Source organism: Agelaius phoeniceus, chromosome 8 (genome assembly GCF_051311805.1).
Source record: "Agelaius phoeniceus isolate bAgePho1 chromosome 8, bAgePho1.hap1, whole genome shotgun sequence".
Taxonomy (NCBI): domain Eukaryota; kingdom Metazoa; phylum Chordata; class Aves; order Passeriformes; family Icteridae; genus Agelaius; species Agelaius phoeniceus.
Genome location: NC_135272.1, coordinates 6,313,080 through 6,383,596, shown reverse-complemented (window position 1 = coordinate 6,383,596; position 70,517 = coordinate 6,313,080). Strand labels below are relative to the sequence as shown.

Sequence of the window (70,517 nt, the reverse complement as noted above, 5' to 3'; positions counted from 1 at the left end):
TTACACCAGAGACCTGGGGAACCAATCCCAATAATTGGGAAAATGCGAAGTCGTCCATCCACCCATAGATGAGGTCTCCAAATTTGCCCCAAAAGTGGCTCCAGCTTTTATAGGCCAAAAAGAGCAAGTCCAGGTGACTTGATGATAGTTTTAGCCCAGAAAGCCCTGCTGCTGATGGCACACGTCACAATCAGCAGGGGACACAGCTAGGCCAAAGCCCAGACCTCTGCTGGGAGCCTTTCTCCTCAAACACCCTTCAAACAAGCCTCCATGCAAGTCAGTTGGGAAAGTTTCTTCAAAGGAGACATTGCTGGCACATAACTACACAGGGTTATGGGAAAGATTCTAAAGCAGCCGCTCTGGAGTCAAAGAGCCAGCACTAAGAGTCCCTCTCATCTATTTGTAGCTAAATCACACTTTGGGCGACTTGGAGGAGTTTGGAAGGAGCTAGAGAACGGACCTCTGAATTTTTTAGATGATGCCATTGCTTTTTCTTCTCTTCTACAGAGACAGGAAGGGTGAGTTTGGCTCCCATCTCCAGCGCACGGCTCACAGGGCTGCAAGACTTGTAGTTGCAAGAGCTTTGAAGGATTTCTTGGCCAAGAAGACACGGCCAACAAGGATATTTATGTTTTGGTCCCAATCCTTCAAGATTTCCTCTTAGGGACTCATGCTCTCGGGGTCTCTAGCTGCTCAGAGTGACCCTGAGATAAGTTAGAAAGTCTCTTTTCCCAGCCCGGTGGTCGAAGAAGGAGTCAGAGCTCTTCATTTCTCGGTCTCAAGGTTGTTCATTGTATCTTATCTATAAAATTCTTTCTCCTTTTCTGCCAAGGTCTGCTCAGCAAGACAGTCTAAGGCACTCTGCCTCCGCCAGGGCGGTGTTATCTTTTTCTACTAAAAACAACTCCCTGTACAATATTTACAATGACTTTCCAATGCCTATCATCTACGTTAGACAATGAGCTTCTACTCTAAACCAATTGAAAAGTGCCAACATCACAGCAGAAGACGGAGGCCAAGAAGAAGAAGAAGGAGAAAGGCTGGACATGCCCAGATTCCTCCATCTTGCCCCCTGAAGCCCCATTCTAAAAACCCCCCAAATCTAGTTTTCCTCTGTTCTAGATATCCTCTGTGCTAAATTCACTATCATTTTGTGGCTTGCCATTCTTCATACAAGGTTGGGAATTGTTTTTTCCAAGGGCTAAATCAAAGTCACAGGGGTCTTGGGCTCTGTGCCAAGGTCTCTGAGCCCTCTGACAGGGTCTCGAGTCCTGCAGGGCAGCCCAAGGAATTTCCTGGGTTCCCACATCATGCTACAGTGGAAGCTTCCTTAGCCAATCATGCCATGACACAACAAACCTACAGCACTGCATCCTAAACTTCTTGTTTACCATTGGAACCACTTTGATTTTTCCTAGATCTTGAACTCTAAAACTCGAAACTTTCCTCCACTTCAACTTTCCTCCCCGTGTCTCTGCTATAAACTAGAAATCTGCATTCTCGCTTCTAGCACCTGAGTTTGGAAGCCCTTTCCAAGGTCTCAGCTCAAATGCTGTGTTTAATTCTAAGCTTTGCCGACAAGACCAAAGGTCTGAGATTTCTCTGCATTTGGGTTTCCAACAACACCGATGCTGCTAGTTGCAGAGTGCCCGGGATCCGTCTTGCAAGTCAACTCTGGCAGGAAGTATGGCCTGTGTGCAATTCTGACAGAGAATGGAGATTGACTGTGGACTATCGTGCCTTGAATGAAGCGACTCCACCGCTGAGCGCGGCTGGGCCGGACATGCTGGAACTCCAGTACGAGCTGGAGTCCAAGGCAGCAAAGTGGTACGCCACTGTTGGCATTGCTAACGCGTTTCTCTCCATTCCTCTGGCAGCAGAATGCAGGCCTCAGTTTGCTTTCACCTGGAGGGGTGTAGAGAGCTTTTTGGATAATTGGTTAGCTGAGAAAGGACATTTCGATGTGATACCGATGGATAAGGATAGGGGAAACAAGCTGGGAACTGAGCAACCAGTGTCCAATCACTGACAAAGGTCACAGTGACCTTCTCTGAAACGGGAAGATGGGGGAGAAAATCGCTTGCCAGAAAATGTAGATATCCTAGGTGGAGAAGCTAGAAGAATGCAAACATAGAAGCAAAACAATTGTTAGAAGATAGAAGTAGGTGTGGTTGATCTAAGTGTGCTTTAATCAATAACGAGCTCAGCTTTTGCAATATGTATAAGCTTCATTAACACCAATATAAATATGTGTGGGTTTTCAATAAACTTCGGGATTTGCTATTCACGCATATGGTGTGTCGCATTTCTCCCGCCGTTCACGACAGAGGGGCGTGCAGTACACCTGGAACTGACTGCCCCTGGGGTGGAAGCACAGCCCCACCATGTGCCATGGACTGATCCAGGCTGCACTGGAAAAGGGTGAGGCTCCAGAATACCTGCAGGACATGGATGACATCATTGTGTGGAAGAACACAGCAATGGAAGTATTTGAGAAAGGAGAGAGGATCATCTAGATTCCCCTGGAAGCTGACTTCGCCATCAAGAAGAACAAAGTCAAGGGACCTGCCCGAGAGATCCAGTGCCTGGAAGTAAAGGGGCAAGATGGACAGTGTCAGATTCCCACTGAAGTCATCAACAAGAACACTGTGATGTCTCCACCAATCAGCAGGAAGGAAACACAAGGTTTCCTAGGCACCACAGGATTTTGGAGAATCCACATTCCCAAGTACAGCCAGATTGTGAGCCCTTTCTACCTGGTCATCTGCAAAAAGACGATTTCCACTGGGGCCCTGAGCAGCAACAAGCCTTTGCCCAGATCAAGCAGGAGATCGCTCATGCAGTGGCCCTTGGCCCAGTCAGGACAGGAGCAGAGATGAAGAACGTGCTCTACTCTGCAGCTTGATACAATGGCTTGTCCTGGAGCCTTTGGCAGAAGGTGTCTGGGGAGACTTGGGGCCAACCACTCAGATTCTGGAGCTGAAGTTACAGTGGGTCCAAAGCCAACTCCACTCCCACAGAGAAGGAAATCTTGGCTGCCTATGAAGGAGTCCAGGCTGCCTCAGAGGTGGTTGGCACTGAAGCACAACTCCTCCTGGCAGCCCGGTGCTGGGGTGGATGTTCAAAGCAAAAGTTCCCTCTACGCACCATGCCACCAGCGCCACATGGAGCAAGTGGATTGCTGTTATCACACAGCGCGCCCGTACCGGAAACCTGAATGGCCCTGGGATTCTGGAAATAATTACAAACTGGCCGGAAGGTGAAAACTGTAGTCTCACTGACAAAGAGGAGCAGGAACAAGCGACAAGGGACTGAAGAAGCTCCACCATAAAACCAATTACCAGCAGAGGAAACATGCTAGGCTCTTTTCACTGATGGCTCCTGTCTCATCGTAGGGATGAACTGGAAGTGGAAAGCAGCCGTATGGAGCCCCACACGACAGGTTGCTCAAGCTACCGAAGGAGAAGGTGGATCAAATCAAATTGCTGAACTCAAAGCTGTACAGCTGGCCCTGGACATTGCTGGGTAAAAATATAATTGAGTCCCTTTGACTTGCTCTTTTTGGCCTATAAAAGCTGGAGCCACTTTCGGGGCAAATTTGGAGACCTCATCTATGGGTGGATGGAGCACCTAGGATTTTCCCAATTGCTGGGAATGGTTCCCCAGGTCCTTGGTGTAAAATGTGGCTCCCCAGCAAGTGCAGATCTGCAAGATGAGAAACAATTTAGGCAATTGGTGATTTCTAAATCGCTCTCCTTTCTCTCTTACAGTACTGATTTAGGTGCACTACCTTGCTTGTTTTTGCTTGTCACTAAAACCAAGCTCACATTCTTAATTGAGTGTATCATCTTACATTGTGGTTCCTTCATATTCCCAGTAAAAGAAGACCATTATTTCCAGTGATGTGTCCTTTAAATCACCTCAGTCAATTGGCAGAACACCAGGAGGCCCCTGAGGAGCCGGGGTGCTGGGAAGCCCTGAGGAATTGGATGTCAGAGGGCACAAGCAGCCCCCAGGCAGCCGCCTTGTCCCTGGCACCCGGCTGCTCTGGTGCTTCCCCAGAGCGTCTCCCAGGCCTGCGGCAGAGCCCTCCAGGCCGGGCCTCAGCAGGAGGGTGGGGACACCCCTGAGGTGCCCAGGCTGGGCTGGCTGGGCACAGGGAGGGCAAAGCTCCCCTGCTAGGGCATGGGATGAGGCAGTGGGAAGCCAGAGAACCTGAGATTTTACCCCCCAAATGTTCTGTCTTTGCCCTAACATTTACCTCAGGTTTTGTCACAAAATGATCTCTATGTGCCCTCTAGAAATTACTCAGACTTTTCCTCAAAAGTTATTTTTTCCTAGAGATCACCTCAAATTTTCCTGCTCAAATATTTACTACATGTACTCGACAGTTCACCTCTGATTTCATTATTCTCACAGTCCAGTGATTACCTCAACTGGAAAGCCCAAATGTTCATTCCGTGCCCTACAGGTGGCACCAGGTAATTCCAGCATTCCTGTGCTATGAAGTTCTCTCCCTGGAAGCTACTGCAGCTTTACCCCTGGCCAAGTGAAACACTCCCTGGTGCTAAGGCAAGCCTGGCCCATGCTCCTCGGTGTGTATGCGCGCAGGGCAGCCCCAGGGCAGCTCCCCCGGGGCTTCTGCAAGGCCGCCCGGCGCCCGGCCCCGCGGGGCGGCCCCAGCGGGTTCGAGTTGCCGCCCGCGGCTGAGGGGAGCGGCGGGGCGGGGCCGCCCGCGCCTGGGCGGGAAACGCTCCCTGCGGCGGGGAGCGGGCGGCGGCGGCGCAGCGGGGACCGGCCCGGCCCTGCCGTGTCCCTCAGGGCGAGCCCACGGCCCCTCAGCGGCCCTGGCGTCCCTTCAGCCAGCGGCATGTGCGCTCAGCCACACGCGGCGTGCCCGTGTCCCCCTCACTTTCCCTCAGTGACACCGCCTCACCCTGGGGGATAAGACAGACACCCGCCTCCCCTCAGGGACTCTCGCTGGCCTCAGTGGCATGCAGGGCATCTGCATCCCATTCCGAGACTGTCATGACACCTCAGCGACCCACGGGGCATCTGCCTTCCCTTCAGTGACAGAAAGGCACCTGCAACCTGCTGGGGAAGCCTCAAGTCTGCTCAGTGACCCCATGTGCCCTCAGCATTGGGACACCCACCTTTCTCTCAGTGACCCTCACGTCCCGTCAGCAAATCAAGAGGCACCAGCCATCCTGTGGGTGACTCAGAGCGAGTGCAGTGGGTCATGGTGGCCAGGGGCCAGCAGCAAGCAGAAAGCCAGGGCTGGGGAAAAGGCTCTGCTCTGCTTACAGCATGGGCTGAGGGCCGGGAGAGCTCCATTTCCCCCTTGAGATGTTGGAGACAGGGCCTTTCACCCTCCTTACAGGGCTGCCCCTCGCTGCAGGCAGCCAAAGGAGCACGACGGCAAAAGGCCAAGGACAGCAAAGCAAAGAGCCAGCCCTGCACACAGGGAGGTGACCCAGTGCAAAGCCAGCGTGGCACCCGAAGGTGCCTGCCACTCTCATGTGTCCCTGCCCTGGGAATGCCAGCAATGCCCTTTGTCCAGAGGGCCTTTCTGTGGCCTATCTGGGCTCAAAGCTGCTGCTCTTCTGGCTCAATGGGGCCTAAAGCCACAGAACTCGGCCTCCGCCACAGCAACAGGAACAAGACTCAGAGAGCAGACAGTGGAGCTCAATGCCTAAGGCTGACGGGCCGGGGGCTCCAGTCCAGAGCACAGGGAGGGCACACGCCCAGCCCCACAACTCCTGGCCTCACAGCCGTGAAAGGCCGGGACCAGGGTTCCACGCCTGATTCCAGAAGGTCCCTCACACTGCCCACTGAGGAAGCGCCAGAGCAGCTGGCTGTCAGGAGCAAGGCGGCTGCCAGGGGGCTGCTTGTGGCCTCTGACAGCCCCATTGCTCAGGCCTTGCCAGCACCCCAGCCCCTCAGGCCCTGCCCCAGCCCGGCCAAGCTGCCCGGCAGCAGCGCCGCAGCCCCACAGCAGCTCCAGAGCAGCCTCAGCCAGAGGCACATGGGAGCCCTCAGCAAGGCAGGCAGCAGCAGACAGGCGGGAGGAGACGGATGGCGCTTCCTGCCTGGCACAGGGCTTGTGGCCATCTCCAGGCACCGCTCTGGCAGGGATCCCCGCAGCGCCGGCCCCTGCCCAGCCGCTCTGTGGGCAGCACAAAGGCTTCAGCAGAACCACCAAAGGCCAAGGGGCTTCTGGCCATTTCCCCTTGCCCACCGCATGCCTGGGCAGCTGGCTGAGCACAAGCACCCTTTTCCCCCTCTTCCCCTCTGCCCTACAGACCCTGGGCAGCAAAAAAAGTCTCCTGAGATTCTTTGTATTATAACACAGTCTATATTTACATAGGGTAAAAAATAGAATGGAAGAACAGAAAAATCTTAAAGAAAACTAAAAATCCCCGCTGGCTCAGGTTGCCCCAGCAAAGAGAGCCTCCCGGATCAGCTCTCCTCAGAGCTCCAGCAGTGCAGCCAGCCGAGCCCTGACAGACGAGGCCGAGTCATCCATGCCCTGCGCAGCTGATCGTGCAGCCTCTGGAAGATGGAATATCGCCCACTGGCTGTTGCTCGGAGGACATGCAGTGTTTGAATTGCCAGCTCTGACGCAGCACTGCTCATGTCCTCCGTCAGGCTTTCAAGGGCTGCAAGAGAGACGAACAGAGCTGTGGTAAATAGGTATGATTTGTGCTGACAAAATTGAAACAGTAATCAATATTGATGCAGTAAATAATATTTGGAAAGAATAATAAAACAGTTAAAAGTTGTAATGCCAAGAAAAAAGGGAGAGAAAGGGTTCCACCCCCCATCCCTGCAGATGTTCAAGGACAGGAGGAAAAAGCAAGAGATAACAGTTACTAAAAATTACAGAAAGAAGGGAAAATCTGGTTGGGTCCCAGGAAAATGCCAGCTGTAAGAGATTTATTGCTTTGATGCTTAAATGTTAGTTTTGGATTACATTGTACTGGCTTGGTGCACATGTGTAACCCAAAGGTGAATTAAAGGACATTCAGGAAGAAGAGAGGCCTTCATCAAAAAATGACCCCCAAAGACTTGTGCGACAACCAAAACGAGTGGTGGAGCATGCGCGGTAAAGGTGGTGATGAGGGTGGAGGTAGAAGTGTGATGAATCGAAAATGGGAGGAGATGACATTGACACATGGCATAAAAGGGGGGAATCTTCACTTGGAAAGCTCGTACATGAGGTGGCAAGGGTCCTGCACTCCATGACATGCAGTTATCCTTTGCTTACGCGCTATTATTGGAACCAAATTATCCCTTATTTTAAATCAAATTATATTGCTAAGATATATTTTCTGAACTATTCAATTAAGATTGCTGCTATCTCAAATATTGTTTGGTTTTTTATGATGGGATAATTGGGCAAACATAACAGAGCCAAGGTCAGATCCCAGATCTGTGGGGAGCCAAGGAGAGCCTGCTGCCAGAGCCTTCCCAGCCGGCTCTTGCCATGGAGCAGGAGCAAGGGGATCAGCCCGGAGCTGCTGGCCAAGAATGGGCCACGAGGCCCTGAAATTTCAGGGTGCTCTGGCCCCGGGAGCAGAGCCCTCCACAGCCAGGGCAGGGCTTGCAGCTGTCCCCGGCAGCCCCCGCTGTCAGCCCGCTGGCCTCACTCACCAGTGCAGATCAGCTGCAGCTCTTGCTGCTGCCCCCTCAGGTGCCGCCCGGCCATCCCTGTGAACACAGAGCCTGTCAGGGCGCCAGCGGCACAGCTCCCTGCCGGCGGCGCTGCCGGCGCTGCGGCCACACGGGCTGCTGGCCCGGCAGGGCTCAGCCCGGGCCCTTGCCGCACGCTGCCGCCCCAGGGCACGGCTGCCAGAGGGCGGCAGCAGCAATGCCCAGGCCGGGCGGGGCTCCACGGCACCGGGCCCGGCTGGTGCTGCCGGGGCAGCAGGCGGGGCTGGGGCCGAGCTGCGGCGGGCCGGGCCGGGGAGGGAGCCCGGGCTCGTGGCTCACCCATGAACCTGATGGCCGCCTCTCGCAGGGGCTCCTGTGGGCTCCGCAGGTAGCGCAGGGCCCGGCGCAGGTGCTCGGCCGCTCTGCTCCTGTCCTCTGCCAGCTGCAAAGATTGGCAGGAGGGAAGGGTTGGCGCGGGCTCAGCCCCTGGGCCGGGCGCTGCCTGCGCCCAGCCCCAGCCTCCCCTGCCTGCACAGGCCTGAGGCGCGGCCAGCAGCCGCTGGCCAAGGGCTCCCGAGGGCAAGGGGCAGCGGGCCGGCTGCTGCCCGGGGAGCCACGGTACCGGCCCGCAGCCCCGCCTGGCCGGGGCTCCATGGGCGCCCGGCTGGGGCCCACGGGAGCCTGGAGAAGAGCCCCCGCGGCCTCTGGCTGCAGCAGCAGGCAGGGAGGGGCACAGCTGCCCGGCTCTGCACACTGAGCGCCGCCCTCAGGGGCCTTCTCCAGACTGAGCCTGGGGGTTCTCGGCTCCTCTTACCAGGCACTCGCCAAACCTCCATGTCTGATCCACCTGGAGCATTTCTTCGAGATTCCTCCTCTTTAGGAATCTGGCCGAAGAATGCAGTACTACACAGGAGGCCTGGAGAGCAGCAGAGAGGCACAGATGGCCCCACAGGCCAGGGCACAGGAGCATCCCAGTGCCACAGCCTGGAGGAGGCTGCAGCCCGCAAGGTGCCAGGGCAGGAGGCAGCCCAGTCCCCTCCCAGGGGGACAGCAGGTGGCCACAGGTCATCACCTTAGCAACAATCTGATTCTCATCATGGCAGTGCAAGTAGAGTGGCACCAGGCTCTGGCGCACGTGGGACTTCAGGGCCTTTCTTCCATCTTCTGTTAATAAGTCCAGCATCTCTTGAAAGACACACATGGAGTTCAGCTGCACCTGGATATCATCCTGTATGAGAGGAAGGGCAAAAGACCTCAGCATCAGCTGCTTCAGGCCCCCCAGGGCACAGGCCTGCATCTGCACAGGGCACCAAGTGTCCGGGCAGCAGCCAGTGGCCGATGCTGTGGGCACAGAGCCTTACGTGGTCAAAGAGTGGCAGGAGCGCCTCAGCCAGCTGCAGGGCAATGGGGGTGGCTATTGGGGCACCATTATCCAGGAGCAAATATCTGAGTAGAAGAATGGTCGTCCTGATCATGTGGCTATCATTTTGCTGCAGGAGCTCCACAAGACTTTCAGTCAGGCTGCCCATTTTTTCAGCCTGTGCGGAACACAAGTTTGTGAAAGGCCAGCCTGCTGCCGCAGGGCCCAGAGGCCAAAGGCCTGTCCCAAAGCACTGGGGCAGCTGAAGCGAGAGGCAGGAGAGCTGGGAGCAGCTGCCCCAGCGCCCCAAGCCCAGGCAAGGCCAAGCGACTGCCTTGCCCAGCCCCATGCTGCCTGCACGGCTTCAGCCACTGCCCCTTTCTCACCATCAAGGGATTCTTGCCTAGCACTACCAGGCCTCTGAGTGCCAAGTAACGCCTGGCCCTGTGCTTGCTCTGCAGGTTCCGTGCCATGATCTCCAGAACACTGTCACTGCATTCCCTCAAGTCCAGGTACTCGAGGACCTGAAAGGCACCAGGCATTGACAGGGACCAAATCAGCAGGAGCCCGGAACCGCACAGGGCTGGGCCCAGGCAGCAGCACAGGGCACAGGCACCGTCCTAGCAGCTGTGCCTACAAGAGGGCAGAGAGCTGGGAGGCAGTGCTGGCCTTGAGGCTCACCTCCACAAGGAATGCCAGGGCAGGGAAATCCCAGGATGGCATCTCTTGGCCGAGCAGGGCGAGCAGGTAGAATGCAATCCCGGAACAGAAGTGTACGGCTGACTGGCAAATTTCTCTAAAGAGAGGAAAAAGGAAACAAGACCCTGAGCCAGTGGGGCAAATCTCTCCCAGGAGTGACTCTCAGGATTCTCATCTTTCCCCACCACCTTTCCAGCAAGGGGACGTGGACCATTTGGGAGTTGGTTGCTCATGGGCACCCTCCTCTGCCAGCCTTTTGCAGTCTGCTTGGCCATCCTTCAGCGACAAGGCCCTCTGGCCCATGATCATGGGCAGTTTGGGGGACACCTGGGCACAGAGCCCAAATGTCAGAGGCAGTGGGGAGAAGGGGCTCTCACCTGGCCAGCAGAGCCACGGCAAAGTGGTGGTGTCAAGAGAGAGCAGCGTGTCCCAGCCACACCTGCGTTCCATTGCCACCACCACATGCTCACAGCGGAGAAGGCAGAGCAGGCACTTCAGGGTGCGCACTGCAAACCTGTGTGCACAGCAAAGGCCAGGTCACGCTGGCAGCACTGGCTCCTTGGCAGGCCACATGGCAGGGACAGGAGGAGTGGGATGGAGCACCTGTTGGGGCTGGTGGCAAGGCCGTGCTCCTGCTGGCATCCCTTCCAGAAGGCATCGACCTCCTCTGGCATCTCTTCTGTGCTGGAGAACACTTGGAAGAGCAGATGCACAAATAGGTGGGGGAAATACACCTTCAATATCCGTGGCAGACAGGGCACCTGCAGGATCTTCCACATCACCACGGTTGCCTGCAAAGGACAAAGCCCCCCGGGACAGCGCTCAGTGCCCAGGCGTCCGTGTGGCAGGGCCCAAGCGTGGCAGGGAGAGGCCCGGAGAGAGGCAGGGGGAGCACGGGGCCTGCTGGGCCTGAAGCTGCCCCTGGGCCAGGTTTCAGGCCTCTGCCTGAGGCAGGCAGATGGAGTGGGGGAGGGAGGATGGAGAGCTCAGGAGAGGTGGCCTTGGGGCCAGCAAAGGCCACTTGCAGAAACTCACAGCCAGGCCAAAGACAGCCGTTTGGTCCCCATCGGAGGTGCACGTGCTGTGCTCTGGCCAGCTCCCCAGCACATCCAGGAGGGTCAGCTGTGCCAGCTCCGCAGTCCTGGCTGAGCCCATGATGGTCTTCCACATGGCCATGGCAGCTCTGCGGGGTCAGAGCTCTGTCTCAGGGGGGTCTCAGCCACAGCACCGGGGGGAGCTGAGCTGGCTGCCAGTTCTGCCTCTGCCCACTGGCCCTGGCCAGCAGCAGCCAGGCAGCCCAGGCCTGTGGGGACAGAGCCGTGAGGGGCAGGGAGGGAGCATGGCAGCAGGCTCAGGGGCCGATGTGCCAGGGCTGGGAAAGGCAGTAGCCAGAGGGCCCTGGAAGTCTCTGTTGCTCAGACACCTGCGTCAGGCTGTACAGGGTGATGGGCTGGGGAGGCCTGAGCTCTCTGGGCAGGTGGGCCCCATACCTGTCACAGGACGGGGCCACACGCAGGAGCGTTACGACTGTGTCATCTGGCTGTGCTTCTGTCAGATCCAGCAGGGCCTCGTCCAGCCTGGGCTCAGCACAATCATTGGCCACGAGCCACTGGTGGATGAACCTCACCATGGCGGGCACCTGGAGAAGGCACAGGGAGACTTGGGAAGCTGCGAGAGGGAGCAATGTTCCCAGCTTGCCCAGAGACATGATTCCCTTTTCCGCGCACTGCCATGTGGCCTCAAAGGCTCACAGCAACCAGCATGCGTGGCTTGGGAGGTCAAGCAATTCCTGGGAGGATCAAACCCTGCCCACAGGCTGCTTACTTGGTCGGGATAGTAGAAATCTTCCTGTACAAGCATAGACAGGAGGGCAGCGCTGGTCTTGCTTTGGAACATGGGCGAGTATGCTTGGAGCCCAGTGCCCATGGCGATGGTCTCTTCCTCCTGCATTCTCCTCATGAATTTGCAGATGAACTGTAGGAGAAGGGCAGGAAGCCGGGGATGTTGCATGGAGTGCTGCACACACGGTGCTGGGCTGAGCAGGGACAGCAGGCCCAGCCCAGCTGGGGGTGGCTGCAGGTACCTGTGCTGTGCTGCGGAAGAGGCCACGGCTGGATTCCTGCTCTTGTGTGCGCTCCAGGGCTGCATCTGGCAAAGAGCAGCCAGAGCTGAGGGGCTGCGGGAGAGGCCGGAGAACACAGCCCAGCCCTGCACTGCCCAGGCTGGGAGAGCCCCAGGATGCCCCAGGGGATGGAGCATGGCCACTGCAGGGTGTCTGCCTGGGCCCTCTTCCATCCTGTCCGTGGGCATTTCCCCAGGGGATTGCATGGGATGGGATGGGATGGGATGGGATGCATGGCATGGCATGGCATGGCATGGCATGGCATGGCATGGCATGGCATGGCATGGCATGGGGCCAAGTTGGCTGCAGGCTCCAGCCCTGCAGCCCAACTCTGCCACTCACCCTCCTGGGGTGGATGGAAAGGCACCACCTCCTCAGTCTCCTGTGCTGGGGCAGTTCCAGGGCCTTCTTCCTCCTCCTCCTCCTCCTCCTCCAGCCAGGCCATCTTGGGCACTCTCGGGGGTCTCTGCTCCATGTCTCTGACTGGAGCGACTTTCAGGAGAGGTGCCCTGGGAAATCTCCGGGGCACCAAGTCCCACGCTCTGCCCTTGAGGGCAGCTGCAGAATAGAAGCCTCGCAAGGCCACGGGTCACCGAGTCCTGTGCGCTGGCCTCGAGCTCAGCTGCAGGAACAAGGCTGCGGAAAAGCTCGGGCTCAGATGGGAATGAGCGTGCTGTGTGGGGGCTCCTCACGGCACTGCTCTGTCCCGTTGTGCCCCGTTGCGGGCTCCCAGCTCCCGGGCAAGCTTCTATTTCCCACGTGTCACAAAGGGGCCTTGGACACCGGGTTCCGTTCCATGGCACGGTGACCGTGCTGCAGCGTGCCAGCCAGGGCCCTTGCACACACTGCCGCCTGCCCTGGGGCCGCCCCCAGCCCAGCCAAAGTGGCCCAGGCTGGAAGGAATGCCTGGCCCCAGGTGTCTAAGGCAGCCCCACAGGATCTTTAGGAATGGCTCAGAGCATCAGCAAACGCTGCCCTGCTCTGCGGGCTCAGGGCAGCAGAAGGAGCCCCCAGAGCTGCCGCCGCAGCCGCGCTGGGAAGGGCCCGGGGCCTTCCAGGGAAGCTGGCACGGCCTCCTTGGGACACGTCCTGGCCCGTGGCCATCCCAAACCTGCGGGTGTGACATGCACAAGGAACGTGTGGGCCCGGGCATGAATGCTGCTCTGAGCCCTGGGGCCCGGGCAGCGCTGACAGCAGCAGCTGTGGCAGAGTCCCTGCCCAAACAGAGCTGCCACCCCCGAGCCCTGGCAGCGCTGGTGCCCGTCTCCTGCCCCAGAGACCTGTGCCCCCGGGGGGCTTCTGTGCCACAGGGAGCCACAGCCCACCTGCATTGGGGGCTGTGCTCCTTCCTACAGGGGATGATGGCCAGAGCACCTGGAGCAACTGCTGGCAACACTTGGTCTCTGCCAGATGATGTTGCTCCTTCCTGAAATGTATTTTTTTCATGGAAGGGATTGGCAGTAGCACCACAACACCATCCCTTTCTGAGTTTCCCAGGGCAATTAGATTGCAAAGTAACACTGTGATGTTTCCTTGTGCTTTTCTCACTCTTTTTCCTGCATTCTGGAAAAAATAGAATCTGCCCAATCTCTGATATTCTCGGCTTCAGTTGCTGCCTTCACTGCTGGTTGTGGCAGCTCATGTCCAAACAAAACTGTGTCCCTGCTGAGCACAGCAATGGGTGTCCAGAAATACGGAGGTTCCCCAGTGAACATGAAGGCAGACACGTGGAAGTACAGAGGATAAGGATAACTCTGGGAGGAGAAGCTGTTCAGTGTCTCTGATTATGGTGCCCGCACCCTGAAGCAGCAGCCAGGAGAAGTGCTGTAAGCAGACAGGGGCAGTTTTGGGCACCACAATAGAAGAAGATAGTAAGCTATTATCCAGATGCAAAGGAGGACTGCAAGGATGGAGTGTGGTCTGGAGGGGCAGCCCTAGGTGCAACTGAGGCCACTCTAGTCTGTTCAGCCTGGAGGAGAGTAAAGGGCGTCACTGTGGTCTCCAACATCCTCCTGAGGGGAATCAGAGGGGCTGCTGCAGCTCTCGTCACTGTTGGGAGCAGTGACAGCACTCGAGAAAAGGGCAGGGAGCTGGGACAGGGCAAGTTTCATTTCCATATCAGGAAAAGGTTTTTCACCCAGAGCACGGTCGGGCACTGGCACAGGTTCCCCATTGACGCAGCCCAGCGGAGCCCGGGCCGGCTCTGGGGAAAACTCCGGCGCTGTGCCAGGAGTGGGGAACGGCCAAGGCGTGGGCTCTGCCTGCGGCTGAACCTGATGAGCCACTGCTCAGTGGCTCAGGATCTAATAACTGCGGCACGGAGCAGGCAAAAGAGAAGGAGGAGGCTCCTCCATTGTGAAGGTCCACAGGCAAAGGTTTATCCCAAGGGAAGGATTCAGAAGCAAAGAGCCACCAGCACTTCTGTGCACGGCATTTTATAGGGGTACAACTCAGGGGATGGATACAAACCATTGAGCAAGAAGGAATCTGCAGGGCAGGAGCGAGGGGATTACATCAGTTGCTTGGGACTAATTAGGACAGATGGGAGGAGAGGGTAGGTGCCATGCATGAGTGGGGTTTCCTGCAATAGGGGAATTCCAAAGGGGTGGTGCAGTCAGGGATTAGTCCAAGACAAAACCAACAGGGAAGGTTCAGGAATAAAGAGCTGGGTTACCTTGACAGGCAGGGAAGAGCTGGAACAAAGAGTGGGGAATGGCATGAGGGAGAGCTTTGAGGGAGGGCAAAACCTAGGGGTAAACCAACTTGGGAAAAACAGGGGGTACATTAAAACAAACTATTATAAGATAACTGATAAATAAACACAAACTGCAACACCCCAGGGAAATGGGCACAACACCAAGCCCATCTGAGGTTGAGAAATCTTTGAACAACATCGAGCAGTCACTCAAGCTTTTAGACACTACATCAAAAGTCAAGGGTTGTGAAGTCTAGGTTTACATGAGTATGTATATACTCCTGAGTTTTACATTAGGCAGTGTTTTAAGAAACTTGTTTTATGTCCGATCATAGCCCAGTTCCTTGTAGATTGTGTAGAATGTGTAATCCTTTTGTTTTCATTGCTTGTTAGGACTATAAAAAAGAATATTGGTGCTGGGTGACTCAGAGACACCCAGTGTGTCTTAAGTGCAGTATACAGGGGATAAAGACAAGGAAAAGAGAAGAAGTAATTACACATACTGATATGTTTGGAAATTAAGATAGCATTAAGAATGAATAACACAAGAAGTAAAAATGTTATTAAAAAGAGTCCACTAGAATGTATTTTAGCACATGAGAAAGATTTGGGAGGAATCCTGGAGGGTAATTTTTCAAAGAAAGGTAATCTGATTAAATACTCTACCCAATGGTAGTAGCCTTGGTATCAGTTAGAAAGTGGTGAAAAGTGACCCCCTAATAGAACTTTAAATTATCATACATTGTGACAGTTGATGTTATTTTTATGAAAAGAAGAAAAATGAGATCATGTGATATATGCAGACATGTTTTTTACCCTGGAGAATAAACCTGAGTGTCAGAAAGAATGTGGCTTTGATTTGGCCCCACAGGGTCCTTTAGTCCTAACTTTGGAAAGAAATAACAGGCACAAAATAAAGAGATGCTGTTCAGCATGTAGCATAGGGCAGAGATATTTGAAATTGGCTAAAAAGCATGAGGAAGATTGTGTTCTAGGTGTCCAAGAGTGACAGCCGAGTTACCCCAGGCCAGCTTGGGTACACTCCCCCTCACCCAAGCACTCCGCACCCTGAATGAAACCCAAATGGCAGTGAGGATGAGATGAATAATCCTGGGGAGGGGACAATTTCAGAGACCCCAGTGACAACACATACAAGGAATAAAACCAAGGAAACTCTGCCTTTAGTCACCCCTTAAGGCAAGCATGGGTCCCCAAGGAGAAGCCATGTGGGTGAACTTCTGCTTTTCTACTAGTGACCTGAAGAGTTGGCAGGAAAAAGTTAAAATTTCTAGAGAAAACCCCAGCAAAGTAGAAAACAATTTGAGTTCATAGTCAAGAATCGAGACCCAGACTGAGGTGATACTGATTTCATGCTGACAGAGCTAAGAAAACCAGCAAAAGAGTTGGTGATAAAGGTAGCCAGAGCCCATGTGCAGGGACAAATTGCTAGTGGAGCCTGACAAGGTACAGTGGACCAGCTGTTTCCTATTGTAAACCCTTTGTGGGACCCAGTGATGCAGGCAGCTGTGCAATGGTAGCCAGATACCAGGAACTAGTCAAATTTGAATTCAAAAATGCCATTCCAGAAGCAATAAATTGGTCAGTAATATATAATGTTACACAGGGACAGCACGAGTCACCCACTGACTTTGTGAACAGGCCCTGAGCAGCTGCACGGAAACGCACAGCCCTGGATCCCTGGTCGGATATGGGAAAGCAGCAGTTCCTTTCCCTGCTGTTTGGGCAATCTAGCCCAGATGCCAGGCAGGAACTTGAGAAGCTGAAAGAGCCTGTAAAGAGAGACTTAAAGGCATTAATGAAAAAGCATAGAAGGTGTATGATAATAAAGACAGAGAAAAAGAAAAAGAACTCCCTGCAGCCACAGTGGCAGCTCTGGATCAGCTCCAGGGAGAGGACGTGGGCGGGGATGAAGCAGAGGCAGGGGCCAAAATTCCAGAGGCAGAGGAGGTTCAAAGCAGCCACAGGCCAAGCTGGGGCCAAATCAATGTGCATATTGTAAGAAAGGACACTGGAAATGCCAGTGCCCAGAGTTAGCAGACACAGTACACAAAACTCTTGTAGCCACTCTAGATGATAAGAAATGACCAAGACTGGCAGATCTTACACTAGCAGGCCCACTGGTTAAAATGCAGCTGAAGAATGAGAAAGAATTTTAATTTTTAGTAAATACTGGAGACACATTTTCACTCTTGAATCAAGCATTGTTACCCAAAAGTGAAAACTGTCTTCAAGCAAGAAGAGCCACTGGCCAGCCAGAACAATGCATTCTTCCTGAAACTGCTTAAATGTAAAATTGAGAAGAAAATGGGAATACATCAGTTTCCTGATTCACCAAACTCACCCAAATCTGTCCTAGGCAGGGATTTGCTGGAAAATTTAGAAGCGACAGTTCAGCTTAAAAAAAGAAAAATGAAATTTAAGGTACCTGAAGACAAATTGGTTTTAGCATTAGGGCTGACAATTGACACAAGACCAACAAACAATAATAACTCTTTAGAGCAAGTATTGAATCAGGTGTACCCAAGAGTAGGGGATACCGATAGGCCAGGAAAATCAAAATGAGCAGACCCTGTAAAAATCAAGCTACAGACAAGAGTTAGGCCAGCAGTCAGAAAGCAATAGCCTTAAAGATTAGAAGATAGGAATGGAATAGAGCCAACAATTAATAAATTCCTGACATTAGGATTATTGGAAGAATGGGAGTCCAAATTTAATACTCCTCGATTGGCAATAAAGAAACCTAATGGAACTTAGAAACTAGTGCCAGATTTACAGGCAATTAATGATTTATACCTGACTACCTTACTAGCTAAGCTTTGAGATGATTTAATTTGGTTTCCAGTGATAGATGTGAAAGATGCTTTCTTCTGCCTGCCACTTGCGGAAGAAAGTCAAAATATATTTGCTTTTGAATGGGAGAACCCTAGCACAGGCAGGAAAAACCAACTTAGCTGGGCAGGATTACCTCAAGGGTTCAAAAACATTCCCAGTTTTTGGGAATCAGTTGGCTGAAGAATTAGAGCTATGGCAATCACTGCCTGGGGAAGGAACACTCACTCCTACAGCACGCAGATGGTTTGTTAATTGCTACTGACACTACTAAAGAATGTTTTGAGCGGGCAGTGAAGCTTTTGAATGTTCCTGGACTGAGTGGTTATCGAGTATCTGCCCAGAAAGCCCGGCTGGAGCAGCAGCTGTGGCTGTGCCCCTCCGAGGGGGCGCTCGCAGTCCCCGGCTTGCCCTGGCACAGCGAGCGGCGGGGACACTCTCCCGCTCCTCGGGAGGCCGCGAGAGCGGCTGAGGCTTTCGCCTGCTGCGGACGAGACACCGAAGCCACGCTGGTAGGAGAAGGAGAGGGGACTCCAGCTGGGGGCACAGTCCAGGTTTATTAGAGAGCTCCAAGGAGATCAGCAACCCAGGGCATCCAGAGAACTGGAGACAGAGAACTGGGCTGTGCAAGGTGTTATAAAGGGCAGAGTGAACAGGGGAGGGGATGGCCCATCTGCCAATGGAATTCCAGGAGGGCATGGGGAGCAGGGAAACAGACATGTAGGGGAACCGATGGGGATAAACCGGGGGAGGGGCCCCGGTGCCTGAGCCTATCACTCGACACCCTTGGGAGAAGTTTCTGGAGGGAAGGGATGGGCTGCGGAGTGACAGGCAGGACACAGGGGAGGGGTTGAGGGGATGACAAGGCAGTTTTCAGGGAACCAGGGAAGGAGGCAGTGAGATTGACATTAAAAAGGAGGGAGGAGGCAACGGGGGCAGAACTGTTATAAGTTGCAGTGAGGAACCAACCACCGACAAGTGAGTCCAAATTAAATGTAATTTATTAATTGATAGTGCAAGCGATAATAGGCAAATTACAGCACTGAGTGCAGCCAACAAAAGGCTTGCACCCACCTGGGAGCCCTGGGTGTAGCCGGGGAGTCACTGCTCCTCCTTCGGCCCACACCACTCCGCAGTTCAGTCCTCCTTTTTATCTGTTGTTGTTGGGTGTCCCTCCAGTGTTCTCTGCGTCTGTGCCGATAGTTGCTAGGGGGTCTTATTCTGCCTTCTGGTGGTCGTCTGGATGAAGGCTCCCATCCTCTTCCTCGAGGTCTTACAATAGCTTTGATCATATATAGGCATATAGCTACATATAGTTACACATTTGCTTAGTTAGCCTTTCAACATATTAGCTTCTGACAGTTTGCGGTTTAAGCCTTAGGACATTTTTTTTGCAATATATTAGCCCATTATATTAATCTTGCAACATATTAGCTGGTTACATCTATCCTTGTGGGTTTTTTTTAATTATTGGCTTTTCCCCCCTCCTATAGTCTTTTTAGCAACTTGATGAACAAACTAAGACATTAACTCATTACAATTCCCCCCTTTTTCTTTTACCTATTTTGTTCATCAAATCGTCTTAATGCAAGTTGACTCAAGGTGGCTTCCTCTCCCAATTCTAGATTTTCTACCAGTTCATATTTGGTCTTGATTAAAATGACATGGGCTACCTCTAACCTTCCTTTCACTATCTTAAGTATTGTATTAAATATGCAGGGTCCAAAAGTTAGCCCAAGAATTATCATAATTGCTGGTCCTGCTATTGTAGAGAGTAGGGTGGTTAACCATGGGGATTGGTTGAACCAATACTCGAACCATCCTTGTTGGGCCTCTCTTTCTCTCTTCCTTTGTGCCAGCCTTTCCCTCAATTCAGCCATTGAGTCTCGGACCACTCCGGTATGGTCCGTGTAAAAACAACACTCTTCTCTTAGAGCAGCACATAGCCCTCCTTGCTGCATGAACAAGAGGTCTAACCTTCGTCTGTTCTGCAGGGTGACTTCTGAAAGTGAAGAGAGAGATTTTTTGAGGAAGGAAATTGATTTCTCTATTCTCTGTAGGTCCTCATCAATAGTCATCTGTAGCTGGGAGAGCCCTTGCTGTTGAGTTGCAAGGGCTGAGGTACCTGTGGCTGCACCGGTAGCACCTAAACCGAGGAGCATTGCTATGGTTATTCCCGTTATTACCTCCCTTTTTTGGATTCAGTCTGGTTCTTCTAAGGGGTGATACATCTCCTCTTCCTTGTGGTACAGGACCTTTGGGACGATTAAAACTTGAATACAAAAGTCGTTAGCATTATCGAATCTATGAAGGAGTATACAGGGGCTTACCCCAGATGGCTGGCAAACCCACATTCCTGATGTGGCCGGAATTGCCCATTTATAGTTCTTACTCTTAGGCATGATAAATTTGGTGCAGAAATTGCCCATCCGCCTTGCTGAGGCTGCATTACCGAAACATTTGCCTTGGCCTGTGACCTGACTTAGGGTAGTTCCTCTCCGGGGAGTGTCCCACCTGCACTGGTGTGGATTCTCTGTTGTTGAGTAGTTAAAGGGGTTATTAAGGGTGATACCTTCATAAAAGGGGGGCTTCACATCATAACATAGCCAGCATGATTTCGTAAGGTTTGGGTTAGATTGATTCGGTGATAAAAAGGTAGCATTTAATACACTAAGAAACGGATCGTAAAAAGCTGAAGTCTCTAAGGGATTATTAAAAGTAACGTTGTGACTAGCTGTGGCTCCCTTTTTGGGCCCACCTGCTGTAAGAATTGGATTGGGTCCAATTGGTCAGGGTATCGATGGTAAAAGTCGGACAATTTGTATGTTCACCCAAATATCGCGAAAGGTGCGACCAAATACCGACCATACTCTTCCCGTGGCCCAACTCCTATGGGTTGGTTGCAGAATTGTCACAGTATAACCCGTGCAAGTGTGCTTTCTCCCATCCCGGGGCGTATATATCTGTTTGCTACTATCGAACAGTGGTTCGCAACAGCCACGGGGAGTTTACTTGACTTGCAGGAACTTATCAGGTTGCTGTGGTTGCCATCTATTACTTGTTACAATAGTCTCACAACCCTAATATCCGCATTACCTGTACCCAGGATAATTATAGTAACTTTTGCCTGGGTTAGAAGCAGGACACCAATAGGTTTGGTGCCGTGCTTGTTCTCCAAAACGAGGAAACCCCAGTCATAGGGGAAAAATGTCCTTTAATCTAAATTCAAAAGATGGGTCGGTTGATGTAATAGTTTCTTTGATAACAATTTTGTCTGAAAGGTGGCGTAGAACCCACTTAAATGGCTGGTACGGGTAGTATTCTGTATCAGTCTGCCCTCTGCTGATTAATCTGGAAAATAAGATCACATAGAGGTACCATTGCCACTTGGATCTCATTATTGTAAGATTCCTTGAGAGTTGCTGATCTGATTGATGATTGGCTGCTTTTTCTAAAAAAAACTGGGATATATGGGTTGTGGGAGCGTTCAAGAATCCAGTCCTGCAAACAAAACCCTTAGATTTAAGTGAATCTCGTATCTGCTTGAATTAGATGTTCTCCTCCCCCCTCTATATTTCTAGTTACTTATTCCTATGTTCCCTATCGCAGACATCTTTCATGAAAAATCCTTTCTTAGGATTTTTCTTTGTGAGAAGCTGCAGTTTCATCAACCAAAAGTAAACAGTGGTTTACTGCTGCTGTGGAATGCAACAGGTAGACCTGGGATTGGTCTCCTGTGGATGTTTGGATTTACTGACCACTCATGGCAGAGCTGGCTCTTGCTCTGTCTGAGACACAGATCTTTGTTATTCATTCTTGTCTATTCTTAGCTTAGCTAGCTTCTGAAGAAACCTTTTCCTTTCTATTTCTTTTTAGTACAGTCTTAATGTAACATATATCATAAAATAATAAATCAACCCTTCTGATCATGGAGTCAACATTCTCATCTCTTCTTCATCCTGAAAACCCTTGTGACCGCGGTCACACGGAGTGGCTGTGACTCGGGAGCGCGACCGTCCCGGCGGCCGCAGCGCTGTCAGGCAGCGCCTGCACGCTGGGCGCGCTTTCGGTGGCTCTGGTCTCCCCAGAAGTGGGGAATCAGGCAGACCCTGCCTCAGACCCAGTCAGAAACCCAACCAAGTGAGACCAGAGACAGGGGCCCCTTCCCGTCCCTCTGGGGCACGGCTGCAAAACAGCCGCTGTGTCTTCCTGCGCCTGTGTCTGGGCTGTGCTGAGCCCAGAGCCAGCCAGCTTGTGCTCTGCTGTGCCAAGAGCGTTCTGGGCAGGCAGGCAAAAGTGCTGCGTGCACAGTGGGGAAGGGGCTCACGAGAGCCTCCTGTGGGAACAGGGCTCCGCTCCCTGGCTGGGAACAGCCTGGTTTTGCTGCCGTGAGCGCAGGCAGGAGTTCAGGCACTTGAATGGGCAGCGGACACCTATTGTTTCTAGGGGGCCTGGGGCTGCGCGCCACAAGGGACACGAGGAAACAGACTCGGGAGAAGGAAGGTGAGCTCGATCTGTGCAGTGCCTGTGCTACAAGGTGCAGAAGTAATTTAGCCTTGCCAGGGTTTCCTAAGTGTGTGTTGGTGTTGGCCGGGAAATGCACATATTTGGGGAAATGGAGACATTTGGGGAAATGACTTTGGAAGAGAGGGGCTTGCTTCTCAAGCAAAGTGCTTCCCCAGGAGCCCCCAGTGAGGTAGGTGCAGCTGTCTCCCTTTGGCTCCCTGCCCCCCTTTCGTCCTTGAGGCCCCTTGCACTTGGCAGAGGTACGTGGGAAGGGAGAAGGCTGTGAGGAGCAGCTTTGGCATCTGCCTGGGTCTGCAGAGACCAAGCCAAGCACCAGTGGCGGCAGGGTGTGTCCCGCCCCTTTCAGCACGGGAAAGAGAGGGATGATCTCTGTCCAGCCGAGAGCCCCAAATGCCTCTCAGAGAGCTGTGAATTCAAAGGCCTTTATGCACACATTGATGCCATCTTCCCTATCTGCTGTGTTTGAACTCTTGGCAAGAGGCGTTTGCCTCTTGCTTGCTGGAAGCTGCTCTGCTCCAGGGCCGGCACCGAGCTGGGCTGTGTGGGCACCGTGGAGAGTCCTTCCCCGAGCACTTGGCAGGTCGTGGTGTTTCCAGGGCTGTGTTAGACACTCGGGGCAATGGATTCCTTCCAAGCGGGGGCAGCTAGGGTGGGGAGGGGGTGGCCCTGGGGCACGTGGCAGCATGTCCCTTTGTGACACGGTGCAGCGGGGTGACCGTGGAACCGAAAGGGACAGTGTGTCTGAGCAGCCCTTTGTGACACGCGCTGACATAGGGGCTGGCACGGCGCAGCCACGCCACAGTGCTCGGTGCACGCAACGGGACAGGAGGTGACAGAGCGGTGCTGTGAGGTGTCCCCACACAGCCGGCTCGTTGGTTGCTGACCCGGAGCTCTTCCAAGGCATTCCTCCTGTGGCTGGCCTCACAGCCAGACCTCGGGATTCGGTGACTTGGAGCTCTTCTGAGTCATCTCCCATCCCTGCGGCCGGTGCCCTCGTGGCCAGGCCGTGGGACTTGGTGACCTCCATCGTTCACCAGGTGTCTCCTGTCATTGTGACAGGAGACCTCGAGTGCAGGACTTGCTGTCCTGTAGCCTTCCTGAGGCTCCTCTGTTGCAGGTGCCCGCAAGGCACAACTGCAGCATTCGCTGACTCTGGCCTTGGCCGAGGCATTTGAAAGTGCCCTCGAGGTCAGAGAGCGGGATGGCGGGCAGAGTGCTCAGCCTGTTCAAGGGGCTGCGGGGCAAGAAAAGCAAAGGCCCTGCAGCTGCCCCAGCGCAGCAGCCTGCAGAGCCGGAGCAGTTGCAGCCGCTGCAGGACGGTGAGTGGCAGAGCCGGGCCGCAGGGCCGGTGCCTGCAGCCGGCCTGGCCCCATCCCATCCCATTCCATGCCATGCCATGCCATGCCATGCCATGCCATGCCATCCCATCCCATGCCATGCCATGCCATGCCATCCCATGCCATGCCATGCCATGCCATGCCATGCCATGCCATGCCATGCCATCCCATCCCATCCCATCCCATCCCATCCCATCCCATCCCATCCCATCCCTGTCCTGTCCTATCCATGGATAGGACAGAAGCTGGGCTGGAGCACCTGGCAGCCATGCTCCATCCCCCGGGGCATCCTGAGGCTCTCCCTGCCTGGGCGGTGCAGGGCTGGGCTGTGTTCTCTGGCCTCTCCCGCAGCCCCTCAGCTCTGGCTGCACTTGCTCTTTGCCAGATGCAGCCAAGGACCTGACAGAGGAACAGGAAGCCGGCCGTGGCCGCTTCGGCAGAACGGCGCAGGTACCTGCAGCCATCCCCACCTGGGCTGGGCCTGCTGGCACTGCTCAGCCAAGCAGCAGGCTTGGAGCGCTCCATGGATTCTCCCTCCCTTGCTGCCCTTCTCCTGCGGACCCTCTGTGAATTCATCACGTGCCTTTGGCAGGAAGAGACCGCCGGTGCGGGCACGGGCATCTTGGAGAACCTTCCGTTCCTCGATGCCGAGACCGGTGCTGCCATGCTGGATTTGCTTGTGGAGAAGGGTGTCTCCAATCCAGTGCGAGTAAGCAGCCTGGGGCAAGGGCTCATTGGCCCCAGCAGTGGTGCGGCGCCTCGAGCCGGTTCTGCTGGCCTCCCTCGGCCTTTGAGGCCCGGCCCGATGCGTTTGGAAGGGAAGCACTTCTCAGGGGAAGTTGCTGCTCTGGCACCTCTGCAAGTCTGCCCGTGCCTTCTGCAGGTGCCCGCCATGGTGAGGTCCATCCACCAGTGGCTCACGGCCAATGAGGCTGCTGGGCACAGGCTGGACAAGGCCCTTCTGGAGCTGACCGAGGAATACCCCAGTGACGTGCTGATCACCCTCTTGCGCTGGGCCCCATCGTGTGACAGGTGGGGCAGCCCCACGTGCCTTGAGGGCTTGGGCTTCACCGGCCCGTCACCCTGTAGAGCCTGTCCCTGCTGACTGCCAGACAGGCAGGGAGTTGCAGGATCCTCTGGCTCCTCTGTTTTCCAGTGCTGCCATGGCAGCTCCTGAGCCTGGTGCCATGCTCCCTCCCTGCCCCTCGGGGCCCCTGTACCCACGTGGGCTGGCTGGCCGCTGCCGGCCAGGGGCAGTGGGCAGAGGCAGGGCTCAGGGCCAGCGCGGGCCCCTGCAGCTGCCCAGGCCACGGCGCTGTGGCCGAGACAGCCCTGACACAGAGCTCTGACCCCACAGAGCTGCCGCCACCATGTGGGCAACCATCATGTCCTCGAGCAGGACTGCGGAGCCGGCGCTGCAGCTACTCCTCGATGTGCTGAGCGCCTGGCCAGTGATCAGCGTGTCCACCTCCGATGGGGATGACGCAGGAGTCTTTGCCCTGGCTGTGAGTTTCTGGAGCTGGCCTTTGCCAGCCCCTAGGCCAGCACTCCAGCAGCCAGCTCTCTGTCCTCCCGCCAGCTGCATCCTTCTGCCTCAGAGACCGCGCTGAATCCTGCCTTAGGGGCAGGCTTCAGGGGCACCAGGCCAGCTGTTTCCCCCCCTTGTCTCCCCCAGCCTCTCCCTCGCATGCTCGGGCCCTGCCACGTGCATGTCTTGGCCACTGAGCCTTGTCTCTGGCTCTTTTATTTCTTGCAGGCAACCGTGGCGCTGTGGAGAGTCTTCAATCTGGCCTGGCGCTCGCCTGTCGTGCTGGAGTATTTCCCCAGTCTCTTTCTGAGTCTGCTCTTCCAAGCGTACATCAGCATGCAGGAGATGCCAGAAGAGGTTGAGACCTTCTGGAAGGGATGCCAGGAGCAACACGGCCTCTCCGCCAAGCCCAACAGGTGCTCCATGCCAGTCCTCCCAGCCTCCCCATGCCTCCCATGCCCCCAGGGCAGGAGCCGGGGCTCCCAGCGTGACCTGGCCTTTGCTTTGCACACAGCTTTGCCCTGCAGACCCTGAAGGCCCTGCTCTGCCAAATGCGCTATGAGCACGCGGTGCTGTCCATGGAACGCAAGCGCGCCTGGGACACGCTGCTCTGTGCCGACACCCACCACTGCGCAGTGGGTCTGCTGGCCAGGTGAGACCTCGTTCTCCCCACAGCCCCTCTCCTTTGTGCCCGCAACGCCCCACACAGTCCCCGTGGTCATGGGCGGCAGGGCCTTGTCACCGAGGGAGGGATGAGCAGACTGGAAAGGCCGGCACAGGAGGGTGCCCGGGAATGGCCGCCTCCCAAAGCGCCTCCGGGGTGCTCGGCAGGAGACCAGAGCTCTGCCAGTCAGCCCTGGGAGAGCTTTGCCCGCCCGGCCCAGGAGCAATGGTGCCCTTTTCTCCCTGCCAGGGAGATGCGCCATGTCTCCATCATCTGGTGTTGCGACATGGCATCCCGCCTCTTTGACCTGCTCAGCCAAGGCATTTCAGACTGGGAACTGCCCGCCCTGGCCTTCCTGGTGGAGGTGAGCCCCATGGCCAGCACTGCCTGGCTGAGCTGCCTCCCAGCCCTCTGCCCTCTCGTAGCCACAGCTGCCTGGGACGCTGCACCAAGCCCTTTGCTGCTGCCTTGGCTCGGCCCTGTGCCCTTCTGAGCTCCTGCCAGCTGGGCACCTCTGTGCCCGCTCTGTGCCTTTCAGGTCCTGGATTGCCTGGACTTGAGCCAATGCGGTGAAAAAGTCCTGGAGATCTTGACAAGGCACCTGCAGAGCGAGTCCAGGCAGATGCGTCGCATGGCGCTGCGAGGCCTCGTGGGGCTCACCTCGATGGTGAGAAGGAGGCAGCAGCTGAAGCTGTGCTGCCAGCGTGGGGCTGGGGCAAGCAGCCCCTTGGGCTTAGCTGGGCTTTGGCAGCTGTGCCAGCTGCTCCCAGCTCTCCAGGGTCGCTGTTCAGCTGCCTGAGTGCTTCGGGACAGGCCTTCGGCCTCTGAGCCCTGCAGCAGCAGCAGTGTGGGGTTGCCCAGCTTTGTTTTGCACACAGGATCCAAGCATGTACAGCCTGACTGAAAGCCTTGGGAAGCTACTGTGGGATAGAGATGAAGACATCGTTGAGATGAGCCTCGTTGTGCTCAGCTTCCTGCCGCTGCAGAAAGACCTGGCAATAGCCAGCCCCATGGCCCTGCAGCTGGCTGAGGCGCTCTGGCACCTCTTTGACAATGTGAGGCTCTGTGCCCCCAGCCACGGGCACTCGGGTGGCGCCTTGGGCCTGGGCACAGGGGGGCCTGGAGCAGCTGATGGGGAGGGCTTTTGCTTCCTTTCCAACAGGACAAGAGCCTTGTGCGGCTGCTCTCCATTGGCCTCTTCCAAGATGTGATCACGCTGGTAGTGGCAAAGGGAGAAAAGGCCCTGAAGAAGCACGTGAGCCAGAGCCTGCTCCCACTCTTCTTCCAGTGCCACGATGAGAACGGGCATGTGGCACAGGTGAGGCCTCCTGGGTGTCCCCATGGGAGGGGGCTCAGCTGTCTCCCCAGCCCCTGGCACCTGAGGGGCTCCAGCCTCCTCCTGGCCTTGGCACAGAGATGTGGGTCCTGTGCCCTGGGCTGCGGTGCCATCTCTGGGTCTCTGCTGCTCTGCAGGCCTCTCGGGAAACACTGCTTTCTGCAGTTAGGTTCCTGAAGAGGAAGGATCTCAAGCAGCTGCTGAAGACGGATCAGATGTGGAGATTTGCCGAGTGCTTGGTAAGGACAGGCTGCAATGCCCAGCCCGATGCCTGGAGAAGCCGCCTGCCCCGGCGCCTGTGGCTGCTGGCCGGGCCTCAGGGCTCCGTGGGTGGGGGGCGAGCAGTGCCGGCCGTAGGGGGCGCCCGGCCCAGGGGCAGGGCCCGCATCAACCCTTTCCCTCCGTGCCCTGCCGCTCTCTGCAGCTGGCAGAGGACAGGAGCCGAGCGGCCGAGCGCCTGCGCCAGGCCCTGCCGTACCTGCGGAGCGCACAGGAGCCCCTGCGAGAGGTGGCCGTCAGGTTCATGGGTGAGCCCCAAGCCCGGCTCCCGCCCCGCCCCGCCCCACCGCAGCTCGGCCCCAGCCCCGCCTGCTGTCCCGGCAGCAGGATCCGGGCGTGGGCAAGTGCAGCCCCCGCTGGCCTGGGCATTGCTGCTGCCGCCCTCTGGCAGCCGTGCCCTGGGGCGGCAGCGTGCGCCAGGGGCCCGGGCTGAGCCCTGCCGGGCCAGCAGGGCGTGTGGCCTCAGGGCTGGCAGCGGCCGTGTGCGGCAGCTGTGGCTCTGAAGGCAGGACACGCTCTGTGTTCGCCAGGGATGGCCGGGCGCTACCTGACAGGGCAGCAGCCGGAGTTCCGCATCATCTGCAGGGGTGAGTGAGGCCTGCGGGCTCCCGCCGGGGGCTGCCGCTGGCACCTGCGTTCCCTGGCCTGCCTGCCCACGGCTCCGCTCCCTGCGCACCCCAAGGGCAGCGTGGCCACAGCACAGACACCTTGCAGGGGCCTGCAGGACATTCCTGGCCAGCAGCTGCCAGCTCGTCCTTCTTGTCTCCTGCTTCCTCCAGGCTGCCTCCTCCAGGCTGTGGCATGGACGAGGCTGGAGGCTCTCCCCAGCTGTGCGCAGATCCAGCCTCTGACTGTGCCTCTGTTTCTCTCTCTGCAGCCCTTCAGGACATGACGGATGACTCCAGCCCAGCCATCTCATGCCTGGCGCTTCAAGCTCTGTACATCCTTTTAGCTGTACAGAGCGTTCCCTCCTCCCGACTGCAGAAGATGCGAGACCAACTGTGCCGCCTCTGGCAGTCGCGGCCTTTCCTGTGTGGCCGCGGCTGAGTGTCCTGCCGCGGCGCTGCGGAGAACTGATCCGGGAGGCTGCGTCTGCTGGGGCCACCTGAGCCTGCGGGGAACACCTCTCCTCTGCCAGCACTTCCTTTCCCTTCACCCACTAGAGGAACATTAAATTGCTGTTGTTGGATAGCTGGCTGTCCAGGAGCTTTCTCTCGGTGCAGAGTGTCTTCAGGCCAACCGGGAAGAGGGCAAAAAGGCTGCTTGCTCTCAGCCACTTGCCCAAGCCTGCGCTGTGGAAGGGAAAGTGGCCAAACGGCCCTTGGCCTTTGGTGGTAAGGCTGAATGACTTTAGGTCCTTTCAGGACAGGCACTCCAGCTCTAGCCCGTGTTCCCCCATGTGAGTTTCCAGGTGCAGGTTCAGAGGTGCTGCCCCAGGCCCTCCACAAACACAAGCTGCCCGCTGTCTCTTCACCTGCCTCAACTCCTACCTGCGCTCACGGCATCTAAACCAGGCTGTTCTCAGCCAGGGACCAGAGCCCTCTTCCTGCAGGATGCTCTTGCCAGCACCTTCCAGGTCTCTCTGCTGTGCATGCAGAGCTTTTCATGCCCGCTCCCAACAGGCTTTGGAATGCAGAGCACAGCTTGGCTGGCTCTTCCACCAGCACAGCCCAAACGCAGGCGGAAGAAGAAGCTGCAGGGGCTGTTTTGTGGCCATGTCCAAGAGAGACTGGAAGGATGCCCTCCCTCTGCTCTCCCTTGGTTGGCTTTCTGGCTGGCTCTGAGCCCGGGGCTCCCGTTCCTCACTTGTGGGGAGCAGAAGCACAGCCGGGATCCCGGCACTGCCTGGCAGCGCTGCGGGCACCGGCACAGCCGCGCGTCCGAGTCTCGGGCACCGTGCTGCTGCTTCATTTGCCCTCAGGCACAGCCAGAGCTCCCTGCTAAGCCCGGATGCTCTCTGCTTCTGCCCTCTTCCTCATCCTGTGCAGGGATGGAGCACTGCTATGCTTTCAGGAAACTATTCTTGAAAACTTCCAGCATTCCAAGCTCCTTTGCCCTCCGTGGATGCTTGCCATGGAATCCCTCACAGCTGGGTTCAGAGCATATTCAGGTTGCCTCTTCCAAAATCCAGGGACTCCCAGGTGCTCCGCAAGATCTGGAAGTGCACGGTGCTGTGGAACTTCACCTTCAGCACAGGGACCTTTCCAGCCTGACCTGCCCTCGTTCCTCTGGCTCTGTGCACAAAACAGGGCCTGGAAGAGAACAGCAGCAGGGACCTGTGTGTCCCAGGGCCCTGGGTTTGCTTCAGCTCCACAGAGATGCAGGCAAAGTGAAGAAGCCAAACTGTTCATTAATGGAAGGCAAAGCAAAGGCATGAGCCTCCTGGAGGGAGGGAGCTGTCAACAGGTAGGGAGCGTGGAGGGAGAAAATGGTGATGGACAGGCTGAGGGCAGAGCTAGCAAAAGGGAGGAATAGTGGAGAGAATAAAAGGTGATGGGCAGTGTCTGAGGGCTAGAGGGAGGGAGCGTCTACAGGACAGGCAGGGAGAGGGCTGAAGCCACAAGAACTGTGCCCACCATCAGCTGTGCCAGGACTTCCAGCAGCGCTGAATGGTGATGTCGTCTTTAGTGTCTCCTGGTGCTATTCTTGGGATACTGGTTCACTGGATCCAGAAGATGTCCCTAATTCTTGAGCTCTTTGGGGAAACTGGGCTTGATTTTCCAGGTCAGAGCATGATGGGCTGTCACGTTGCCTCCGGGCTTGAAAGACTGAAAGAGAGAAGACCAGAGCCATGGCAACAGCCCAGATCTGTGGGAATCCTACAAGACTTTCTGAACAGGGCCATCCAAGCCAGAAGGGAGTAGGAGACATTGGAATCAGCTGGGAGGTCTTGCTGGAATAAATGAAAAGGGCAGGAGTTTTTTTCTCCTTTTTAGTGCCTTTATTAAGGTCAGCTTGGGTGGGGGCTCGATGGGTCGTGCGCACGCCGCCGCCACTGCTCCCAGGAGTGGCAGGGAGGAGGAGGATGCAGCTCTGTCCCCTGGTGTGCAGGCAGAGCCGGGGCTTCCGCCCTCGCCAGAGCACCAGGAGATTCCCATTTTCGATTTAACATTTGAGGTCTTCTTTCTAGCTGACATCTCTGGGTTAGGGTGAGAGGTTCAAAGGTCTTAGCACACCCTGGATTCAGTTGCTTACCCTTAGACGTCACTTAGATTGTTTAATTCAGTGCTGGCTCGTTGTTTTAGGGGTTTTTCTTTGCTGGACTTGGCCAAGTGTTTCTACATTCGCATCCAAGCTCTGACATCACTCCCTCCTCACAGTCCCGGGTGCCATTTTCCAGGAAGCAGCAGGGGTGATACCCGACGAAGGGGGATTTCTAACAATTAAACTATTAACAACAGGTAATTAAAGAATAAAACTATTAACAACAGGTAATTGCAAAATGAAGCTATTAACAATAAGTAATTAAAGCTCTAACTTAGTAGCAATTGGTTTAACTTGTTGACTCTAAACCTTTTAAAAATGGACAACTTTTTACTCCTTACACTCAGGACAAAGAAATGGCTGGAGTGGGCAGAAACCTATCCCTAAACTCTGGACCACTCAATGTGCCTATTGTAAGAAAGAAAGGCATTGGAAGAGAGACTGCCTGCAACTCAAAGCCAAGGTGGTTGCAGAACTGAATCAATGCAAGGGTTGGCTGGAGGGCATCCCCCCAGAAAACCCTCTGGTCAAAAGAGAACTGGGGGAAAAGATGAGGAAAATGAAGTGTCTGGTGAATGTGGGTGCAACACATTCTGTATTAAAGTTGGAAGAAATTGATCCTGGTAAAGTTGTGAATGTTATTGGAGCCACAAGTCAACAGCAGAAGCTATCCTTTCTAAAACCACGATCTTATGAACTGGGAAACACAGTAGGAATACATCAGTTCCTATATATGCCTACGCCCCCAAAACACCTCATTGGAAGGATTTGTTGGAGAAATGAGAATGTTGTAAAAGGTTCCAACAGGCTGAAATGTAGTTTAGCCCTGGAGGAGTTCAGATCAAAGTCAATGACCAACAAATAATTGTGTTCTAAGTCTAGCTCTCATTACAGCTTTGTCCAAATCAGAAGAGGCACAGAAGGAGTTCTTAGTCAGCTTTGTCTTAAAGTCTGGGTGGATGGGACCCCTGGTAAGGCCAAAGCAGCACAAGCTGTAATCATTAGACTTAAACCTGGAACATGACCAATAAGAATGAAACAATATCCACTTAAGGTGGAAAACATAAAAATTGCTAAGCCTATCGTAGACAATTGTCTAAAATTTGGGTTGTTACTGAAATGTGAATCTGAATAGAATACACCCATTTTACCCATACAAAAGCCTGATGGTTTGAACTACAGTCTGGTTCAATACCTACAGGCTATTAACAAAATAGCTGGAGATCTCCACCCAGTGGTTGCAAATCCATATGCTTTGCTAAGCAAACTAAAAGATGAATATGGATGGTTTACCATTTCAGATCTCAAGGATGCTTTCTTCTGTATACCCTTGGACCCTGGCAGCCAAAACCGGTTTGCCTTTGAATGGGGAAACCCAGAGACTGGAAGGACAAGTCAATTTACCTGGACTGTAGGGCCACAGGGATTCAACAATAGTCCAACCATATTTGGAAAACACTTTGCTGAGGACCTTGAAAGTTGGGTAAGCCCGTCCACAAATGGAATTGTGTTACAATAGGTAGATGATCTACTTTTAGCCACTGAAACTTAAAAAGACTGGAATGGACAGTAAGCCTATGAAATGACCTGGGACTAAGTGGATACAAGGCATCCAGAAATCAAGCTCAAATAATCAAACAGGAAGTCATTTACCGAGGATACAAAATATCCCAAGCGCAGCAGGGACTAAGACAGGACGGCAAAGGGACCACCCACGGAACCCCACTCCCTACTAATGCCAAAGAACTGAGAACCTTTCTAGGAGTGACTGGATGCTGTATTAACTGTGGTAGTGGCTGTGGACTGCTGGTTAAGCCACTGTAGCAGCTCTTAGAAGACAATCCCAGAGACCTGAAATGGACACCCCTGTGACTGTGGTCACAAGGGTTTTCAGGGTGAAGAAGAGACGAGAATGTTGACTCCATGATCAGAAGGCTTGATTTATTATTTTATGATATATGTTACATTAGACTATACTAAAAAGCAATAGAAAGGAAAAAGTTTCTTGAGAAGCTAGCTAAGCTAAGAATAGACAAGAATGAATAACAAAGATCTGTGTCTCAGACAGAGCAAGAGCCAGCTCTGCCATGAGTGGTCAAGAAATCCAAACACCCACAGGAGACCAATCACCTGTTGCATTCCACAGCAGCAGATAACCATTGTTTACTTTGGTTGCTGAAAACTGCAGCTTCTCACAAGGAAAAATCCTAAGAAAGGATTTTTCATGAAAGATGTCTGCGACATGTCACCTTTTTTTATTTAATTAAATTAAAAGGAAAAAGTGTTTGTAATTTTCTCTGCTGTACTCATGCCGAAGAAAAAGACAAACACTTGACAGGTTATCTGTTGCCAATCAAACTCCACTCAAGTGCTCCTGTGGAATGCACTGGGAATTTCTTCACCTGTAGAACATAAAAGTCTATCATATCACTAAAACAATTTTACAATATAAGAAAATGCAAAAACAATGCAAAGAAAATTCAAGTCCAAGCAGCTGAGTTTCAGGAAAAGTCCATGGTCTGAAGATGTCCCTCTTTGCCATATCTGAAAGTTTCTTTTGGTCCTGAAACAGGCTTGCTACAGAAAAAGTCCATCAATAGTTATCAAGAGTCCATTGACAGTCTTCAAAGAATTTTGAGAAAGTTTCTGAAATGTCTTGCCACAGCCCTTATTGAACAACTTGGGCTGAAGCCAATCCCTGGCTCCTCAATGCCTCTGCTCAATGCCTCTGAGCTGCTGCCAGCTCTTTCACCCTTTTTTATTCAATTAAATTTTTTTTTTTTTTTTTTTTTTTTTTTTGTCGGAAAGAGCAGCAGCAGCAAAGGAGCCAGAGAGAGGCCCTTGGGGGCCCTGGCCCATGTGGAAGGATCAGGAACCCCAGACCTGGCCCACAGAAAGGTGGCCCAGGACCAGAAGGGGGAAGCAAAGCCCCCAAACCCAACAGGAGGCCGGGAGGTGGCCCTGGCCCAAGCAACCAAGCCAGACAGCCCAGGCCCAGCCCCCGAGGCAGGCTCTGCATTGGCACAGACCTGCACCCTGCTGCCAGTACAATGGCAGAAGGGGTGACCAAACGCTTCCTTTCCCCAAAATCACCGAGGCATGCCGGCAATGGGAAGACAGAAGCTGTCCCGAGAAACTTCGTCTCGGGTCTGGGGATGTCCTTTCCCCACAGCAGACAAGCGATGCTCGCTTCCTGCTGTGCCCTCTGCCTCTGCAATGCAAATGCACCAGGTGTTCCTCCCATCTGCCTCACGGCACCACCGCCACCCCCTCTGGGCTGGGGACCAGGGGCAGAACTTTTGGGACCCACCTCCCCCTCGCCGCTGGGGCGCGCGAGGGGCGGCAGAGAGATTCGCATCCCCCAGGGGGAAACCCCGGACCAAACACCCCCCAACCCGCCAAGAATGCTGATCTTGAAAACAGGCAGCCGGGCTGCGCCCACAGCCAGCTGTCGGGCCATGCCTCCTCCACGGAAGGACAGGCTGACGCCCTCTTCCCTTGTCCCAGCTCCCCCCGTAGGGGCAGCCCCGGGACAACCCGAAAAATTCGGGGAGGAAGTCACGCTGGATGCAGGAGGCGCCGCTGCAGCTGCCGCCGGCTCCAGGGCAGCCTCTGACGCAGACACGGAGGACGGAGTCCCCGCAGGGGCGGGCAGCGGGGCCGCCTGGGGAGGCGGCGGGGGCGGCGGGGGCGGCACGGGGTCGGCAGCTTCTTCTGCGCTGGGCTCTGACATCGGCCGCGGAACCGCAGTCGCAGAAGGCGGCGGGACGGCCGGGGGGAGCGGTGGATCGCTGTTGCCCAGCAACATCGGCGCAGCCGCGGGAGGCGGTGTCTCTGAGATAGATGCAGGCAGGGAAGCCGGAGGAACCGCGGCCGGAGCCCCCACAGGCTCTGCCGGAGGGACGGCCGCGGGACGGGCCGCGTGGGGAACTGCCCGCACCCGCGGGGCGGGTTGAGGCGGCGCTGGCCGGGGTTGTGCCTGTGGCGCTGGCCGGGGCGGCACCGCCCACTCCCATCCCCCCCGAGAGCAACGGGAGGGGGGAACAAACGGCTCCGTCTGAGCATGCTCCGAAGACGCAGTAAAAAAAACTTCGGCTGCGGGCAAAACTTCGCCCCCCCACTGTGGTTCAGGGGGCCTGGAAAGCAGCAGAGCGTCCCCCTCCAAAGGGTCTTCCCCCGGAATCGGGGGGAACGGGGCTTTGCCCTTGCAGTTAGCAATCCAGGGAAAAACAGCTGCTCTCCGTTTCAAGACTAGAAAGAGCTTCAAAAAGGTTGAATAAATTGAGGGGCATCCGAACCCACGGCCCAAAAAGAAATGGAAAATGGAGTCCATACACTCCCAGACAAACACATCAAGGGCATATAGCACATTCGTAAAAAACCCAAAGAGCATTGCCCATCGAAAAAACTCATAGAAATCTGTCTCCAACAGGAGAATTCCGTCCTCTTCACCCCATTTTTGCCAGAGGGCAATAAGTTTCTCCTCTGAAGGGGAGAATGGAACCTCATCCTCTAGGGGAGGAGTCCTCCAGATGAGCAGCCACAAACTGCGAATGGCCTCATCTTCAGGAGGGCAAAAACCAACAGTACCTTGTGACAGTGTCCAGGACTCTCTGGCTATCTGCACGGTTCTGCTGAGCTTTCCGAACATCTTCCTGGAGGCTTTTCAGAAGGTTCTCTTTGTGGTCAGCCTTGCTGAGAACTCTGTCCAAATTCGGATCTTCAGTTCTTCAGCTCCTGGCTAGAATCCACTTCTGTGGTCACTTGTGAAGCAACCATCAATGCCACACATTCAGGGTTTACCCAGTGCAGCAATGCTCCTCTGGTGGTCTCACCAAGTAATGATTGTCCTCCTCAGTCGGGGGTCACCAATTGTGACTGTGGTCACAAGGGTTTTCAGGGTGAAGAAGAGACGAGAATGTTGACTCCATGATCAGAAGGCTTGATTTATTATTTTATGATATATGTTACATTAGACTATACTAAAAAGCAATAGAAAGGAAAAAGTTTCTTGAGAAGCTAGCTAAGCTAAGAATAGAAAAGAATGAATAACAAAGATCTGTGTCTCAGACAGAGCAAGAGCCAGCTCTGCTATGAGTGGTCAAGAAATCCAAACACCCACAGGAGACCAATCACCTGTTGCATTCCACAGCAGCAGATAACCATTGTTTACTTTGGTTGCTGAAAACTGCAGCTTCTCACAAGGAAAAATCCTAAGAAAGGATTTTTCATGAAAGATGTCTGCGACACACCCCAAAGTAAGAAAGCCTTTCAAAAGCTGAAGGAGGACTTGAAAAGAGCACCTGCTCTGGGCTAGCCAGATGTCTGGGAAGCCTTTCAGCTTTTCTCTTAGGAGAGGCAAGGGATGGCATTAGGTGCACTAGCTCAAACAGTTGGCCCATAGAAGAGAGCAATAGCATCATTTTCAAAACAACTGGATGCAGTCAGTAGGGGACAGCCTGACTGTAAGCAGTTGCTGCTCTTGTTTCAGACATCCAAAGAGCCTGGAAATTCACTCTAGGTCAACAAATAATTGTGTTTATCTCACATCCAGTAGCAGCAATTCTTGACCAAAAGGGTGGGCATTGGCTTTCACCCTCCAGATTCCTTAAATATCAGGCAATGTTGGTGGAACAACGCAGCATTACAAAACAAATCTCTTCTCTAGTTCATCCAGCAGCATTCCCAGCTACTCACTAGACAGACAAGGAGCCTTTGTAGCATGACTGGATCAAAACCATTCAGTCCACTTTATTCCAGCTGCCCAGATCTTAAAGAAACCCCAATTCCAAGGGCAGAATCTCAGTACACAGATGGGAGTGGCTTTGTAAGAGCAGATCAGTGAAAATCAGGATATACAATTAGCATGGAGCAATAGGGGATAGAAGCCCTGCACAAGTCAGCTCAGATGACAGAGATAATCACTTTAACCCGTACCTTCTGATCAGCCTGAGGAAAAAGGATCAATAGATGAACAGATTCCAAGAATGCCTTTAGAGTAATAGACGCCCATGAAGCAGTTTAGAAAGATAAAGGACTATTGACAGCTCAGGGAAAGCAGTTGAAGCATTCAGAAGAAATCTTAAAATTGCTGCAGGCAGTACTACTGCCTCAAGAGGTTGCAATTCTGCACTGAAAAGGACATCAGAAAGGGGAAACCGACCCCAAAAGAGGTAACAGGTTGCAAAAAGAGCAGCAGAACAAAGCCATGCTGAGATTCAGGCACTAATGCCCAAAGGTAAGGAACAATATGACAGTGATGTATGCCGTATAATCAGAAAGATCTAGAATTAGCAAAGAATTTGAAAGCAGAATGAAAACATGTTTTTTCAACTCCTCAGGGATAGACAGTTATGCCAGAAAGAGCATCATGGAAATTAATTAAAGATGAACATAATTGTGTACACTGGGAAGGGGATGCCTTACATAATTATTTGATAAGGACAACAGTAAGATGCAACCTGTACTCTAGTGTAAAGCAGGTAACCCAAGGGTGTGAAATAACGTCTTAGAGCCAATCCACAAACCAGGACTAGAGTTGAGCTTGGCACAGTAGACAAGGGACAATATCCTGGACAGCACTGGCAAGTTGACTTTTCTGAATTGCCAAGAAAAGGGGGGTATAAATACCTTTTGCCTTTAACTGATACCTTCTCAGCATGACCTGAGGCATTCCCAACCCAAACAAATAAAGCCCAAGTTTTCAACATTTTGGTAAACAATATAATGCCCTGGTTCAGAGTGCCTTTAGACATCTCCTCTGACTGAGGACCACGTTTCCTAGCAAATATTGCACAGCAACTTTGCAATAATCTCCAAATCAACTGGCACCTACACACACTGGATTGACCCCAGGCCAGTGGCCAGGTGGAAAAGATGAATTATCCGGTAAAACAACAGAAAGTCAAAACTGTACCAGAGGCCAACATACCTTGGCCCCAGGCCCTACCTTTGGCTTTATAACGGATTTGATAAGACCAAGAACAAAAGAAAATCTGAATCCCTTTGAAATACTGTACAGAAGACCATATAAGCAAAACTAGCAAGGGGAAGATACTGTACAAGTTGGAGAGGGGTATCTCCAGAACCATGTTGTCCAACTAACACAACAGCTGCAGAAAATAAACCAACACATTTTGAGCACATGAGCAAGAGGATGCTCCTCTCCACAAATCCAGCCTGGGGACCAGGTAGACCAGGTAGAAAGCCTCTTATCCCAAAAATAAATAGGAGTCTATTTAGTACCTTTAATCACTTACACAGCCTTTAAAGCCTAAACCATTCATCTCTTGGATACATTATTCCAGAATTAAAATGCTTTGCAAAAGGCAAGTGGAGTCCAAAAGTGGACCTCAGAAAGAACAGGAGAAACCAAGATGCATTTCACAGCATCATCGTCTTCCCAATACTTCTAATCAGAATCCAAGCCACAGCAGATGACTGTCACTACCATAATGATCTCCTTGGCCTGCAAGATCCTGGTAGATGGAACACTCAAAAATATTCAGGACCTAACTGGCTAAAAGAGATTAAAAAGGTAAAAACTCTTTACACCACTTTAAGGACTAATGACCGAGCAGATTGAGGAAAACCTGACTCCGTGCCTGCCTTTCTTGTCCCACCTGAAAGCAGGATCTCTGTGGCTTGTAAATTTGAAACTCACAAACCTCGTTCAGAGAAGATTGCTCGAGTGATCATGCGCATCTGCGACCTTTCTAACAAGCAGTGTGTGAATTCATTTTCATGTGAATCCTATCAGGATTTTTGCGCTATGCAAATTAAAATGGGAGACTATAACCTAGCACAAGATAGTTGCCTTCTTCTGCGGCGCACAGGTGGGGTGGGAGGACCATCATCACACAGAGATCCAGGAATTGAGCCCGCCAGGAATCCGACCCAACAAATATTGTTTCCAACAGGCAGCTCTTGTGCGACTAGAGTTAGAAACTGTCCTGCTTGTACGCTCAGTACATGGAACAGGTCTCATACAGGATCTGCTTTTGAGAATTGAATTTCTCTCTTGGGATATTTATGACCATCAGAAATAGTAACCAATCAAGCTGGAGGGGTAGCCAGGAGCACAATTATCCCGTTAGGGTATATCATGTCCAATTTCATGACCATGTGATGGCAACCCAGATATGCATGGAATCCAATAGCACAGCTGCATCCTCTTATGGGCTGAGGTACTCAGAATACTCAACTATTTGTCGTGGGAACTTCGTAAAGCATCCTTTGTAATACTCCCAGGGGCCAGTGCAAGGTTTCTGAAGGTTTCTGAAATGCTTGCCTACAGGCAGGCAATGTATCTGAAGAAACCAGTTACCATGCCTTGGGTACTCGACAAGGAGCTAAATGGAATGGATCACACAACAGACATTTAAAATTAAAATCAAAACAAACAACTTTACATCAGCAAACAACTCCGTAGAACAGGACCCATAAGTGAAATAATATAGTCTTTCACTCTGGGGTAAGACAAACAAATGAACAATTGTTGCCTCTAATTCCACAGTACTCTCTGAAAAAGCTGGAGGTAAAGATACAAGCTAATGTTTCCAAAATTAAACAGCAATACTGCCCGCTCATACAGCAAAGCCTAAAAGAATGGGAGCTGTGGATACATTCCCAGACATCAAATGATAGGTGTAAAAAAGACTTAAGGGGATGGCTTGGGTCTGAACTGGGAGTATTAAATTCTATTGATCAAGAAGTCTTACTCAAGAAAGTAAGCACTGTGAGCTCTTATATTGGACAGATACAAACTCCTCTCAGATCAACCCTGCTATCACTTGCCCATACCCAAAGCCTGGCAGCTAACCTATTAAGCACCCTGGCCAACAATACACAGCAGGATTTTCAAGCAGTTGGTGGCTTTATGGGAAAACTACAGGGTGACATTTCTTTAGCATTTCAATGTACACAAGCTCAGCTGTGTGTGGCTACGGTCTGTAATCTCAGGAGAACTTTAAAAAAGGAGAACTGGGGAAATTGCCACAAGAAAGAACTAAATCATGGCTAAAAATGAAACCACAAAGCAATTTGAAAAAGACTTCCACACTTGGTTGCAATTGGTCAATTTCACATAGAATGAACAGAACCCTGCAGTCTTTTGTATTAACCATTAAGAATGCAACAAAATACCGTGTCATTCCAATTTTGGCGCTTGGAGTTATAAGAACTCATGTAACTGTCAGACCCATTCAGCATAATGTCTGGGCCATTTTCAACAAGAAAACTAGAAGCTGGCAAACTCTTAGTATCAAAGCATGTGTACCAAGGGATGCACTGAATTTTGTGTGCAAAAATGCGGTGCTTGAAAGAGAGGATCGGTGCCTGCATGCTGAGGGCAGCACTTGTATTTTTGAAATGAGCCCAGTTACTCATGCACTATCACAGGTGTGTTATGTGGGAAGAGGATGTGCCTGTGTGAGATCTGCTTGCACAACTATTCCAATAGAGTCTTTTAATGAAACTACTAATGGTACTAACTGCTCTATTTGTAATTTCACAACCAAAAGTGGATGCGACTTCAGCTGCACCACACAAGAACTTCTCTAGAGATGCTGCAGAATGCACATGATGGGTATCAGCAAGCGCCCAAATTCCAAACTGGACGGGACCCTAATGTTCTAAAGCAAATGCCGTGCCAGCCTAATATAGAATGGCTAGTGGCAGGAGTCAAAAATGCATCTCACAGAGCCTGATGGACACTCAAATCCAGTATCAAAGTTGTTACTGAAATCATCACCAAAATAGAGAAAGAAAGAGAACATCATGAGTCAGATGTCTTCTTGTGATGGACAAATCTGGAACCACCAACAGCTCCTTAGATTTTAGCTTCCTCAGCAAACCAGTTCTAATTTTAAAAAAATTAACCCTTCTCTTAACCATCATAAACCTATGCATGTGGTAGAAAATTAAAACAGCAGCAGAACAGTACATATGTACTGTGTGTAGCATTGTTTGTTTTATATTTATGGGTTTATTGTAAAGTTGGTTAATTTATAAGTTAAGAATTTGGTTTGACCCTCAGTTCCCCCCATGTTCTCCCTTGTAATGGTTCATTCCTTCCACCTGTTACCTGTCAATCATTGTAACCGTCCCCTCTCAGGTCGAGAATCTTCTATGTCAATCATCCCTCACCTAACATATGATTTGTCCCCTGAGCCTTTTCCCGCCCCCAGGCCCTTCCTATTGGTTCAGTTGTGTCCCTCGTGCCCCGCCCCGGTTCTGTTTGTTGGTCCCTCGTGTCCCTGTCAGTTACGCCTTTCCCCTTTATAGGTGCCTCCCTAACGGTTCTTACCTGACACCGTCACTGGCCCCGCCTGGGTCAAATACAGCGCCTTGGCATCCAAACGCGTGTCCACTCCTTCCTTCCTTTGCCTCAGCACTTCGCAGTCCTGCTCTCGCCTGCATCACCACACAGCAGACGCAGCCACTACTCAGGGGTTCTCGCCTGAGATGTTTGGGGATGTTTTAGGTTCAGATTCTCTGAGGCTTTAGATTTTAGATCTCTAGACAATGCTTCCAGGAATCTAAATGGCTTTCAGAAACGAAACTTTTCTCCTTTTTTCCTCAGTCTTTGCACTCGTGTGCACCAGAGACCTTCGGTGAATGGATTCCACTCTAATCCATCTCCAAGCTGAATCTCTCAGCTGTGTTCACACTGGTGGTTTGTGTGTCTCTTCTGCACAGTGCAATTTTAAAATCTTTGTTCCTTATTATCTCTGCCCTTCTTTTTCTCTTTTAGCTTACAAATGCATGCACTTGTATCAGAAATGGCTTTTTTTCCCCTACATCACTTCCTGCCAAGTAATTTTCTTTTATCCTGTTGTGATGTTAATCTAGCCTCATATGCTTTATTCCAAGTGCACTCCTGTTTCCTTGAATGTGGAAGTTTTATAATGCAATGCTCTCATTCACCTGCTTTCATGAAACCCTTCATTAACATTAGCACAAGTAACTGTGTGGTTCCCTTCTGCTTTGTAGAAGATTTGGGAAACTCAATCCTGCTCAGCTACAAAAAAACATTTATGGTGCTTGGTAATTGCCTTAAGAGCTTAAATTAATGGTAAACAACTGCAGCTTCTTATTCACTTCACAGAAACTGGGAAAAAACACACTACAAATATCAAGGAATACAGTGCAAGGATGATGGGCATCCCTCAGTTATCCCAACAGACTGATGTCATGGGCAAAATTCCCTCTTTTCCAAAGGGTTTTCATTTGCTTTGGCTGTACTTTGTATGGCTTCAGGTCATATTTCCCTTCATTTAAGGAAGTATCTTGGCCGTTCTTGAAGAATTTGCCCTTGGAGGACTTACTCAGTTCTGCAGTCCTCATTATACACCCTTTTAAAAAAGATTTTTATGCTATTTTTCTTCTCTCTGTGTTTTCACATTTGAACCATGTTCAACAAGGTTTTCTTTCTAAAAATATTAATCACAATATTCCAAAGGATTAAAAAATGCTTGGGTATTTTTTTCCCTTAGTATTTACAAAAGAAAAATTTTAAAAACCTGTACACATGCTGGATGTAAAATGCAGATAGAAATAAACTTGAGAGTTCTCCCAAAACCCTTAAGAAAAAACCCCATGTATTCTATAAAACTCAGAGTATTCATCTACAGAATACAAAAATGGGCATGTTCTTGAAGAGAAAATTTGTGCAACGGTCCTGCACAGAATTCTATGCTTTCAAGCTTTTTGCCCTTCAGGGGCAGTGCCATTCTCTGAACTGTAATGCTCTGAGCATGTTCTGCTCACCGTGGCAGCTTTCTGCTCTCCCCTGGTACAGATCATCCTCCCAGCACAGGGGGAGTGCAGCCCCCACAGCTCGCAGCCCCTTCCCACCCAGCAAGAGCCTGAAGGAGAGAGATGGCTTTCAGCAGCTGCCGCGGGTTCTGACAGTGCCACCTCTCGGCTGCTGAAAGCCTGAATGTCTGTGTTGCGGTGTGTGAGTTTCTGAGCCAAATGTTCTGTTAGCTTGTGGTGTGTTCAAGTGTTCCCCGAGTTATTACAGTCAGTTTCTCCCCTGTGTTATGCCCTCCTACCCAAGTGTCCCTCAAGGAATCCCCTCCCTCCTGACCAGATTTTTCCCTGTCTGTCAAGACAACCCGGCCCCTTTGGCCCATCCATCAGCCCAAACCCTACCCTTTGTTCCAGACAGTTCCCTGTCCCTCACCCCAAGCTCCAATCCCTGTCCCAACCCTCTCTCCTCCTCTTGTTCTGATTTGTTGTAGCCCTCAAAACCACACCCCGAGGGTCGATTATTGGTTACTATATGGTGTCCACCCTCCACTTTGAAAGATTTTAAAAACCCGTGCACAGGGGTTCTGGGGTTTCTTTTAACTTCTGTTTTTGTTTTGGGGTGTTCTCTTAAGTGCCTTCCACCGCCTCTCCAAATGAATTCGCTGCATTTTGCACCACAGAAGAGCCTCCTCTGCCTCCTTCACTCGGTCCTCCTGGGGTTTCTACTCTAGGCAGCTGGCCTAGAGGTTCTGGCACAGGCAAAGCCCTAACCCAGCCAGTTCCCCTTTCTTGCCATTGTCCCTGGAGCATCACAGAGCTAGCCAGCGCTCCGGAGGGCAGTGACAGTGACCCGTGCCCTGGCGTGTCACAGCCCCCAGAGCCGCACCTGCCAGGCCACAAGCCCCAGCCCTGGTCCCCACTGCCGGCCTCAGCGGCTGCTGGGCATCCTCACCCTGAGTGCAAAGGCAGAGGCAGGAGCCCCCCAGGGCGCTCTGGATCCAGGCTGCAGACACCCTAAAGGCAGCACTGAAAGGGACATGGATGGGGACTGCAGCTGGATCTTCCAGTGCTCGCCATCCCTGACTATTCTCTAAGGGACCCCAAACCTCACCTGCAGCACCTTGAGCTCTGTTATGAATAAGAAGCTTGACTAGGCCAATATTCAAGCAGCAATCAATTTATTATTTCATATGGTAAAGTATGAGCAATACAGCGCTGGGTACAGTGGGGGAAGTGTTCCCTCCAACTGCACACTGATACTTGAGGGTTACAGTTATTTATAGGGGTACTCATCAGTTTTTTTCAGCAGTTTCTATTTCCAATTTTTACTCATCAGCAAATTTTATTCCAAATTATTACATCACAATTCTATACACTATTGTGATTTTAATTTCTCAGGATGTATTTTCAAAGGACTATCCCCAGATTGTGATGGTCCAGTTTCCAAAAGAAGAAAGACGAATCCCATCTGGTGGAGTCCAGCTCCCCAGATGTGTCCACCTTTTAATTGCAGAGACTACAAATCTCGTAACAGTGATGTCCAGCTTCCCTTTGGTCGAAACTATAAATCCTTGATGTGATGTTCATCTTCCTTTCTCAAGCTGTTTTTCTCTGCTTCAATAAGGCGTGAGATAAGCATATTTCCAATATATATATTCCAAAGCTATAGTTTCAAGGATACAAGTAATATTCTAAAAATATACTTCAAAAGGTTATTATTGCAGAGCTTTTTTATGGATTAAATAGAAGCAAAAAGCAACATCCTTAACACCTTAATTCCAATGCCCCTAAACCAACCAGAGTTAATTGCAAACAAAAGATAGGTTCAAAGGCCTTTTTTCGTGCTTAATTTTCATCAGTTATTATTAGAATTCACAACTATCCCATTGTTGATGTCCACACATTTCTCATTCGCAAGTACACACTTCGCCTGTTTGTACCTGACACGAAACACAGCTTTGCATCTCACAGGCACATGAGGGATCTTTGGACTGTCACTTACAGACTGACATCCCAAAACATAAAAATAATCATGCATTTCCTCTTAAAAATAAAATTTACTGAATTAATAAAATTATAATTACTTTTCTTATTTATAAAAGTTATATTTGTGTTACCAAATTTGAATGTTTATATTAAAAAATCCATACCTTTTTAGCAAGCAAAAAATTTATTGCTCATTGGTTCTAAGGAACACAATTCCCTTCATTAATTCATTGACGAGTGTGGCTGTTGATTTCTCCTTCTTTATGCTAATTAGTCCTATTTTAAATCCTTCTGTCATCTTTTTTATCATTTTCACAGACAGGGTAAAAGGGGCCACTTTGGGGTTCCAGGGAGAACTTTCTGGGGCACATTTGGGGCAGTTCTGGGTCTGCGGAGGGAATTCAGAGAGAACTTGAGGGTCTGGAGGACACTTGGGGGAGCCGGGTGGGCACTTGGAGGGGCACTCAGGGATTCCGAGGGACAGTTCGGGGTCCGGGACAGCACTTGGGGGTCCCGGGGGGCCCTTGAAGGTCAGGGAGGGGAATTTGGAGCCCTGCGGGGTCCGGGGCAGCACTTGGGGGGGTCTGATTGGGCTCTCTGCGGCGCAGGGGGTGATGGGAGTTGTAGGCGCGGGTCTAATACAGTTTAACGGGGCCGGGGAGCATCACGGGAGTTCAAAGCGCAGCTGCAATGGCTCTCGGTGGGGCGCGGGGCATGATGGGAGATGAAGTCCTGGCTGGAAAAGCTCTGGACGTGCGCCGCGGAGCATGATGGGAGCCGTAGTCCCGGAAGTGGTTCGAACGCTTTGTTTAGGGGTCTGGGAAGGCACTTGGGGGACACTTTTGCGTCCGAGCCGCGACTTGAGATCCTCGTGGTAACGTAAACGGTTCGGGAGAACTTGCGGGGATCTCGGGGAGCTCTTCCCAGGCTCTTTAGGGCGTGGGGCACAGCAGGAGTTTTCGGCGCCGAACCGTGTTATGAGGGGTCTGGGGCCGCGGGGGATGAGAGGAGATGAATTCCCAGAAGTGGCTGTACCGGGCATCTGTGAGGTTGGGAGCACTTTGGGGGTCCGGGAACACTTCTGGGGGGTCCCGAATGGGCGCTGAGGGGGCACTGAGGGATCCTGGAGGGTCTGAGGGGCACTTAAGGGACAGAGGGGGGGCGGTACCGGGGTTCTGTGGAGCGCGGGGCATGACGGGCGTTGTAGGCCCCGCTCCAATGGGGCTCAATCGGGCCGCGGGGCATGACGGGAGTGTAGGCAAAAAGGAAAGATGGCTCCCAGCCGAGGACCGCCTTCGAGGCCCCTTTCCAGGCGCTGATTGGCTGTGGGTGGTGATGAGCGGAAGAGCCATGGAGGCGGGAACAGCCCATTCAACCTCTCCAGTCCCTCCCAGTACAGTGCAGTTCATCCCCAGTACAACCCCAGTGCCCCTCCAATCCCTCCCAGGACAGCCCAGTAAAACCACAGTTCCTCCCCAGTCCCTCCCAGTACACCTGAGTGTACATTCCCAGTCCCTTCCATTTCCTACTCAATGTCATCCACAGGATGCCCCAGTGTCTCCCAGTCTTCCCCAGTGTCCCCAGTATGTCCCAGTCCTCCCCATTGTCACTCCCAGTATGTCCCAGTGTCTCCCACAGCGTTCCCAGTGTTCCCCAGTATGTCCCAGTCCCCCCCAGTGTTTCCAAGGACAGTTTAATTTCTCTCGCTGCCCGTGGCAGCCAAACCCAGCAGTGGGGTCAGTGCAGTGCCCATGGGCACAGCCCCTTGCAGTGGCCCAGTGCAGCTTGGGCTGATGATCCACCCTCACAGCCGGCCCAGGGCAGCTCTGCAGTGGCTTTGGTGGCACCTGGGGCTGGCACACACCTGAGCAGTGTGTCTGTTTGCACTGGGGAAACTCAGGAGTTTGAGATTGTTGCAAAAAGCACAAAAAGGGAAAACCCCTCTTTGGCTGGGTGCAGCCAGCTCTCCAAGCACAGCAGCTCCCAGGGCAGTGAGGACAGACAGGATGGGGCTGGGCAATGTGGAGCAAGGTTGTCCACGCTGGGTCAGAGCTCCAGGCACAGCTTCTGTGAGTAGGCCAGGGCTGCTGAGGAGAGACCCTGGGTCAGTATCAATCACAGAATGCTGCAACCACCTCTGATCTAAAGAGAAATAAAAGACACTCTTTAAAATAGGAATGTGTATTTCTTACAAGTTCTTTGAAATCTTTTTCCATAACTGGACTAGGAAAACTTTAATAACCCTCTCAGGGCTTTGGTGTTGTTTACATCAGACTCAGTGCCTGAGAGTGTCTTGAAAAAACTTCTCAAAAACTCAAAGTTAAATTTAGACTCCAAATTTTCTTGAAGTTTTAATGGATCCCACAGAGGGACTCGACTGGGAAAATGTCCCCAGGTTCCAGGTAGAGCAGAACACAGGAGGCAGTGATGACCGGTGGGGACAAGCAAGGCAAAGGTATCTCTGATAGTGGAGCCCTGAAAAATGTTAAAAATAGTCTTTGAAAATATTGGGCTTTGTGATTTCTCAGATCACTGCAGCTGCGTAGGCACTTTGATAAAAGATATAATTGTTAGATGTGGTGATTGTTTAGTAATTAAATATAATTATTATATAACCATAAGAAGAATTGTGAGAAACTATGTTGGAAATTTAAAGGGGGCTATGTTTAGCTGAAATCTGTGTATACAAAAGAACAATTTAAGTTTAATAATTAACATGAAAGTTATGTAATGATAGAGTATAAAACACGTTCACCTCAAATGTATGGTCAGAATCAGATTTGGGTGGAAACTACCCCGATTCCCAGAGCTCTTGAATAAAAAGCACCGCATATAATCGCTGATGTGATTATGTGTTTTTGAATGCTAACATCTCTGGTGCTGAGCAAACCTGGATGTGTTCCAGGAATGCAAAGGGCCAAGGCCTGAGCCCCAGCCCCTGGCCAGGCAGATCCTGTCCCTCCCTCATTTCTCAGGGCTCTTCCTGGGATGGGCACTGGCATGTGGGGATGGGCAATGCCAAGGGCAGGAGCATGGGGCAGCCCCTGCCAGGCTGCTGAGCAGGGACAAGGAGGCAATGAGGCCCCAGGCCTGAAAGGGTCACTTGTCCCCTTGTGGCCTCAGGCCCAGGGCCAGCAGCCATGGCCAAAGTGCTGCCCAAGTTGGCTCTGTCAGGGCTGTCTTGCAGCTGCTGCCCATCCCTGTGCCCTGTGCAGCCCAGGCTGTCCTACGGTGTCCCTGCCCTGCGCCTCTGTCCCTGCAGGCTGTCGGCCCTGAGCACTGAGGGAGGGACAGGATCTGCCTGGCCAGGGGCTGGGGCTCAGGCCTTGGCCCTTTGCATTCCTGAAACACATCCAGGATTGCCCAGCACCAAAGACACCTTTGCCTTGCTTGTACCCACCGGTCATCACTGCCTCCCGTGTTCTGCTCTACCTGGAACCTGGGGACATTTTCCCAGTCGTGTCCCTCTGTGGGATCCATTAAAACTTCAAGAAAATTTGGAGTCTAAATTTAAATTTGCGTAAACTTGAGAAGTTTTTTAAGACACTCTCAGGGACTGAGTCTGATGTAAACAACACCAAAGCCCTGAGAGGGTCATTAAAGTTTCCTAGTCCAGTTATGGAAAAAGATTTCAAAGAACTTGTAAGAAATACACATTCCTATTTTAAAGGGTGTCTTTTATTTCTCTTTAGATCAGAGGTGGTTGCAGCATTCTGTGATTGATACTGACCCAGGGTCTCTCCTCAGCAGCCCTGGCCTACTCACAGAAGCTGTGCCTGGAGCTCTGACCCAGTGTGGACAACCTTGCTCCACATTGCCCAGCCCCATCCTGTCTGTCCTCACTGCCCTGGGAGCTGCTGTGCTTGGAGAGCTGGCTGCACCCAGCCAAAGAGGGGTTTTCCCTTTTTGTGCTTTTTGCAGCAATCTCAAACTCCTGAGTTTCCCCAGTGCAAACAGACACACTGCTCAGGTGTGTGCCAGCCCCAGGTGCCACCAGAGCCACTGCAGAGCTGCCCTGGGCCGGCTGTGAGGGTGGATCATCAGCCCAAGCTGCACTGGGCCACTGCAAGGGGCTGTGCCCATGGGCACTGCACTGACCCCACTGCTGGGTTTGGCTACCACGGGCACCGAGAGAAATTAAACTGTCCTTGGAAACACTGGGGGGGACTGGGACATACTGGGGAACACTGGGAACGCTGTGGGAGACACTGGGACATACTGGGAGTGACACTGGGGAGGACTGGGACAACCTGGGAACACTAGGAATGCTGAAGGGGAATCTGTGGACTGGGATGGACTGTGGGGGTGCACTGAGACAGACTGGGACATACCAGGACATACCAGGACATACTGGGAGTGATACTGGGAGATACTGGGTCAAACTGGGGACACTGGGGCCATTGCAGAGCAGACTGGGGACACTGGGGCATCCTGTGGATGACACTGGGCGGAACTGGAAGGGACTGGGAATAAACTCAGGTGTCTTGGGAGGGACTTGGCTGTACTGGGAGGGGCTGAAGGGGCACTGGGATTGTACTGGGTTCTACTTGGGATCAGCTGGTCTGTACTGAGGATGAACTGGGCTGTACTGGGAGGGAATGGAGAGGGAATGAGCTGTTCCGGTCTTCACCGCATCCCATTTGCCGAGGCTTCCGCCCATCAGCACCCGCAGTCAATCAGCGCCTGGAAAGGGGCCTCGGGGGCGGTGCCTAGGGTGGGCAACATATTTTCATTGGGCTTACGACTCCCGTCATGCCCGGCAGCCCGATTGAGCCCCATTGGAGCCGAGACTACAACGCCCGTCATGCCCCGCGGTCCGCAGAAGCCCCCCCCCCCCCCCCCCCCCCCCGTATCCGCCCCCTCTTTGTCCCTTAAGTGTCCCCCAGACCCTCCAGGATCCTTCAGTGCCCCCTCAGCGCCCATTCGGGACCCCCCAGAAGTGTTCCCGGACCCCCAAAGTGCTCCCAACCTCACAGATGCCCGGTACAGCCACTTCTGGGAATTCATCTCCTCTCATCCCCCGCGGCCCCAGACCCCTCATAACACGGTTCGGCGCCGAAAACTCCTGCTGTGCCCCACGCCCTAAAGAGCCTGGGAAGAGCTCCCCGAGATCCCCGCAAGTTCTCCCGAACCGTTTACGTTACCACGAGGATCTCAAGTCGCGGCTCGGACGCAAAAGTGTCCCCCAAGTGCCTTCCCAGACCCCTAAACAAAGCGTTCGAACCACTTCCGGGACTACGGCTCCCATCATGCTCCGCGGCGCACGTCCAGAGCTTTTCCAGCCAGGACTTCATCTCCCATCATGCCCCGCGCCCCACCGAGAGCCATTGCAGCTGCGCTTTGAACTCCCGTGATGCTCCCCGGCCCCGTTAAACTGTATTAGACCCGCGCCTACAACTCCCATCACCCCCTGCGCCGCAGAGAGCCCAATCAGACCCCCCCAAGTGCTGCCCCGGACCCCGCAGGGCTCCAAATTCCCCTCCCTGACCTTCAAGGGCCCCCCGGGACCCCCAAGTGCTGTCCCGGACCCCGAACTGTCCCTCGGAATCCCTGAGTGCCCCTCCAAGTGCCCACCCGGCTCCCCCAAGTGTCCTCCAGACCCTCAAGTTCTCTCTGAATTCCCTCCGCAGACCCAGAACTGCCCCAAATGTGCCCCAGAAAGTTCTCCCTGGAACCCCAAAGTGGCCCCTTTTACCCTGTCTGTGAAAATGATAAAAAAGATGACAGAAGGATTTAAAATAGGACTAATTAGCATAAAGAAGGAGAAATCAACAGCCACACTCGTCAATGAATTAATGAAGGGAATTGTGTTCCTTAGAACCAATGAGCAATAAATTTTTTGCTTGCTAAAAAGGTATGGATTTTTTTATATAAATATTCAAATTTGGTAATACAAATATAGCATAACTTTTATAAATAAGAAAAGTAATTATAATTTTATTAATTCAGTAAATTTTACTTTTAAAGGAAATGCATAATTATGTTTTGGGATGTCAGTCTGTAAGTGACAGTCCAAAGATCCCTCATGTGCCTCACAACTGCTGTCAAGGACAGAGCTTGAAGCCCTCCCCAAGGACTGAGACTGAGACCCTTCAAATTCTAACCCAGGGGTGCTGGCCTGACTGGAGCGGGGTGTCTGCCATGGGAAGCGGGATGTTTCCCATAGGAACCAGTCCTGAAACAACGGGCCCCGCTCACTGCTGGCACCGGTTTGTGCTGTTCAGAACTGGGCTGTCTGTACCTGTTCTCAATGGATTTATTCTCCACTGTTCCCTCCATGTGCCGTCCTGCTCCCCTCCTGGCAGTAGATTATAAAAGAGCCCTGAGTTAACCAAAGACTTTGAGACTCTCCCCGATGTGACAAGACAGATCTGTTGGCCGGACCACGAGGATTTCATCTCTCTCTTGGCAGCTATTCCCCCCCTCCTTTTCTCTGTCTCTCTATCCTTTATCTGCTTTCTAATCCTTGTGTTGCATCTGCTGTGGGCACTCAATGAAAGGTGCATTTGTTTTGGTTAATACTGAAGGTCCCCTGCTGTGTGTCTTTGCACTCTGAGATCAGTAAAATGAACCATCGTGACCCCCCTTGTGCCAGGGGATGGTGACACGGCCTGATGGGGTTGCTGCCCACAGCATGTGAACGTGATCTCCTTGGTGGCGACTACACTGGTTCATCTGCTCTTGCTTTCTGGTCTGCCTATCCCAGAATTACCTATGCCACCTGCTTTTCTTATATTGTGGTTCTCTGTGGTTCCTTCAACAGTCAGCCCTTCTTAAGTTCACTCTTGGAATAGGGGATCATCACCTCCCATATCATATCGAGTGCAGTGGAATGCACTTGAATGCATTTTGCCTGCATTCAAAAGATGGTCCCTGTTTTTGCTTTACTGTGGAATCTCTGTTTGTATTTTCTACCTCTGTCGAGGCCTGGATTGAAGGTACTTGAGATGATATTTTGCGTTCAGATTCAGGTGGTTTTTGTTTCTTATCAGTGACACAGCCTCACAACCGTGAGTTCTGCAGCCTTTCATCTAAGGCACAAAATGGCTCAGTATCTCTTGTTACAAGGCCTGGATGGTACCAAGGAGACCATGGTGATACTGGGGATCCAAGGAGACCGTGGTGACACCATGGAAACTCATGGAACCATGGGCATTGTGACACAGCAGGGCTTCATGGAACCAAGGAGTCAATTGGGACTCTACCAAACCTCATGGAACCAAGGGCCCATTGTGACACTGAAGAACTTCAGGGACCCAAGAGTCTCTTGTGACACAGGGGGTACTCATGAAACCATGGAGACCATTGTGAACCTTCAAGGCCTGATGGAACCAAAGGGTCATTCTGGCACTTCTGAGCCCTGGAACCAAAGGGACCACAGTGACACAGTGGGGCTCTGTGGAACCAAGGGGCCACGGTGACATTGTGGAGTGTCATTGAACCAACTGTCCATGGTGACACTGCAGGGCCTGATGGAATCATGGGCACCATTGTGACACTGCAGGGTGTCATGGAAGCAAGGGGCCATTGTCACACGATGGGGCCTCTTGGGATCCAAGGGCAGTTGTGATACCATGGAAATTATGGCAGCTGTGGCACCATGAAAGCAAGGAGACCATTGTGACCCTACAGGACCCCATGGAACTAAGGATTCATGGAACAGTGCAGGACACATGGAACGGAGGGGCCATAGGGAAGCTGTGGAACCAAAAGAGGCAATTGTGACACTGTGGGCCCCCATGGATCCAAAGGTCCATTTTGACATTGCAGGGGCTCATGAATTAGATGAGATTTATAGTCCTTGCAATTAAAAGGTGGACCCACATCTGGAGAGCCAGACCTCACCAGCTGGGAGACTTCTTCCTTCTTTTGGAAACCGAACCACCACCATCTGGGGATACTCCTTTCTGGGAAACATCCTGAGAAAAACTAAATCACAATAGTGTATAGAATTGTGACGTAAAAATTGGGACTAGAAACTGCTGAGAAAGCTGATGAGTACCCCTATAAATACCTGTAAGCCTCAACTATGGGTGTTCAGTTGGAGGGAAAACCCTCCCCCACGGTACCCAATGCTGTATTGCTCATGCTTTACCATATTAATTAATAAATTGATTGCTGCTTGAATATTGGGCTAGTCAAGTTTCTCATTTATAACACAGTGCTCAGTGGATGCTCGAGGGGTCTCTGTACCTCATGCCTTGGGAATGCCTGGGAGGGGCTGGGGGGTTGTCCCTGTCCCTGTCACCCCAGGCCATTCCCCAGGGGTGTCCCTGTCCCTGTCACCCCAGGCCATTCCCCAGGGGTGTCCCTGTCACCCCAGGCCATTCCCCAGGGGTGTCCCTGTCACCCCAGGCCATTCCCCAGGGGTGTCCCTGTCCCTGTCACCCCAGGCCATTCCCCAGGGGTCTCCATCATTCTCACCCCAGGGAATGCCTGGGGGGTCTCCCTCCCTCTCACCCCTGTGCCAGGGGGTGCTCGGGGCAGTCTCTGTCCCTCTCAGCCCAGGGGATGCTCGGGGCTCTCTGTCCCCTGGCCCTGGGGGATGCTCGGGGGGGTCTCCATCCCTCTGGCCTCAGGCAATGCCTGTGCAGGGCTGGGCACCAGGGGCTCTGTGTCCCTCTCACCGCTGAGGCTGCTCGGGGCTGGGGGGGGGCTCTGCCACCTTCTCACCCCTGGGGAGGCTGGGGGGGGTCTCTGTCCCTCTCAGCCCTGCTGGGACCCCACCCAAACATCATCGGGGGCACAGGGACAGAGACACCCCCAAAGCCCCAGCAGGGCTGAACCTGGGATTTGGTTTGGGGCTGAGGATTTAGGAAGGGGCTGGAATTGGGGCTGGGCTTGGAGTTGGGGCTGAGATTTGGATTTGAGCTGGGATTGGGTTAAGGCTAGACATGGGATTGGCTTTAGGGCTGGGATTGGGATTGGGTCTGGGGCTAGATGAGTCTGGCACTGGGATGGGATTAAATACAGAACTGTGAGTGTGTCTAAACATGGAGTGAGATTGAGACCAGGATCAGGGTCAGGTTTGGGACTGAGCTCACCCAGAGCAGGACAGGAGGGGATGTCACTGTGGGAAGGTTTGGGGAAAATCCTGATTTGGGGAAAAACAAGGTGTGAATGCCTTGGGTTGGGGATTCCTCCCACACAAGTCCATCTCTAGAAGTCACCTGATGTCCATAAAAACCTCCAAAAATCAAGAGTGTATAAAAAAAAGCCACCAGGAGTGTCCCATTTCCAGTCTCATCCCTCTGGGGTTCTGGTGGTCCCCTGTCTCTGGGCTGTTGGGGATCCCATGGGTCCTGGGGATCCCCCTTCTCCAGGGTCCTGCTAAGGGATGTAGGCGGATTTTGGGATCCCAAGGTCCCTCTCTCCAGCCTCCCCTCAATCCAGCCACTTGGGGTTCCCCCCTCTTCCCACCACCCTGTCCTGGTTTAGGGCAAATTTGGGAGAAAACCCCAAAAAGGGGTTTCCTCTAGAATGCAGATTCAGCAGCCCCACCCTCAGCCAGTTCGGGAAAATATTTCCTTGGAGAAAAGTGGAAAAAACCGCTTTATTTAACAGGCAAAGCATTCACCAGCACAAAAATTGAACAATATTAAGCAATAAAACCTCCTGCTGCTGGAAAATAGGTGACAAACTCCCAAAGTCCTTCCTTGGGCTGGGGCTTGGCTGACTCAGTGTCTTATCAGTCTCTTATCAGTCTATTATCAGTCCCTTATCAGTCTCTTATCAGTCTCTTATCAGTCCCTCCTGTATTGGAAATGCCGCCAACCAGGCTCAGCCCGGTGGGCCACAGGTGGGAGCTGCCGGTGGTGTTCTGGTTATTCAGTCCAGAGCAGGTTTAAACAGCTCCAAAGAAAAAGAAAAACCACAGTCCAGGGAACTTCTCTGCCTCAGAGAGCTAAAAACTAACTAAAAGCAAAGGAGAGCTCAGTCCTGCCCTCTGTCCATCCAGGAGCCAGAATGTGGAGGAGTGAGAGCAGTGTATGAAAACAAACTGCAGCTTCTTCCTCCTCCCCTTGGCTCTCAGAACCAGCCTTAAAGGTGTAGAACTCATTTCTGGGCTAAAGGGACCGATGGGGCACGAGCATCATGAAGTCACCCCAGGACGCGCCCCTGTCAGGGTCAGGGGGTCCCGTCCCCGTCTCATCTCCGGGCTGCCGGGGGTGCCCCAGCTCCGGTATCGCCCCTTCCCCTCTCCCCGCCCCGGGGGTCCCCCGTTCCACAGCCCCGGCTCTCACGGGGATCCCCAAAACCAATGTCCCGCCCCGTCGGTACCGGGCCATCCCCACGTGGACCCCCGGGACCCTCCCGAGGGGCGATCGCGGCTCCTCTGCCCCCGAAAAAGCTCCTCTTAGGGAGCCCGGAGATACCCGGGGCTCGAGTCTGGGATCTGCCGGCTCCGAACACGCTCCAAAAAAATCCTCCCGGACACCCCTGGCTGGAGTTATTTGGGAATTTAGCTACTTGAGCTGGAGTACTTGTGGGACTTTTAGCAGCCCTGTGCTCCTCACCTTTGAGTAAATGAACTTTATCAGTCACTCTAATATCATTTTCTCCCTCTCCTCCAGTGATTTTAATAAACTTTTCAAGGAAGGACAACAAAATATTTTCTTTTTCACTGGCCACCCACAACAGTCATTTTCCTCATCATTTCTCCCATAAGCTCCCCAGGAGGAAGGAGGGACTGTGTCCAAGTTTCCAAGAGTTCTTCCAGAAAAAACCACAACCTCCTCAGAGGGAACCATGATGTTGTCAAAGGCACTTGCGGTCAGACAACAGTGCCCTGAACTCACTGTGCCAAAATAATGTCACAGTCTGGTTACGCGAATTGTTAGAGATGCCTCTGCCCCAATTAAGGTGCTAACGAAACCAATCCAAGGCGAATTTTACTGGACAGTAAATGTGACGTAGAGAGAGAGATGGAAAGAAAGAGAAAAGGGGGGAGAGCAAGGGAGTGACAGGGACAGAGACCTCCCCTGGGGCAGGGCAAGTGTGACATTGTCCCCTGTGTGTGTGACCTTCCCAGGGTGGGGGTTTTACACCTGAGCCAGTTTGGGTAAGGGGGGTGGTGTTCACCCCCTGAGCAGGGATTACCCCACTGTTTCAGGCTGCAATGTAAGATGGAACCAAATGCATGTTTTCAATCCCCATCTTCATCAACTGCTATAAACAGGTGGGGCAGTGTTCTTTCTCTTCCATGACTCAGCCCTGATAATGCCCTCCAGGGGAGAGATCTTCTGGGAATGGGCCATTGAGTGTCACTGCAGGACTGATAAAATTCCATCATCCCATTGTGGGATGCTCCGCCCAGGGGGAGGATCCAAGCATTCCTACCTGGATATAAGCTGAGCCTTGCAACACCAGGAGCAGCTTGCCTACTGGATTCCCAGAGGACAAGAGCTCCAGAACCACCACTGGACCTTCAGAGGAAGACCAGACCCTTCTACAGGATCACTGCTTGGACAGAATCACGTTCATCACTCCAACAGGACTGAAGCCACCATTTAATGGGACTGCAGCCACCAGCCTGACCAGCAACAGGGTGTCAGGTTATATCCTGACTCTGTCAGTTTAAGGCTGTGTTTCTGTATCATTGTCTTTACAGTAATTTTGTTATTAAATTGCAATTCTGGCTTAGATTCTCCCCCAGGTGTGCCTTCAATCCAGTACAAAACTCAATGTGCTCACCCTTGTTTTCCTCCTAAAACAGGATTTCCCATTCCTAAAACTTTGCCAGATGAGGGAGGATGTGGAAGGGGCTAACAGCGGGCCTGTTAGCTAAAGGAGCGAGAAGAAGCTGAGAAGTAAGAAGAAACTGATAAGGAGCTCTCTCCAAGGCTGTAACCAAAGAGACCGAGAGAAGAAAGATAGAAGAACTTTGCAGCTGGATGAAGAATTTTTAGAAAGTTACTTAAGTCACTATAACTTCTCACCAATAGTATTATGTTGATTTATTGTGGCCAATAGTAAAGATAGAAGAAGCATAAACAATTAGAAAGTGTATAAAAATCAGCCATGTTCAATAATAAAGTGTTGCCAACTGAAACTGCTCGTAGTCTCTGCTTTATTTTGTGACCGCCTCGACAGGAGGAGGCTGCGAGGAAGACGAAGGAGCCCCGGGACACCCAGGCAGGTGAGGAGGAAGTCAGTGCCCCTTTCCCCCTCTCTCCTGCTCCATCTCCCAGCCCAGCACAGCCCCCGGCTGCAGGACAACCCTGCTGCCAACCCCGTCCTGCCGGGGATGCACTGGGGGGATCTCCTTCCCCTTCCCTGTGGCACGGAGGCAAATCCCATCCTCTCCTTGTCCTTCCTCCCCCAGGGAAGAAGCTGAGGATGGAGATCAGGGAGGACAAATCCCCACAGCAGAACCTTTTGGAAGAGGCCGTTTTGAGCGACTCCACAGTGCAGCATTCCAATGGGGAGGAACATCCTCGGAGATCCCACAGGAAGAGGGGCTGCAAACCCAGCCCAGGGTGCTCTGAGGAGGAAAGACCCACCCTGAGCCAGGAAGGTGGACAGAGCTTCAGCCAGAGCTCAGAGCTGGTGGTCCATGGGCAGCTTCAGAATGGGGAGAAGCCCCACAAGTGCTTGGAGTGTGGGAAGAGCTTCAGGCAGAGCAGCACCCTGATCAGCCACCAGATGATCCACACTGGGGAATGGCCCTACGAGTGTGGGGAGTGTGGGAAGGGCTTCAGCTGCAGCTCTGCCCTCATCACCCACCAACGCATCCGCACTGGGGAGAGGCCCTATGAGTGTCCCCAGTGTGGGAAGAGCTTCCCCAGCAGCTCTCACTTGACCGGACACCCACAGAGCAACCGCTAAGGGAAGCCCTGCAAGTGCTCCAACTGCAGGAAGAGCTTCCTGCACTGCTCCAACTCCATGACCCACAGGAGGATCCACGTTGTTCAGAGCCTTGGTGACCCACATTCCCTTTGATCTATGTTGGGAGGACACCTGGCTGGTTATCATTTTGTTTTGGCCCTAATTTTCTTCTGATTTTTCTTTATCACTCTAAAACACCTGAAATAGGATTAAAAGAAAGTTATTTATTAAAGATGTCCAAAGTCCCACCATATAACAGGTATTTCAGATGGACTGAATGGTTTAAAGATTTATTCTGGGAGATTAGTGGGTCCTTGGGGGATTTCAGGAAGTCTTCTCCATCTCTGCACTCCAAAACTCAAGATGGTTCACCTCAAAATGTCTCAATCCCACTGAAAACAACTCAATCTTACTTCAAAAGGGCTCAATCCCACCTCAAATTGGCTTGTTTCCACCTTAAAAAAACTCAGTCCAATGCCAAAATTACTCAGTTCCACAGCCTCCAGGGTGAGATGGGATTGGAAGGAGATTGGGAGAAGTGGGATCCAAATTTGAGAGTGTGGCTTGGGGATTGTCTGGGGCTGGGTGGGTGGGATATATTTTGATAGTAAATAAAACTTTCAGAATTACTGATTGCTCTCATATTCCTTTTCAGTCAGTTCTGGTTTGTTTTTCAGAGTGCCACCTTCTCAGCTGATTGTGTTTGTGTCCCCCTTTCTCTCCTGCCTCTCTTTGCCTGCTCTCTTTCTCTCTCAGTGTCTCCCTTGACCCAGGGCAGCTCCCACCAAAGACCCTGCCCTGATTTCAATCCCAATCCAGGAGCTACAACAACCATGGGTGAAGTTATGAAGGCTGGCAGTGAAATGTCACTGTAGGATCTTGCTCCACTTGGCTTTTGGCTCCTTCTTGGGAGCTTTGCTTTCCAGGGCAGGAACATCTTTTCCTGGCTGGGAACTGGAATTCCAGCCCCTGGCAGTGTGTGCCATGGATCCCAGAGGGGCATTCCCGAGGTTCCCAGGGTGCTGCTCCTGCCGTGCCTCCCAAGGAGCTGTGCAGGGCCAGGGGACAAGGTCCAGCAGCTCTGTTGGTTCTGCAGTGCCACAAGGGCCCCTGGTTCCATGAGTTTCCCGACTGCCAGCAGCAGTTCCTTGGTTCCCGTGATGCCCTGCTGCTGTGTCACCATGGATATTTGGTGCCATGAAGTTCCTCAGTGTCACAATGGCCTCCTTGGATGGGCAGTGTCACCATGGACCATTGGCTCCATGCAGCCCCGCTGGGTCACCATGGACTCCTTGGTTCCATGAGGCTCTGGGGGTGTCTCCATGGTCTCCTTGGATCCACAGTGTCACAATTGACCACTGGATCCACGGGGCTCTGCTGTGTCACCATGGCCCCTTGGTTCCATGGGACCCCAGGGTCACAATTGACTCCTTGCTTCCATGTCGCCCCCTCAGTGCCAAAATGGCCCCTTTGTTCCATGAGGAACACAAAAGTTTTGTAGAAACATTGAGCAAATACTGCTTAACACACCTGGGAACATCTGTTTGCATTCCAAAGAGAGGTTAAAGGTGAGGATGGCACCAGCAGCCTCCATCTGCAACAGAGATCCTGGGAAAGGACAGGGACAGAGAATTCAGCTGCAAGACAGAGAATTCTGCTTCCAGAGATCATTTCTGCTCACATTGTCCCTTGGAGAAAGGTGACACCATTCCAGGCAGCGTGGACTGAGCAGGTGGTTCCTGAGTGGGCTTTGCTGTTCAGGAAACCTGCTCAGGCTTTTCCACTCTTTCCTCACCAACAGGAAAACTTCTCCTGGGCCTGTGTGCAGGCAGAGCCCTGAGGAGAGCAGGTGGCACACGGTGCAATGGGCTGGGACATGGAGCAGCAGAGCTCAGGGACAAGGTTCTGCTGCAGGGGACAGGGATGTCAGTGCCAGGTGGGCCATGTCAGACACGGTGAGGCTGGGGGTGAGGAGCAGCTTGTTCAAACAGGGTCAGCCCTCAAGGGGCTCATTCTTCTTTGTGCCCAGACTTCCTAAGGAGACATTCAGCATCAAGATCACCTGGGGAATGCCTCTATCAGCTCTTCCCTGATCTAGAAAATAAAAAAAAAATACTCACTTGATTAATAAAAATGTCATGAGGTGTACTTTGAAATCTTCCTCCTTAACAGAACAACAAACTGAGTCCAATCAGCTGCACAAGCCCTGGAGACTTGACGATCACCAAAGGAAGAGAAAGAGCCTTTGAGGACTTTCTGTATTTTAATGATCCCCACAGTGGATTTGGGGCTGAGTCCAGGACCCTCAGGCACTGAGAGAAGGCTGAAGAAGCTGCTCAAGGAGTCAGAAGCAAAACTCCAAGTCTCTTGGAGCATCACTGGGCCCCACTGAGGGCAGGGAGGGCCAAAGGCTCCCCAGGGACTGCTGAGAGCAGATCCTTGAGGCCAGGATTGCAGGGAGCCCAAGCCTCTGAGCAGGGAACTGCAATGCTGAGCAAGGCCTGGGCTGCCTGGGGGAAGCAGAAAGGCCAAGCCCTGAGCCCAGCCTGGGACAGCAGGGCCTGTCCCTCACGGGTGGCTCGGGGCTGTTTGTGGGGCACTGGGATGTGAGGGGCAGCAAGGACAAATGCCATAAACCTGTGTGACACTGCAGACCCTCATGGAACCAAGGGGCCAGTGGGACACTGTGGGAAGTTGTGGAACCAAGGGGATCATTGTGGCACTGCTGGGGCCATGGAACCAAGGGGCCAGTGGGACACTGTGGGGCTTCATGGAAACAAGAGGCCACTGTGAGCCTGCAGGGCTGGAACACCCCAGAACACTGAAATGCTGGGGGTTACCAAAAGTTCCTCTCCTTCAGTTTGGTGCACAGGAGAAACACTCAACATGGACAGATGCAAAGAATATTCTTCTTTTAAGAAAGGGACCCACAAGGATCATCAAGTCCAGCTCTTAAGAGAATGGCCCACACAGGGATTGAAACCACATTTTCGGTAATACCAGGAACATGCTCTAATCAACAGAGCTAAGAGGTCAAAATGACACAAAATTTTACTGGCACAATATAGACAATCAAGGAACTTTTGCAAAGGGTTTAATACAACATCCACTTCAACAGAAAACGCTTATCATAGTATTAACTTCATAAACATAGCCCATTTAACCTAAAACCCTTTAACCCTTAAGATGTTAAGTTACCCAAAAATGTACCAGGTATGCAGGATTAGAAGGAGAAGAAATAGGGAACAGAAAGACAGAAGAGCCATAGAAAGACACACACATAGGTATCAACTGCTCAGGTTCCAGTATCATCAACAAAGGAACCCCAGGAGAAGGCAGGCTCCAGACCCTGGGCTGGCCTCATGCTCCAGCTTTAAACCCCCTGGGCCTTTGTGGCCCCGCCCCTGGGGTGGGACTGCCAGTTGCTTGTCCAATCAGAGCCAGGGTAGTCACCAGTTGCTGGTGTATGATTGATTGACAGTTCAGCCAATCAGAGCTGGGTTAGCACCGCCCCTGCTGTGTGATTGACAGCTCTGCCAGACCAGGGCTGGGGGCAGGGCTCTGTCCCACCGCAAACCAAGGCCTGACCCGGCCCTGGCCCCACACGGGCATTCCAAGCATCCCAAAGTGTCTCAGGACATGGATCTCATCCAGCCTCTGACAGCGACCACGGTGACACTACGGAACCTCATGGAGCCTTGGGTCAGTTGTGACAATGGAGATCCAAGGACACCACGGAACCTCATAGAATCAAAGAGACCATTGTGCAACTCAGGAGCCCTATGGAAGCAAGGATCAATGATCAAACATTGGGGTCCATAGAAACAAGGAGCCATTGTGACACAGCGGGGCCACATGGAGCCACGGGAACCCTGTGACTCTGTTGGATGTCATGAAAACAAGAAGCTATTGTGACATTGCCAGACCTCATGGAATCAAGGAGAATACTGTGACTGTGGGGATCCATGAAATCAAGGGAACATTGAACAAGTCTGTCTGGTTTGGCCTCCTGAGGGCTGTCTGACAGGTCCCACTGAATTTGGCATGTCAAGGGCCATTCCCATCTGACCTTGAAGCACTGGGGCTCTGTGCTTTTATTCCTATGGAAAAGAACTGTCTTTCTTGTCTAGGCTCACATAGCTGAAATTAGGATTCTACCTCTAAAATTCCATATATTCAAGGGTTACTCTCCAAAATAATCTACCAATACAGCCAGGTCTGGCAAGCCTTGGCCTCTGGTGACTGCCTCTCATCTGCCCCTGCACCACTGGAGCTCACATGTTTCCTACTTATGGAGTCCATTGTGACACTGTGGGGTGTTGTGGAACCAATGGGCCATGGTGACACTGCAGGCCCTTGTGGAACCTGTTACACTGTTGGAACTTGTGGAACCAAGGGTAGCATTGTGACACTGTGAGTACCATGGATCCATGGGGCCATTGTGGCACTGTGGAGTCTTGAGGAACCATGGAGACCATTGTGACACTTTGAGGTCTACTGAAACGCAGAGGACATTGTGACCCTGCAGGGTACCATGGATCCAAGGGGCCACTGTGACACTGTGGGGCCTCGTGGAACCAAGGACATCTTTGTGGCTCTGTTGGGCCGCATGGTCCCAAGGGGCCAGTGTGAAGCAGCAGGGCTTTGTGGAAACAAGAGGCCATTGCTTCATTTTAGGGCCTCATGGAGCCAAAGGGCCGTTGTGATCCTGCAGGGCACCGTGGATCCATGGAAAGCATTGTGGCATTGCAAGGCCCCATGGAATCATGGAGACCATTGTGACACTCTGGGGCCTCATGGACGGAAGGGGCCATTGTGACACTGTGGGAACTTGTGGAACCAAGGGAATCATTGTTGCACTACTGGGCCCCAATGGAAGCAAGGGGCCATGGTGACACAGAGGGGCCCCAATGGAACCCAAAGGCCATTAGGACACAGTGAGGCCTTGTGGAACCATGGAGACCATTAAGATCCTTAAGGACTTGTGTAACCAAGGGGCCATTATGACACCTGAGGGCATCATGGAAGCCAGAGAACCATTGTGGCACTGCAAGGCCTCATGGAAGCAAGGAGCCATTGTGACACTGCAGGGCCCTGTGGAAGCAAGGGAACATGAAATAGGTGTGGCTGCCTTGGCCTCCCAGGGGTCACCTGAAAGGTCTGGCTGACCTTGGAATGTGGAAGGCCACTCCCATCTGCCCCTGAAACACTGGGGCTCTGGGCTTTCCTTCTTTTTATGGAAAAGAAATGTCCATCTTTTCCAGGTATCCATGGCCAAAATTTGGATTCCACCTCCAAATTTCTGTGTATTCAAGGATTGCTGCCAGACAAAAGCTGCCAGGACAGACAGGTCTGGCTGGTCTTTAACTCCTGAGTGCCAGAACTCACCTGTTTTCCAAACACTGGAAAGGGCTCTCTGCTTTTCTATGTATGGAAAAAAATCATCCTTCTCCAGGAACAAATGTCTGAAATTAGGTTTCCACATTCATAATTTTGAATATCCAAGGCTTGTTCCGAGCAAACCTGCCAGGACAGACAGGTCAGGCTTTCCTTGGCCTCTGGTGGTTGCTGTTCATCAGCTCCTAAACACGAGGGCTCCGTGGTTTCCTTCCTATGGAGACCAATGTGACACTTGGGAGCCTTGTGAAATGAAGGGGCCATTGTGACACTGCAGGGTACCATGGATCCAAGGGACCATTGTGACAATGTGGAACCTCGTGGAACCAAGGACATCATTGTGGCTCTGCTGGGCCACATGGTCCCAAGGGGCCAGAGCAAATCAGCAATGTGGGAGTTAGCCTGGCTGTAACTCAGAGTCAGACAGATTTTACCCTGGAAGAACTGGGTGCAAGTTTCAAGCCCTGGGAATCATTTGTTTAACTTAGGGTGAGCTTGAGAGTTCCCCCATAAGCCTTTAGTGTTGTTTTGCTGAGTTGTCCAAGTTCTACTCCCCTATTAGTTACTTGTTTCCCCTATATGGTTATTGTTCTAGAGTGTTCTACCCCCAAGTGTACATGTTGTTTCTTCCCCTTTGTCTCAGATCTTTGGATCCTGCCCCAATACTGTTCTCAATTTCTTCATGTTTATTGTTTTTCACTCTGTTATTAAAGTTCCTTTTAAGCAACTCCATTGATCCTGCTCCTTTTCATTTTTGCCACCCTCGCCCTGAAGTCAGGGAACCAGAGAGGTTTGTCACAGCCACCCTCATTGTGACCTTTGGCGCCCGAACAGGGACCATGACACTCAGGGCTCCCTGTGTCAGTCACGTCAGCTGGGGTTAGCTGATGGATAGGCCAGCGCTCCCCGGGATTTTGGATTGTGCTGGGCCCGGCGGATTCATCGTTGCTTCAAGGGACCTTGTCCAGAATTGGCAGGGACAATGACAGTTTCACCTGCAGAGGATTGCAGGTGGGTTTGGGGAAATTCAAGACATTTATTGCCCATTTTGCCACTGTGTTTTTACAATATGCACCCATGTCCCATAATTGATTTGGGGTGTTCTCGTGGCTCTTCCCCATAAGGTGGAAAAAGAGAAAAATGGGCAGCCAGATGTCCAAATTAGAAAGCAGCATATATGGATGCTTTATGTTAATTCTCACTGATCATGACAAAATATTTTCAAAGAATGAATTCAAATCAATCATGAGGTGGATCACTAAAAATATTCCAGATGCCTCTGCTCATGAAATCCATACCACTGTATTTTGGGACTCAGTGGGAGTTAAACTGTACAACGTTTCAATCAAAAGGGACCCCATTGCACCCCGCATGCTCCCCATCTTCCACACCATCCTTGAGACCCTTCACAAGCAAGCAGTGTGCTGAAAACTCGATCCGTTGGTCACTCCTAACTTGGGACCTCCCCTCAAACCTGCCTTTCTCAGACCTTCCATGATGGTCCAAGATGGCAATGGCCACACTGTCTTGGAGCATCATGCCCTGGAGACTCAAGACGGAAGAAGCCTGAATGTGTCTCAGGAGCCCAACCATCCTCCCTCCATCTTGGCTCCTCCACTTCCTGCTACCACAGCCTTCTCTTCTGCCCTGAACGAACCTCCAGACTCCACCCCCAAAACTGCGGGTCATGCCCCCACTGTCAATCATCCTCTCCATCCTGGGCCATGCCTCCAGAAAGCCACCCCGGAAGTCCTCCATCCTAGATCAAGGCCCTTCCTCCCCAACACCTGACAAAATGGCAGTGCCCTTTGCCTCACCCTCCGTCAACAATATAACCCCATGATCAAAGATACTAAGCCCAACTGTCACACTATTTCTAATCCAAATGTTTCTGCTCCAAGTTATTCTTCCTCCCTAGAAGACAGTTTGGACTCCCCAGAGCCACGTGGCCCCTCAACCCCAGAAGATCCCTAGGAAAAGATCCAGAAAGAAGCAGTTAAGGAAGGAGACTGGCAAACAGTCTCAAAACTCCTCATTGCCCCCATATGTTATGAAAGAAGGGGGCAGAATCCCAGGTACCAGCCACTGATTTGCGGGGAAATCAAGGATCTGTGTAGGGCAGCTAAAGACCATAGGAAGGACTTACCTTGTTTTAATGGCCTAATAAGGGCCATGTTTACAGCACATGTCTTAACCCCTATGGTTTAAAATATATTATGACCATGTTGTTGTCACCTATAGAATACACCCTGTGGGAAGAGGAATGGAAACGTTTACTAAATGAATTAATAGAAGACCGTGCTAATAATGAGGCAAGGGCAGAACTGACAATCAACCATCTAGCTGGAGAAGGACAACACAGCCTAGCAGATGATCAAGCAGCAGGTATCCCCAGATAAGTATTGGATGATATCAAAGAGATGGCTTTGCAAGCTTTAATCCAGGTATTGGATGGTAGCACCCCCAATCTGGACTACCTTGGGTGGCTGCAGCTAAAGCTTTGGGGCAATCAGACCATCCTGGGTGCCTGTTGAGTAAGCAAACCAATGCTGCCTCCCTCACATTGAGTGGCTGCTCTCAGACACAGAGACCATCAGACACGCCACCTTGCAGAACAGCGATAGAGTTTTTACTCTGGGCACATGGGCATGGCTGTGTAGACTCTGAGGGCATGTGCTGCATGAACCTCTCCAGCCACAGTGAGTCAATCCACAAGAGCATTCAGGTACTGAAGGAAGGGTTCAAGAAGCTTCAAGTGGAAAACAAAGACTGGTTCAATAAACTCTTCAATCCAAGGGACTAAAGGGTTTGATGATGTCAAGCTAAAAGAAGACTCATAATTCTCTTAGTGGTTGTTGTTGCATTGTTAATTGTCCCATGTTTGTTTGGATGCTTTTAGAAAGTCTTACAAAATTCTTTCAGTTCCCTCTTTGTTATAAAACAGAAAGGGGGAAGATACCCAACACAGGCTACTCATGGACTCCTTGGAGGAGAGAACTGGAGGCCAGGATGGCACAAAAACGTCTCAGAGTCTCAGTGTGGGAAGGAAAATCCTTGAAAGTACCTAAAAGTATTCTTAAATCCATAAAGTACCTTAAAAACTCACAGTATCTCAAGGCATTAATGAGCCTCACTGAGTGTCAGTACAAAGATCTCAAGGGACTTGTTAAAGCAGATAATTGGGGCCATGATTGCACAAACCTCTCACAGAGTCTGTATCAAAAGGGAAACACCAAGTACCTTCAAAAAACTGAAGTACCCTGAAGCATTAATGATCCCCACTGAGTGTTGTTACTGACAAAGCCTCTCCAGGGACTAATTACAGCAGATAATTGGAGGCCAGGATTGCACAAACCTCTCAGAGACTCCAAGGCAAAAGCCAAAGCCAAAGTCCTTTGAAAAAGCTGCAGTCCCTGCAGGGAGCATGAAGGAGCCCCCAGGGCCATTGCTGAGCAAGGCTCCCCAGGGACTCCTTGCAGCAGATCCTTGAGGCCACTGGGATGTGGGCTAGGGGGGGATGCTGAGGGCAGCACAAGGGGCTGACAGTGCCCAGCCTGGCTGGGGCTGTGCCAGGAGGCCCCAGGGCCTCAGCACAAGGTGTCTCCTCCCAGCCCTTGCTGGCACAGATCCTGCTGTGCCCCAGGGCACCAAGACTTGGCTTCTCTTTGTCCCCACCTGTCATCACTGCCTGCAGTTCTCTGCTCTGCCTGGGGCCTGGGGACACTTGCTCAGTCCTGTCCCTCTCTGGGACCCATTAAAAGTCCAAGAAACTTTGGAGTTGGATTCTGCCCTGGAGTTCTGCAGAGGTTTCCTCAGCTCCCTCTCAGGGACTGATGTCCAGGGCCTGAGCACAAAGCCCCAGAGGCTGATTAAAGTCCTTGTGCTGTGTCTGTGCTGCTGAGCTGGGCTGGGCTCCTGGCACAGAGGCAGCTCCTGCTCACCAAGAAGAGCTTCAAAAGCACATTTCTCTGGATGAGCAGCTCTTGTGCCAGCCCAGCAGGGCTGGGGCACTGCCTGCAGCCAGCCCGGGCACAGCACAGAGGCACAGAGAGCTTCAATCAGTCAGGGCTGGGAAGGGGCTGAGAAGTGCCTGGGGCACAATCACTGCCAGCCCTTGGCACAGGAACCTCTGGCTGCAGGACAGTGCAGCTGCAGCTCCTGGAGCCGTCTCCTCAAGCTGCAACATGCCAATGCCTGCAGAGCCTGTGAGTACATTCTCTGCTTGTCTCTTGTGCAGAGCAGCCAGGGGTGCCCAGGGCTGTCCTGCAGAGCAGGGTCCTGCAGCCCAGGGCGCTGTGCTGGGGCAGGGACTCTGCTGCCTGCCAGGGACAGCTCTCAGCCAGCCCTGGCAGCTGCTCCCAGCACTGGGGGACAAGATCTGGCTGGGAGGAGACAGCTGGTGAGGCTTGGAAGTGTTCTCCTTGTGTGGGGAGGAAGCTGCATTGTTCAGGACTGCTCCCAGCATGGCATTTAACTGCAGAACATTTCCAAGTAGATTATGCAGGGAGCACAGAAAGGCAGGGGCTGCATGAAAGGGAAAATCCTGCTTTTTTAATCTACTACTCTGTGTTGCCTGGATGCAAAATGGCACATAGATATTCATCTCTCAGTTCAGGTTCAGAAAAAGAAACAAGTTTTTTCTCAGATCTTTCTAAACCAGGCAGTTACAGAAAAGAGCACAGGGCCCTTTACTGTTGCTTTTCCAGCCTCCTCATGGTTGCTCTGACATTGCCATCAGAGCCTGCAGAGCCAGAGCTGCCCCTGAGCAGTGCCAGAGCTGGGAGGGCTCTGCAGGGCAGAGCTGAGCCCCCAGGGCTGGGCTGGGCTCTGGCAGCACTGGCAGGGCCCAGCCCTGGGCACAGGGAAGCAGCTGCTGGCAGGGACAGCTCCAGGCAGCAGAGCCCTGGGCAGGCCAGGCTGTGCTGGGATATTTCAAGTCCTCTCCACACCCAGCTATTTCATGATTACTTTTCTTACAGGTCCCCATGCCAAGACAGAAGAAATGTCGAACAGCAGCTCCATCAGGCACTTCCTCCTGCTGGCATTGGCAGACACGCGGCAGCTGCAGCTCCTGCACTTCTGCCTCTTGCTGGGCATCTCCCTGGCTGCCCTCCTGGGCAACGGCCTCATCATCAGCGCCGTAGCCTGCGGCCACCACCTGCACACGCCCATGTTCTTCTTCCTGCTCAACCTGGCCCTCGCTGACCTGGGCTCCATCTGCACCACTGTCCCCAAAGCCATGCACAATTCCCTCTGGGACACCAGCAACATCTCCTACACTGGATGTGCTGCTCAGCTCTTTTTCTTTATGTTCTTCATCTCAGCAGAATTTTATCTCCTGACTGTGATGTGCTACGACCGCTACGTGTCCATCTGCAAACCCCTGCACTACGGGACCCTCCTGGGCAGCAGAGCTTGTGCCCACATGGCAGCAGCTGCCTGGGCCAGTGCCTTTCTCACTGCTCTCATGCACACGGCCAATACATTTTCCCTGCCCCTGTGCCATGGCAATGCCCTGGGCCAGTTCTTCTGTGAAGTCCCACAGATCATCAAGCTCTCCTGCTCACACTCAAACCTCAGGGAAATTGGGCTCATTTTGGCTAGCCTTTGTTTAGCATTTGGCTGTTTTGTGTTCATTGTTTTCTCCTATGTGCAGATCTTCAGGGCTGTGCTGAGGATCCCCCCTGAGCAGGGACAGCACAAAGCCTTTTCCACCTGCCTCCCTCACCTGGCCGTGGTGTCCTTGTTTATCAGCACTGTCATGTTCGCTCACCTGAAGCCCCCTTCCCTGTCCTCCCCATCCCTGGATCTGTCAGTGTCAGTTCTGTACTCGGTGGTGACTCCAGCCCTGAACCCCCTCATCTACAGCCTGAGGAACCAGGAGCTCAAGGCTGCAGTGTGGAGACTGATGACTGGATGCTTTCAGGAACATTAAACTGCTGGCCAGTTTCTACAAATCACTTGTAATAAAAGTAGTCTTTCATATTTCTTGGTGGTTTGGATGTAGGGTCTTTTTTCTCTTGTTTTAGTTTTTCATACTATCTACAAAGAAATGTCATTATTTCTGCCATTTCTCATTTAATTTCTCTCCACCTTCCCTGTGCCCACAGACTGTGTCAATGAGGGGTTTTGCTCTCAATAGCTTTAGAGGAACTAAAGGATGTCCCAGCAGAGTTTTCTGCAGAGATGCGCTTTTGTTGCCTTCTCTGGAGCTGCAGCAGCAATGTCTGTGTGCAGAGCTGGGGCAGATCAGTGCTGGCCCAGCAGCTGTGCCCAGCAGCAGCAGCAGCAGCACTTGGTGTTGCCAGTGCTGCTGCCGTGGCCCTGCCCCGCTGCCCTGGTGGCCCTGGTGTTGCTGCAGGGCCTGAGTGCTCTCGGGGCCGGGCACAGCCCTGGGGGTGGCAGTGCCGGGGCTGCAGCAGGGACAGGCCATGGGCACTGCTGGGGCAGCGCTGACGCCTCAGGCCAGGCCCTGGGGGCTCCAGGCTCCTTGCCCAGGCTCTCTCAAGAACACGACCAGGCCAATGCTCAGCACAGAAACCCCCGTCAGCAGCCCCAGGCTGGCCGTGGGCAGGCTGGGGGCAAACAGCATGGCTGGGGCTCTGCAAGGGCCCTGGGGCAGACGGGAAGGAGCAGCAGAGCAGGGGCTGATCCATGCCCAGTGCGCTGCACAGCCCAGGGCAGCGTCCCAGAGCGTCCTCATGCAGCTGCCAACAACATCCCCCCTCTGCAGCCCTGGCCTCTCCCCCAGCTCACACAGGTGCCCCATCCTTGCAGGCACAGACACGGCAGCACTGCCTCAGCAGCCCCTGTTTGCATTGCACACAGCAGGGGCAGCACCCCCATGCTGTTGCTGTGGGGACATGAACCTGAGGGAGCACAAATGCCATCAGCCCCTGGGGCCAGCAAGGCCTGCGGGACACCAGGGAAACCACTCGGCTTTGTCCTGGCCTCTGCACTCAGCCAGAAAGTTTGTTCCCATCAGCTGGGAGTTTCCTGTGCCACTGCAGACGCTGTTGCTCAGAGCCAGGGCTGCCTGGCAGCCACCCCCAAACTGCCCTGAGCATTTCCTTGGCTTCACCTTTCCTTTCTTTACTCTTTCCTGATACAAATTTCTTCTAATTGCCCACCCCTCTTCCCTCCTTTTCAAGAGGAGGCCCAGGGCTCATCCTGCAACTGCTCCAAGGGTGGTTTCAGAGAATCCCAGAATCAGCAAGGCTGGAAAAGACCTTGGAGATCATCAAGTCCAACCTGTGCCCTAACACTGCCTTTTCCCCCCTGAGCCTCCTCTTCTCCAGGATAAACAACCCCAGCTCTCTCAGCCTCTCCTCACAGGTCTTGTGTTCCAGACCCCTCTCCAGCCTTGTTGCCCTTCTCTGGACACGCTCCAGCCCCTCCATGTCCTTTCTAAATTGCGGAGCCCAGAACTGGACAGAGCACTCAAGGTGCTGCCCAACCAGTGCTGAGCACAGGGGAAGAATCACTGCCCTGCTCCTGCTGGCCACTCCATTCTTGATCCAGGCCAGGAGCCATTGGCCTTCTTGGCCACCTGGGCACACTGCTGCCTCATGTCCAGCCTGCTGTCCACCAGTCCCTGCAGGTCCCTTTCTGCCTGGCTGCTCTCCAGCCACTCTGTCCCCAGCCTGTACTGCTGCAGGGGTTGTTGTGGCCAAAGTGCAGGGCCTGGCACTGGGACTTGTTAAACCTCAACTTGTTGGATTTGGGCCCTGGATCCAGCCTGTCCAGGGCCCTGTGCAGAGCCCTCCTACCCTCCAGCAGATCCACACTCCCAGACAACTTGATGTCACCATGGTTCCATGTGTCCCCAGTGTGTCACAATGGTCTCCATGATTCCATGAGGCCTCCCAGTGTCACAATGTCCCTTTGGTTCCATGGGACCCCTTGGTGTCACAAAGTCCCGTGGATCCTTGGGCCCCGCAGTGTCACAATGGATCCTTGGTTCCATGAGGTCTGGCAGTGCAGCAATGCTCTCCTTGGTTCCACAGTGGCACAATGGCCTCCCTGTCCCAAGGGCCACCACGGTGTCAAACATGTTTCCTTCATTCCAGGAGTCCCTGAGCAGTAGCACTGGCCCCTTGGTTCCATGAGGCCCTGCAGTGTCACAATGGCCCCATTGTGACACCAGGTCCTGCTCTGTCTCACTGCTCTGCATGGTTCCACAAGGCCCTGCAGGGTCACAGTGGTCTCTGTGGTGCCACCAGGACCCAGACTGTCACCATGGACTCCTTGCTTCCATCCAGCCCCACAGTGTCACAATGGCCCCATGGCTCTGTGCTG

General features: G+C 52.5%; 1 protein-coding gene and 1 long non-coding RNA gene across 2 annotated transcripts; both read left to right on the top strand.

Moving 5' to 3' along the window:
* Nucleotides 1-24,613: 24,613 nt before the first annotated feature.
* On the top strand, nt 24,614-28,097 carry LOC143694703 (uncharacterized). Its single transcript, XM_077182701.1, has 8 exons — nt 24,614-24,748; nt 25,000-25,097; nt 25,685-25,799; nt 25,974-26,102; nt 26,314-26,490; nt 26,598-26,753; nt 26,909-27,101; nt 28,003-28,097. Exons 1-8 carry the CDS (start codon nt 24,614-24,616, stop codon nt 28,095-28,097), a joined length of 1,098 nt encoding a protein of 365 aa, XP_077038816.1.
* A 21,274-nt stretch (nt 28,098-49,371) lies between these two features.
* On the top strand, nt 49,372-52,121 carry LOC143694615 (uncharacterized). Its single transcript, XR_013183185.1, has 2 exons — nt 49,372-49,848; nt 49,962-52,121. It is a non-coding gene; the product is annotated as an uncharacterized LOC143694615 (long non-coding RNA).
* The last annotated feature ends 18,396 nt before the right edge of the window (nt 52,122-70,517 follow it).

Excerpts from the sequence above, each read along its gene's own strand:
- LOC143694703 (XM_077182701.1), top strand. The coding sequence starts at position 24,614 with ATGTGGGCAACCATCATGTCCTCGAGCAGGACTGCGGAGCCGGCGCTG. Across the intron at positions 26,491-26,597 it reads TCTGGCACCTCTTTGACAAT|GACAAGAGCCTTGTGCGGCT; the intron begins GTGAGGCTCTGT and ends CCTTTCCAACAG. Across the intron at positions 26,754-26,908 it reads AGAACGGGCATGTGGCACAG|GCCTCTCGGGAAACACTGCT; the intron begins GTGAGGCCTCCT and ends GCTGCTCTGCAG.